Raw genomic sequence first — 71,470 nt, 5'->3', positions numbered from 1 at the left:
AGGTCATCCCTCTCACCTAAGACCTTCCGGAGTTCGGCCTCACACTGGCTAAGATCAACCTGAAACCTACCGGTGGCCTGCACAGTGAGGAACTGTCATCAAAACGAGGAGCTTCCTCTAACAAAAGCTGTATGGAAAAGAACAAAGAAGCCAAGTACGAAAAAATCATTACCCGAGTAATAAAATGCTGAGCTTCCTCTAACAAAAGAGAGGCATCACCGATATCGGAACGGTCATCAACACCGGTAAAACAATCCTTAAAAGGATCCGCTGCACCTGAGCCAGCACCGATATCGGGAGCCTTCAGCTCTCGAGCCTCCTTCAACGCCTCCTCAGAAAATGACGGAAGGGAAGGTGAATGGCCCATTGTCATTGCCCCGAGCAAATCACTCGGAGTACTTCGATCGAGATCTAGGTTTTCGGAACCAACCCCGATGGGCACGGCCGCCATCGGCTCAGCGGCTCTAACAACTTCGACTGCCTCCGCGGGTCGGACTACCAAAGCCGAGGAGCTATCTTCTTCTTCTTCCTCCCTCTGTCGATGGACCGAGTCGATCGAAAGGGTAATGATTTTTCTCCTCACCGTTCGAGTTTTGGGCTTAGGGTCCTCCGACCGAGAGGAAGCCCTTCGTTTCTTTTCTTGCCCCTGTTCCAGGACTGGGGGTTTGTTGCCTTCATCAACGCTCAAAGGCCGCAGAACGGCATCCCTAGCTACACCTATATACAAGGGAAAAATCAATAACGAAATGAACGCAGAATATACCTCAAGAGAAATAGGAACCAAACCTCACCATGATTCTTGGCCTCCCATCTACCTTTAGCCAAATCACGCCAAGCGCGCTCGGCATAGGATGAAGTCGAGGCTAACTTTCGAACCTAATCCTCGAGATCAGGCACAGCTTGTGGCATCCAAGGTGCAGCTAGACATCAGAAAAACAATATTAGCAAACATGGAAAAAGACACGAAAAGCAAACACGGTTCACTTACGGTCGAAGTTCCATTTTTCAGGAAACGGCATCTTTTCCTCCGGGATAAGATCACGAGTCCTCACCCGAACATATCGACCCATCCAGCCTCAATCCTTGTCTTCATCGATGCTCGACATCAAAGCCTTCGATGCCCGATGATATAGCCTAATAAGTCCACGATAAATCTGAGGCCGATAGAGCCGTATAAGGTGGCTCAGAGAAAAATCCAATCCTCTGGCTTTGACAGAGAAGAAACGCAATAAGATGACTATACGCCATAAGGAAGGATGAATTTGGCCGAGGGTGACCTGATATCTCCTGCAGAAATCAAAAATCACAGGATCGACAACTCCCAACGTGAAAGGGTAGGTGTAAACACTCAGAAATCCCTCAACATAGGTAGTGACGCTCTCATCGGAGAAGGGGATTTGTATCTCAACCTCAGAACCCCAGCCGCAATCTTTCCTGACGGCCTCGAGGTTAACCTCCGCTATAGAGCACATATACATCGATACGTGCTCGCACCGACCCGGAACGGACGAAGGATTCTCCACTTTAAAATCAGCCTTTAAAATACACGGGCCGGGAATATAATCTTGAACTAACGGCTCGGTCGGCGCCTTATCGTCATACAGTCGTGAGGAAGAAGCTTTCTCCTTGAGAGGTATGATTTTTGAAGTTTTCGCCATTAATACGAGAAGAAAAAGTCACAAAGAAAGGTAAAAGAGGGGACGACACCAAAACTCTGGTATAAACGGCACTAAAACGATGAAATAAAAGAAACTAATCAGAGATAATTTGGGAAAAGAGGAAGCACAGAAGTGGAAAACATTGTATGCGAAAATCATTTATAAGGCATGGCGATTCGTCTAGTGGTGGCCGACCACCGACTGACGCACATTAAATGCCTCGATAAAACAAAATCGATGGGACAGCTATCACGCACGTCATGGTCAAAGCCGATAGAAACGTCATTGTCGAGTCGGTCGAACCCTAGGGAAATCACATCGTTCCTCATCATCTCCTTTCCGAGAAATGAGGGGGCTATCTGTATACGGTTAAAATCGATCCTCAGTCGTGAAGATCGATCGAGGACGGCATTTCAGTCGAGGGATACCTTCATGGAGACCCCGAGCGAATTCCGAGATGGGGGCGTCGAGCCCGGACATTCGAATCAACCGAGGTAACATCGGTCGATACAGGTCCCGAACATCGATTCCCAAAAGTGATCACCTAGCTCGAAATCAAGGCCGAGGTTCCGATCCGGTACCGAACTCGAGTCGGTATCGAGCTCACAGACAAAATCTGTTACAACCGCACCAAAGGAGAGAATCTCTGCGGGAATTAAGGAGGAGACATACCATCATGGGTCCTCCACTAGTAATTTTTTATTCCATCATGTTGCTATAGATAAAGTAGCAATCCTTGGCTATAAAGGGCAGGAGAGTTTGTAATAGAGGACACTTTTCACTGGGAATTAAGAATTCATTGTGTTTATCTTTCTAAAGCTCACCTAGTGTCTTTGTTCATCATCTTCTATTTTTGCATCATAAATACGTACATTGTTATTTTCATATCAGAGGAATCTACTTGCCCTTAGAACCATACATAAATTCAACTTTATCCGATTTTTCGGGTAAACACTTATAAATTTCATTCATCATTAATTCTGTTCTTTTTTCTTTCTCTTCTTGCTTTAATTTAATTTACCAACTTAATTTCCTTTTCTAAATGTATAATAGTGCTTGTGTTTCTAAGGCAAGGCCTTTGCTTAATTGGGGGGGGGGGGAGGAACTTGTGGGACTTCTTTAGTTGAGGTGAGCCATATACATACAACTCATAGAGTCGTAGATGTTTTATTAATTAGTGGCATGCTTTTTAAACTTTGATTATGTCCCTATCCCAGATTACTTACAAAGTATTTTACGGTGCTTGTATTAACAATTAGGTTGTTGAAGGAAAGGAGCTACTGAACCCTCGTACTGAGAAGGAGAACAATCACGATGAATTAAAACGGGTATGAATCTTCATTTCTTGAGCAATTATAACTACTTTATTACAGTATATAATATTCTACATTAATTTGTTATATTTTTCACAATCCAAAGAATTGGAGGCTAGCTTGCCAGGCAATTATTGGTAAACCCGATTCTAGAGGCATGGTATGAACTAATTATGGATATATATTTCCATGCTTAATATAATTATATTGGGTTAATGTGATCTGAAATGTGGTGTAAATAATGGCTTTTGTGGAGATGGTCATTCAACAACTTATAACGACCCGACTTATCGTTTTAAAAATTAACGCCCCGTTCAGCGACTTAAGGTCTCGATCAGCTTCGTAATATGTATTATGACCCGCGTGTGTGGTCGAGTTTGATTTTCGAAAGATTCGGAATTTAATTTAAAGAATAATTCTCATTTTGAAGCTTAAATGGAAAGAGTTGACCGGAGAGTTGACTTTTAAGCAAACGACCCCGGAATAACATATTGATGGTGTCAATAGCTTCGTATGATGATTTCGGACTTAGGCGTATGTTCGTATTTGGATTTGGAAGTCCGTAGGACAATTCGACGCATTTTGGGAAAAGTTAGAAAAATAGAAGATTTTGGAAAGTTCGACCGAAGGTTGAATTTTTTATAACGAAATTGGATTTCGATTCCGAAAATTGGAACAGATCCATTACATTATTTACGACTTGTGTGTAAAATTTGAAGTCATTGCGGATTGATTTGATATGTTTCGACGCAAATATAGAAGTTGAAAGATTTGAAAACTCATAATTTGATTTGATGCACGATTCATAATTTCGGCATTATTTGACGGGGTTTGAAGCCTCGATTAAGTTCGTATTATCTTTTGGGACGTATTGGTATATTTGGTTGAGGTCCCGAGGACCTCGAGTGGATTTCGGATGGTTAACGGATCGATTTTTAGACAATTAGGACTGCTGGAATTTTGATTGCTGGTGTTCTCGCTTCTGCAGATGCTTCATCGCAGAAGTGAGGTTGAGCTCGCAGAAGTGAAGTTGGGAAGCCTGGGCAGAGGTCGCAGGTGCGATGCATGTTCCGCACCTGCGGGACCGCAAAAACGGAGGTAGGACCGCAGAAGCGACAAGCGTCGCATGTGCACATTTGTCCATCGCTTCTGCGATGAAGCATCCGCGGCATTTCGTCTGTAGGTGCGAGCTTGGGTTGGGCAGTGAAAAATCGCAAATGCAAGTTTTGTCTCGCAAAAGCGAGACCGCAGATGCGACCAATTGTACCGCAGAAGCGGAACTGGACAGAAACATTAAGGACCAAAAATGGTCATTTCGCCATTTTCGTTTTGGATTTTTGGAGCTCGGATTTAGGCGATTCTGGAGGGGGGTTTCACAAGCTTGGTTGGGGTAAGTGTTCTATATCCTAAAGTGATTATATTTCATAAATCTATGGTTATACTCATCGTTTAATTCAGATTTAAATGGAAGAAATCAAGATTTTTTGCAAAATCTTCCAAAAATAAAAATTTAAGATTTGGAGGTCGAGTTGTTATCGGAATTTGATAAAATTGGTATGGTTGAATTCGTGTCGGAATGGGTATTCGTATTTCATGAAAATTATGTCGGGTTCTGAGAGGCGAGCCCCGCTTTGACTTTGGTTGACTTTTTAGAATAAAATTTTAAGTCGACGTTTTATTATCCGAAATTATTTCTGACAAATTTTAATGAAGTTGTACAATTAATTTGGATAGATTTGTGCTGTCCGAAGGTCAATTAAAGCAAGAAGGCGATTTTGGAATATCGGCATAACTTTAAAAAGGGCCTAACCTTGAGTGGGGGAATTACCCCTTAGGCATCGAGTCTTATGTGCATTTTGTGAAATGTGAAAATCTGTGTATGCGAGGTGACGAGTACGTACTCGGGCTTATATGTGCAAAATATATTGGGTTAAAGTCTTAGGCATTATTATGTAGTAAATCGGATAATTGTTGGCTCCTATTAAATCCTCTATTTGCCATGCCTAAATCCCTGTTTGTCGAATTTGCTTTTATATGACAATTTGATGTGATTGACACTTGAATATTTATGTGAATTCCGTGAGTTTGTTGATTTGATATTTCCTGAAAATAATTATATTATGTATTTTTCATATGCAAATAATTAATTAAATAAGTTTAAACTGAGGCGTTAATATAATTATCAAGAATTTGGATTAATGAAGGCATTGCCATATACTGAGTATTTTCCATTTCTATCGTTTTGAGGTTTTATATATGTTGTGTGGAGCCTTGGGCTATTTGTTGAGAAATTTATTGATTTTGCTACATCTTTGGAATTTGGTTGTGGCTAGTGAGCAAATTGTGATATGAATTGTTGTATTGTGTTGTCGTTTAAACACTCTTCTTGATATTATTTATGCTTCCTACCTTGCTTGTTAATGATATACATGTGCTTGGTAAGGAAGAGTGTAAAGCACGAAGGGTGATGCCGTGCCATTTGAATTATATTATCATGTGAGGGAGAGTGTAAAGCACGAAGGGTGATGCCGTGCCATTTGAATTATATTATCATGTGAGGAAGAGTGTAAAGCGCGAAGGGTGATGTCATTCCATTTGAGAGTGTAAAGAACGAAGGGTGATGTCGTTCCATTTGAGAGTGTAAAGCACGAAGGGTGATGTCGTTCCATTTGAGAGTGTAAAGCACGAAGGGTGATGTCGTGCCATTGAGAGTATAAAGCACGAAGGGTGATGCAGTGCCATTTCATTTGTATTATCAGGTGAGGATGAGAGTAAAAGCACGAAGGGTGATGCCGTGCCATTATTTTTATATTATCATATGTTCATGGCACGAAGGGTGTTTCCGTGCAAGCGAGGACGAGGGACATACATTATATTGTGATATCTTTTTGTTATGTATACATTCATGCCTTTATCTTGAGTTGTTATTGTACACTTATGTTTTCTGTGTGACTTTTGTGAATACCTAATTTTTGCACTATTTTAACACCTCCTAAAGTCATTAGTGTATTGTTATTTTAATTATTTTCTCATTTTTTGTGTCTTTAATTGCATATTTCCTATCATAAAAATACCTACAAAAAAAAGTTCTTTCTTCATTTGTGCATTTTAGGAATTAACTAAGTGTTCAATTGGTGAATTAATCTAGTTAATTGATCATTTGAATAAGTTATTTAATTAATTAATTTATTTGTGTAAATTTAGTTTAATAAGTTTGATAAGGGAATTAGGCCAAATTTGAAAGAGAGAGTGGCCAAGAGTGCAAGATAAGGGGCTACCACTGAAAGGGTCTGAAACGACGTAGTTTTGCCTCAAAACTACGTCGTTTTATTTAGTGACCCAAGATCAAATCTCACCCATTGATCACCCATTGATCTAATGGTCCATATTTGATCTCTCAAGAGGTATTTAAAGCCTCAAAAATTTGACAATTGCCCTCATTTTCCCCATAATTATTTTCTTCTTCCTCTCTCTTCTCTCTCTCTCTCTCTCTCTCTCCCAGATCCGCCCTCCACCACCACTGTCGTCGCCGACGAAAATCGCCCACTGGTGGCGGACCACCTCCAAACACCCCCAAATTCACACCATGTAATTTTCACAACCTTCTCTTTCCATACCTCCAAACCAAATCCTTCAAAAACCCCTCAAACTCCTTGAATTTTAGATCTAGGAAACTTTAGCCGCCATTTTTTTGTCCAAATTCTTGAAGTTCCGGCCACTACCACCCCCACAATACCTACATCAACGGATAGAGCTCATCAAGACCTACCTATTGATGGAAATTCCATCACGAAAATCCGGCAACTAAAAATCCGGCCAAATTTCGGAGACCACCCCGAACGCCCTCGTTTGGTATACCCCTATTCTCGTTTCCTTTGTCTATTTTTTCTAATTGTATTGTAGTTAGTTTATGTCTAGCATAATTTATGATTTTTTTATTTTTATTATTATTATTATTTATATTTTTATTATTAGTTATGTTTAATCTATGTTAGCTTAGTCGTTCATAGTTATTAATCACTGATAATTAGTTATTCATTAATTTTGAAATAGCTATTCGCTTAGTCATGATAGTTTATAATAAAAGTTTCAAGTTCTTAGTGAATTTATTTTTATAGGATTTGAGTATTTGAATTTTGTGTTGATAAAAGCTGAAATTAGAGAAGGAATAGTACATGTTTGGTTTGTTTTACTGCGCAAAGACTTTGGAGTACAAAACTCAAAAGTCATTGTGTGGTGACAAATACAATACTTTTTTTACAGCTTTTGAACAGTGTTTAGCATACAAAGTCAGTCTTTTGGACAGACTTTTGGTGAACTAAAATCTGTCCAAAAAATCTGACTTAATTTGCCTATTTAAAGGGCTGCTCTTCTCCTATAAAGGGGGCTCACACTCGATCTTACACTGACACACATCTTGGAGAGTTGCTTAAAGACATATATCTTTGAGAAAAATCAACAACTTAATACATATAGCAAGCTGAAATTTCAGAGCTTTGTGAGTATTATTGAAAGCAAAAACTTTGAGAAAAATAGAAAGATCCCTTAGGCAATTTGTGAAGTTGATAGCTATCAGTTTCAAGCATTTTTGTTGAGTTTTCTGGATTGTCTTAACAGTTGAGTTGTTGATGTTTCTACTGTATTTGCTGCTGAATTTTTTATTGTTGCACTACTGTATTTTATTATTATACAAATCAAGTAACTTTCAAATTCTTATATTGCAGATTCTTGATGATAATAAGAAGGATTTGATCCCGGTTTGGTTGATGGAACATGTTAGATCTGATTTTGTTTCAAGATGAATATTATATTAGTGTTATCATCATGTAAATCTGTTAAAAATTAGTTAAATTTTCGTTTTCTTCTTTATATATGTGATTGAAATTGTATTCTGTTAAGTTTACTTAGTTTAAGAAAAAGATAAAGGCCTCACTTTTAACCATGTTTGTTTAGTTTGGGATCTTTTCTGTGAGTTACTTTCATGGTTCATGTATAATTATCTAAGAAAGACTTCTAGCTTCAAATGTTTTGATGCTTTGAATTATAGTCAACATAATGTTATAATATAGCTCTTCTCTTTAGCATTAAAATATTACCGTTTTTTGTAGTTTTTATATTTAGTCGTGGTTTTTATCTTGCTAATGGGTGTAGTTTGATTAGTGCCATATTGGTGTAGATGAGTAAAAATATTGTGTTAGTCCTTAAGAAATAGTTGGTTAAGAAGATAAAAGATAATAATTAGCATGTAAGTTTCTTTTATGAAAAATAATTTTAGTTTGGACATCAATGTAAGAAGCAATTTGGGCTTAGAAGAATACTTGTTATTTTGTGTTGTCTTGGTCATCGAGGCTCTTAAGCAACATGAGCCAAATAAGCTAAAATCTGTAGGCCCAATGACAATAGAAAGTAAGATGGGCATTTTTTTTAAAATCAATAAATTATTTTTTTTGTTAAATAAAATAAGTGGCCCAATACCATGAAAGTTTAACATAAGCTTACCCGGGTTTAATGTCTTGCATTAGTTAGAAATTATTTTTAATAATAATAAGATTTTTTTCTGGTCGAACAAGTAATAAATAAATAAAAAAGCGCTTTTTAATTAATTTAGACGCTAGGCAATTAGTATGTGTGCTTTAACTTCATGGAATCGCTTGCGTAACATAATGTTTAACATTCAATAATTGAATTCAATAATGTCATACCATACTCGTTAGTTTTAGTTAATTTTTAACTTAATAAATCCATTGCTAAACTTGCGGATTCTTTTGCGTAGCGCGATAGTTAACTTTTAATAAATTTCAAAATTATTTTCTTCGAATGTAGTAATTTTCTCCAAAAGTAATAACGTACTAATAATCCTCGTCATAACTGCGGATTCGCTTGCATAGCGCGGTGTAATGACCCGACTTATCGTTTTAAGAATTTATGCCCCATTCAACGACTTAAGGTCCCGGGAAAATTCATAATATGTATTATGACCCGCGGGTGTGGTCGAGTTTGATTTTCGGAAGATTTAGAATTTAATTGAAAGAGAAATTCTCATTTTGAAGCTTAAATGGAAAGAGTTAACTTCTGAGCAAACGACCTCGGAATAGAATATTGATGATGTCAATATCTTCGTATGGTGATTTTGGACTTAGGCGCGTGTTCGGATTTGGATTTGGAAGTTCGTAGGACAATTCGACACGTTTTGGCGAAAGTTGAAAAATAGACGATTTTCGGAAAGTTCGATCGAAGGTTGAGTTTTTGATAACGAGGTCAGAATCCAATTCTGGAAATTGAAATAGGTCTGTTACGTCACTTATGATTTTGTGTGCAAAATTTGAGGCCAATCGGACTTGATTCGATAGGTTTCGGCATCGAATGTTGAAGTTGAAAATTTCATAATAGACTAAGTTTCAAGTGAGTTCGCACAAGACCTAACTTCAAATGGTCATACCTCTCTTGATATGAAGATTTATATAGTGTGTCACCTATAAAAGGAAAGGTCTATGTGTCTAGTTTCCAACGCTTCAAACCGTTCGTCATTCCGAGATTCCTACAAGAAGTTATGACCAAATTACCAAAGGCTAGAAAAATGCAATTCTGCGACCAATTATGCGATCGCAAAACAGTTATGCGATCGCAAAAGTACTTCTGCGACCGCAAACTAGTCGCAGAATGGACCAGAAGAGCCCAGTTCTGGGCACCGATTTTGCGATCAATTTTGCCGCCCGCATACCCATTCTGCGGTCCATTATGCGACCGCAGACCTGCTTTCGGAGGGTTAATTTTTCTATTTTCATAACCCGACCCCATTTTGATAAATAGGCTTTGGGGCTTATTTTGGGGTGTTTTTCTGAGGGTTTTAGAGAGAGGTAAGAGCATTTTAGAGAGACAAGGAGGGAACCTAACATTCTAATCCTCCAATCTTCAAGAATCAAGGAAGCTAATCACAAGATCTCCATCAAAGAGGTAAGATTCAACCCCTAGTCTTCAATTTCGAGTTTGGGGTAAAAGATTGGTGATTGGGAGTATGATTCTTGGGTGTAAGAGTATTATGCATATATGATTGTACCAATAAGGTTTGTAGGAAGATTTGATATCAAATAAGTAAAGATTGAGTTTTGGAATGAAGGAAATCTTGTAAAAGAACCTTGTAACCAAATTTGCACACCTAGTGCTTAATAAAATGCTCAAATGAGCTAAAACCTTGAAAATCTTCCTAATTATGGTTCACTTTTATTATGCTTCTAAATATATTGAAGTTGCTAGAATTTTCGGAACTTCGTAGTAATGTAAGTAAGGCTCAAGAAAGATTGGAGCCGTCCGGAGTTCAATTCAAGCAAGAAGGCGATTTTGGAATATCGGCCTAACTTCAAAAAAAAGGTAAGTGTCTTGCTTAACCTCGAGTGGGGGGATTTTCCCTTAGGCATTGAGTTTTATGTGTAAATTTTGTAATTGAAAACCATGTACGCGAGGTGACGAGTACGTACTTGGTTTATATGTATGAATTTCATTGATTAAAAATCCTTAGATGCCCATATGTATTAAATTGGAAATTATTGGCACTTATTAAATCCTCTATTTGTCATGCCTAGATCCTTTTTTGTTGAAATTGTTTCTATATGATGATTTGGTGTGATTGCCACCTTGAATTTATGTGAAATATATTTTGTTAAGATTTTGTACACATTATGGTCGAGTCGTGGACTCCTTATTGTGGAAAATGATGTATTGTTAATTTCTGTGGCAAGTTGTGATATGTGAGCACTTGATGTGCAGTTGTTGAAAAATCATATTTACTTTGGGACTACGGAACGGTATTTCGGGAGATCCCCCTGCCCTGCACATTTACTTTGGGACTACGGAATGGTATTCCGGGAGATTCCCCTGCACATTTACTTTGGGACTACGGAACGGTATTCCGGGAGATTCCCCTGCACGTTTACTTTGGGATTACGGAATGGTATTTCGGGAGATTCCCCTGCATATTTACATTTGGGACTAGGAGGCAATATCTCAGGAGATTCCCCCTGTCTTGCATATTTACTTTTAGGACTACGAGGCGGTACTTCGGGAGTGCCATTTTGTTGATATTTTCTAGGGATGCACTTGCCTTTGGTTATTTTATTTTTCCGTAATTTGTAAATTTTTTGTATTTTTCGTGATGTATTATTTGACTTAATATTAAGTATTTTGTATTTCTTGGTGTATTGTGTTGACCTTGACTTTTTCGTACAAGACTTTGAGAATTTGTATTTTTCGGTTGTACTTGTTTTTGATGATTGAGTTGTTTTAAATAAAAGAAAAAAATTTAATATGTTTAATTTAATAAATTCTATATCCAAATCAGTAGTTTAGTTGATGCTTTATTTTAATGGAAATGTAATTTTTCCTCACTCAAACGATTTCTAAAATAAACTTATCTTTTTGTTGATTTCTTACTTGATTTAAAGATTTTTAACCTTACTTTATTGAAAATAAATTGATCATGCGGATCTTATATACATTGATATTTTGGTACGTGAGTTGTCCGTGCAGTTATGAAAATAATATGGGCATGAGGTGCAGGAGAAAAATATCATGATTTTATTATTGACACGTGAGTTGTCGGTGTGATGGTGATAGAAATATGGGCCCGAGGTGCCGTGAAAAATATAAAAGTGGGCTGAGACCCGTAATTTTTATGATTGTGAAATGAGGTGTCATATGGTGACTTTTACTTGAAAATATATTTATTGAAAAGAATTATATTTGAAAGATAACTATTCAAAAGAAGTATATTCGAAAGATATTTATCTTAAAGAATAATATGTGAATGATTTATATTTGAAGGACTTGACTTGTTGATTGTACTTGTGTTCCTTATTCGCCTGAGTAATAATTATGATGTTCTTATTGCCTTGTTGTTATGTCACCGGTTGAGTTTGTTGTTATCATTGCTAGTTGTTTTTCAGTACTATTGTATACTGCTATATTGTACAGGTTATTTGACTAGTGAGTGTCTTGGTTGTACCTCGTCTCTACTCCACTGAGGTTAGTCTTGATACTTACTGGGTACCAACCATGGTGTACTCATACTACACTTCTGCACATTTTTGTGCAGAGCCGGGTATTGGAGGTATCGGACCTAGACAGAGTTAGAGTGTGATCGCAAAGATTCAAGGTAGAGCTGCTTGGTCGTCACAGTCCCTTGGAGTCTGTTCATTTTATTGTACTATTAATTTTTAATCAAACAGTATTGAGTATTCGATCATTGAGATCATTTCATGTATTATGTTAGAGTTCGTGACTCAGTACTACCAGTCTTGGGAGGTTGTTATAATTATTTCCGTTGTTGGTTTCGTTTATAAAAAAAATGACTTCGAAATGTAATAGAAATCGGCTTACTTAGTCTTAGAGACTAGGTGCCATCACGACGCTTGTGGTGGGATTTTGGGTCGTGAAAAGTTGGTATCAGATCTCTAGGTTCATAGGTTCTACGAGTCACGAAAAAGTCTAGTAGAGTCTTGTGGATCGGTACAGAGATGTCTGTACTTATCTTCGAGAGGCTACAGAATTATTAGGGAATTTTACTTCTTTCATTCCTTATCGTACGACATTTATTCAGCTTGAAGCATATATCTTATGTTCTTTTGCATCCACTCGTGCATGAAATTGCGCACTCGGTATCAACTATGCGCCAACAGTTTGTGATACTATAGAGGGGTTATAAGTGGCCCACGGTTGCTCAACCATTATTACAACATGTCGTCCAGATCGAGAATGCAGAAGTATTAAGAGATCATTCAGTTGTGCACATTGAGGTGTAGCAGGTTCTGACATCTGGTTGATAAGTATGATATTAAGAAGGTTTAATTAATTGCCTAATCATCACAATTGTGATAGGGTCACGAGGTGGATGTAGATCGGAAATAGTTTGTGGTATTAGAGACTATGTAGTTAGTATGGGAATTTTATTTAGCGAAGGGTACATACGCAACCAAGGCACTGGAGGAAGCCAGTTTACTTGTCATGAGGATGACATGCGCCAAATAGATGGCTTGAGGTGTCTTATGACCGGTGTCACAACCCAATTTCACCTATAGGTCGTGATGGCGCCCAACACTACAGCTAGGCAAGCCAACTAATAAGTCAATCGTACATTGTTTAAACTTTTATTCCAAGAAAATAATAAAATACCAACTTCTACCAATGTGTGTGCCAAGACCCGGTGTCACAAGTGCATGAGTATCTAGTAGATTATACAAAACTCCAAATATTGTCTGAAATGAAATGGACAGAATATAAATATAAGAAGAGACACTAGTAGCTGCAGAACGGCTCAGAAAGGCAGCTCACCACTATGCCTCGGGATGACGTGGGTATGTGATGATAGGTCCTCCACTAGTACCTGTCTCAGGTCCTGCACAAAAAGTGCAGCAAGTGTAGTATGAGTACGTAAACAACGTGTACCCAGTAAGTATCAAGCCTAATCTTGAAGTGGTAGAGACGGGATGGTCGACTTTGACACTCACTATGGGTCAATAATAACTGAAATAAAACTAGGATATTTAAATCAGCATAAATTACAGAATTTATAATAATTTATTTAATCAGCGGAAATAATCAAATTCCTTCAAATGTAACAATTCTCAATATATTAATTAAATTCCTTCAATTCAAATAATTTCCAATTTATCAATTAAATCTCATTTACATGAGTAACAATTAATTCCTTAACAAGCAAGAATAATAATTCATTAATTTCTAAAGATTTTCCAATTTATTAATTAGCCTCACAAGCTTAAATAAATTATTAAAGTATCGTGTAATTATTATTATTAAGCACGATTTCTGCCGAGGACGTACGACCCGATCCAGAGTGTCGTGTACATTGCCGAGGGACGTGCCGCGTGATCCATAGATGCATCTATCTTGCCGAGGCGTTCGGCCCGCTCCACAAGAAAGGAGGACATTTTATTATGTGCCTCCGGAAGGAGAGTATATTTATTAAAAGATAAAATTTGGGAGGAGAACAATTTCTTGTAATAATTAATTGATTTAAACAAAAATTAAGCATATGAAAATTTAATATTTTTCTACTTTTCATGACAATTCACAATATATACATAAATTATTTTAATTAATAAAGAATACAATTCATACAAGTAATTCATGCTTTGAGTCTTAAACTACCCGGACTTTAGCATTAATAGTAGCTACGCACGGACTCTCGTCACCTCGTGCGTACGTAGCCCCCGCAATTAGCAACAATTATTTAATTTTAATCACCTATGAGGTAATTTTCCCCTCACAAGATTAGACAAGAGACTTACCTCGTCTTGCTCCAATTTAATCCACTATAAGGCCTTTTCCACGATTATCCAACTCTGTCTGGCTCGAATCTAGCCAAAATAATTCGATACAATCATCAAATATTATAGGCATCAATTCTATAAGAAAATACCACATTTTTAAGAAAAGATCCCGAAATTAATTAAAAATTCGCTTGTGGGGTCCACATCTCAGAATCCGGTGAAAGTTATGAAATCCGACAATCCATTCAATTACGAGTCCAACCATACCAGTTTCACTCAAATCCGACTCCGAATCGATACCGAAATCTCAAAAATTCGTTTCTATGAGATTTCTAAAAATTTCCCAAATTTAAATCTCAACACACTAATTTATGGTGAAAACAATGATATACTTGTATATGCAGACCAAATCCGAGTTAGAATCACTTACCCCAATGTTTTTCCCTTGAAAATCTGCCAAAATTCGCCTCTGCTCAAGCTCAAGTTCGTCAAAAATGGCAAATGGGACGAATGCCCTCTTTTTATAAAACTGCTCAGCAGCCTTCGGAACTGGTCCTCGAACTGGGCCTCGATCGCGGCTTTGATCACAGGCTCGAGCCTGGACCTCGTTCATGGCCTCGATTAGGGCATCGAGGTTGGGCCTTCGATCAGGACATCGAGGTTAGGCCTTCGATCAGGGCATCGAGCATGCCTTCGATCAGGGCATCGAGCATGGGTCTCGATCCTAGCCCTCGAGCCTTACCTTAGATCATGTCCTCGAGCTAGACCTTCGATCGTGGCTTCGATCTCAAGCTCGAGCCTGAGTCTCGTCAACCCTGGGCTCGATACCTAGGCTCGATATCAACACAGAATATCCAACAAAAGAGGAAACACTGCAGCAGCTTTTAAGTCCAATTTTTGATCCGTTAACCATCCGAAAATCACCCGAGGCCCTCGGGACCTCAACCAAATATACCAACAAGTTCTAAAACATCATACAAACTTAGTCAAACCTCTAAATCACATCAAACAACGCTAAAACCATGAATCATACCCCAATTCAAACTTAATGAAACTAAGAGCTTTCAACTTCTACATTAGATGTCGGAACCTATCAAATCAACTCCGATTGACTTCAAAATTTACACACAAGTCATAAATTATATAGCGGAGCTATGAAAATTTTTGGAACTGGATTCTGACTCCGGTATCAAAAAGTCAACTCATCGGTCAAACTTCCAAACTTAAATTCTTGTTTTTAGCCATTTCATGCCTAATTTAAAACTTAAATTCTTGTTTTTAGCCATTTCATGCCTAATTTAACTACGGACTTCCAAATAAAATTCCGAACACGCTCCTAAGTCCAAAATCACCATACGGAGCTGTTGAAATCATCAAAATTCTATTTCGGGGTCGTTTTCACATAATTAAACATCCGGCCTCTATTCGAACTTAAACATTTTAATTTTTCTTCAAAATTCCATATCTCGGGCTAGGGACCTCGGAATTTGATTCTGGGCATACTCCCAAGTCCCAAATCACGGTACGGACCTACCAGAACTGTCAAAATACTAATCCGAGTCCGTTTGCTCAAAATATTGATCAAAGTCAACTCAATTGAGTTTTAAAGCTCTAATCCACATTTTAAATCCATTTTTCACATAAAGACTTTCCATGAAATTTTACGGATTGTGCACGCAAGTCGAGGAATGATAAATAGTACTTTTCGAGGTCTTAGAATACATAATTAATTATTAAATTTAAAGATGACATTTTGGGTCATCACAACCGGTGTCCTACGAGCGATGAAGGTTAGTATTGTGGATCATCGGAATGTGTCATATGGCTCCGCACCAAATGAGGGAGTCCACTATCAACGATCAGATTGAGGGGTCATGTGTTATATGAGATTCGGCCTGAGATGTATTTATGTGGTATTGAAAGGTTCTCCGAAACCTGTATATGATTAAGAGCTGAAATTAGCATGGGATGATGTTGGGGCCTGCGGTATTCCCGCGTCGTTAATAATTCTATATTTTAGTATCAACGGGGTCATGGAAACAATTCCAGAATACTCATGGTGTTCTAGTAAGTTCTTTTAATGCACCACCGGCACGAGGTTCCTATAATGGTTATTCCAGTTAGGGGTGTTCAAAATCGAACCGAAATCGAAAACCGAAATCGGGTTAACGGTTTAACGGACGGGGAACGGATTAAATTTTTTTTATCAACGGCTTATCGGTTTGGGGGCGGATTATTCAATTTTCTTAACGGATAATCCGTTAACCCGTTAAGAATATATATATATATATATATATATATATATATATATATATATATATATATATATATATATCAAAAACCCTTCCACTTCTTCTAGTACTTCATCTCTAAGTTCTAACACCTAATTCCTAAATAATCAGAACCCTTACGTACTATGCATTAGAAGATCCCAGGCTTGGCTTAACTTAGCTTATTCTCCCACCCTACAACAAGATTGTTTAAGCTGATGTCTATGGTTCACCTCTGCTTTTATTTTTTTAAAATTAATGCATGTTGTCTATGTTTAATAGAAAAACAATAGTCTTATGCCACAACTTTTTTCACTCTACAACACATGACACACTACATCATTCTTATGTAAGCGTTAACAGACATGTATGTCTAGACTCAATGTGTAATTTTCTATTATGAATTTGTATGTTAGGCGGCCAACAAACAATTAATGAACGCAATATAGATTGAATTAGGCCGATAAACTGCCCAATAACCGCCCGATAAGAGCTAAACCGTTACCAATCCGCCTGATATCTTATCGGGTGGCTAGCGGATTAATACATTTAAAAGCCGATAACCATTAAGCCAAACCGTTAAGAGTAATTAACCACCTAATCCGCCCGATAAGCAGCCCTAATTCCAGTTGTCCGGCACAGACTCAATGCGAGCAGTCGAACCCTCAGATGGGTTGTTATGAGTGTGGTGATACTAGACACATCAAGAGAAATTTTCCCAGACTTGGGAGGGGTGGATTTCATCATAACACTCCAACTACAAGCTTTATTCCAGTTAATACTTCATGTGCACAGTCAGTTAGAGGTGGAGGACAGACAGGTAGTGGGCGCCTAAGAGGTGGATGCCCGACTCGTTGTTATAAATGATATGATTTGGTTGAGGCTGGTACACCAGATGGTGTCGTTACAGGTATGATCCTGATTTGTTATAAAAAGGATATGATCCTGATTTCCCTTAATTTGATTTGGATCTGAATATTGAGGTGAGTCCTCCTCTTATGCTCTGCTTATGGGTAAGCTTCGAAATTTTATGAACCACTCACATGTGTATACCTATTGGGAGGTTTGATGATGTTAGCTTGTGTCTATCATTTTTATTTTGTACATCATTGAGGGCTATAAGTCCAATCGTGACTTTTTGTTTCTCACTACTGTGAGTTTTGATGTGATTTCGGAATAATTGATTCCAATTTTTATGAATTATATGCCCTACCAGTATGAGGGTTCATTATATGTTGTGAAAATTGTTTATGAAATATATTGAACAGAAGAAAAGAAAGGAAATTGAAAATTTCAGTTGGCTCAATGTGTAAAATACTTGTGATTCTGAGTTGAGGACGAGATCCTCGCATTTTTATATGATGTGAAATATTTAAACCGGGCTAGCTATATAAGGACGAGGTCCTTGTGGTAAAATATTTATGAGTTTAAAATTCTCCCTTTGTGAAATTTAATTGTACAATAATATTAATAGGGAGTCATGCCTGTTAGGCTTATCTGATAATTCTTGTATATTTTCTCTACATATTCAGCCATTTTCGTGCTGTAAATATTGAGTTTTAACCTATGAGATGAGTTCCCAGGTGACGTTAAATGTGACTCATCAATCCGAGTAAGCAGTCATGAGGTCTTCATGCCTCACATTCTGTTGTCAGTGTTGTGAAAATTCGAAATGAGGTGGTAGTTAATATGAGATTAATTGATGATGCTGGAATTAATTATGAACAACTTTTAAGACCAAAGATGTGGTGATATGCTTCATATCCTGATATCATTATGATAATGTAGTGCTTGTAATACTGAGATTGGTGTTATTGATATATACCTTGTGGTATTTTGTTGTGTTGTGGATGTGTTGTTAGGAGTGGTTTTGGTGTTACTCTAGCAGGTGGATAGGCCCAATTACAGGGGGGACTCTGCCGAAATTTCTGAAAATTTTGGGAGTTAGTAAAATTTGGAGGATTGAGATTTGCAAAGGAAGAGATAAATATGTTATGTGTTTGAGGGCGAATGATCCTAAGCGGGGAAGAATGTAGCAACCCGAATTTTCTTTTTTTGAAGTACTTCAACACTATCAAAAAGGTTGATGTGTGCGTAGGCACGAGTTACCATAGCCAGTTGAGACTAATATCGTGTGTCGAAGTGAAAATCAGGCCATTCGGAAATGATTGGAGAGTTAGGGAATTTACTTTAAAGCTTATAAGAATGGAGAAAAGAAATAATCTCAATTGAGATGGTGTCGTCGGACCCGTGTTAAATTGCGGGAAACATAGAATCACCCACAAGTATGTGTGTAAGAATACACTCAGTAATTTAAAGTCCTCAAAAAGATTCTTGGCACGTTCGAGGACGAACATATGTTTAAGAGGTGGAGAATGTAACGACCCGACTTGTCGTTTTAAGAATTTACGCCCCATTCAACGACTTAAGGTCCCGGGAAAATTCATAATATGTATTATGACCCGCGAGTGTGGTCGAGTTTGATTTTCGGAAGATTTAGAATTTAATTGAAAGAGAAATTTTCATTTTGAAGCTTAAATGGAAAGAGTTGACTTCTGAGCAAACGACCTCGGAATAGAATATTGATAATGTCAATATCTTCGTGTGGTGATTTTGGACTTAGGCGCGTGTTCGGATTTAGATTTGGAAGTCCGTAGGACAATTCGACGCGTTTTGGCGAAAGTTAAAAAATAGACGATTTTCGGAAAGTTCGATCGAAGGTTGAGTTTTTGATAACGAGGTCAGAATCCAATTCTGGAAATTGAAATAGGTCTGTTATGTCACTTATGATTTTTTGTGCAAAATTTGAGGTCAATCGGACTTGATTCGATAGGTTTCGGCATCGAATTATGAAGTTGAATATTTCATAATAGACTAAGTTTCAAGTGAGTTCGCACAAGACTTAACTTCAAATAGTCATACCTCTCTTGATATGAAGGTTTATATAGTGTGTCACCTATCAAAGGAAAGGTCTATGTGTCTAGTTTCCAATGCTTCAAACCGTTCATCATTCGGACATTCCTACAAGAAGTTATGACCAAATTACCAAAGGCTAGAAAAATGCAATTCTGCGACCAATTATGCGATCGCAAAACAGTTATGCGATCGCAAAAGTACTTCTGCGACCGCAAACTAGTCGCAGAATGGACCAGAAGAGCCCAGTTCTGGGCACCGATTTTGCGATCAGTTTTGCCGCCCGCATACCTATTCTGCGGTCCATTATGCGACCGCAGACCTGCTTTCGGAGGGTTAATTTTTCTATTTTCATAACCCGACCCCATTTTGATAAATAGGCTTTGGGGCTTATTTTGGGGTGTTTTTCTTAGGGTTTTAGAGAGAGGTAAGAGCATTTTAGAGAGAGAAGGAGGAAATGTAACATTCTAATCTTCCAATCTTTAAGAATCAAGGAAGCTAATCACAAGATCTTCATCAAAGAGGTAAGATTCAACCCCTAGTCTTCAATTTCGAGTTTGGGGTAAAAGATTGGTGATTGGGAGTATGATTCTTGGGTCTAAGAGTATTATACATATATGATTGTACCAATAAGGTTTGTAGGAAGATTGTTGATATCAAATAAGTGAATATTGAGTTTTGGAATGAAGAAAATCTTGTAAAAGAACCTTGTAACCAAATTTGCACACCTAGTGTTTGATAAAATGCTCAAATGAGCTGAAACCTTGAAAATCTTCCTAATTATGGTTCACTTTGGTTATGCTTCTAAATAGATTGAAGTTGCTAGAATTTTCGGAACCTCGTAGTAATGTAAGTAAGGCTCAAGAAAGATTGGAGCCGTCCGGAGGTCAATTCAAGCAAGAAGGCGAATTTGGAATATCGGCCTAACTTAAAAAAAAAAAAAAAAAGGTAAGTGTCTTGCTTAACCTCGAGTAAGGCTGGCAAGTGGGCCAGGCCCGGTCCTAAGTGGGATTCGCGGGCCCGGTCCTAAGTGGGCCGGTCCTAAACGGTCCCGGACTTCGCGGGCTTATTGCTGGAACCGGCTCGGAACCGGGACCACGAACTAACGGTCCCGGGTTAAGTGGGCCAGTCCCGGGTTAAGTGAGCCCAAACGGGCCTAAACGAGCCCAACAGAAACTTTCTATTTTTAAATTATTATTTTTTATAGAAGTTAGAGGAAAAAAAATAGTAATAAAGATATATAAGCTATATTCGATTTATATACTATATATACATCTTAAAATATATATACATATATATATATATATACTATATTATATATACATAGTATACATCTTAAAATATACTATATATACATCTTAAGATATACTAGATATATATAGCATAGTATAGTAGATCTTAAGATATATATACATCTTAAGATATATAAGCTATATATATATATATAGTAAGATGTATATATAGTATATCTTAAGATGTATACTATCGAATATGACTTATAAACTATGTATATATAGTATATAGTATATTCGATATACACGATATACATATATATATATATATATATAAGCTTATATATATACTATACTATACTATATATATACATCTTAAGATATATAAGTTATATTCGATTTATATACTATATATACATCTTAAGATATATATATATATATATATATATATATATATACACACGTGAGTTGTCGGTGTGATGATGATAGAAATATGGGCACAAGGTGTCGTGAAAAATATGAAAGTGGGCTGAGACCCGTAACTTTTATGATTGTGAAATGAGGTGTCATATGGTGACTTTTACTTGAAAATATATTTATTGAAAAGAATTATATTTGAAAGATAATTATTCAAAAGAAGTATATTCGAAAGATATTTATCTTAAAGAATAATATGTGAAGGATTTATATTTGAAGGACTTGACTTGTTGATTGTACTTGTGTTCCTTATTCGCCTGAGTAATAATTATGATGTTCTTATTGCCTTGTTGTTATTTCACTGGTTGAGTTTGTTGTTATCATTGCTAGTTATTTTTCAGTACTATTGTATACTGCTATACTGTATAGGTTATTTGACTAGTGAGTGTTTTGGTTGTACCTCGTCTCTACTCTACTGAGGTTAGTCTTGATACTTACTGGGTACCGACCGTGGTGTACTCATACTACACTTCTGCACATTTTTGTACAGAGCCAGGTATTGGAGGTATCGGACCTGGACAAAGTTAGAGTGTGATCGCAAAGATTCAAGGTAGAGTTGCTTGGTCGCCGCAGTCCCTTGGAGTCTGTTAATTTTATTGTACTGTTAATTTTTAATCAAACAGTATTGAGTATTCGATCATTGAGATCATTTCGTGTATTATGTTAGAGTTCGTGACTCAATACTACCAGTCTTGGGAGGTTGTTATAATTATTTCCGTTGTTGGTTTCGTTTATAAAAAAATGGCTTCGAAATGTAATGGAAATCGGCTTACTTAGTCTTAGAGACTAGGTGCCATCACGACGCTTGTGGTGAAATTTTGGGCCATGACACGCGGTTATGACAAAAATCAATAAAATTTATCTCGGTCACACATTTGTTTGCGTGGTGCGGATAGGATAATTTTATTCAAATCTTTTCTTTAATAATTTTAATAATTAAAAGTGGATATGTAAAACATGAAAATCCAAATAAAGCATAGTTTATCCAAAATAATTTCAATCCAAGTTTAAGTCAATAAAGCGACTGTGCTAGAACCACGGGACTCGAAAAATGCCTTACACCTTCTCCCCGGTCAACAGAACTCCGTACTCGGACTTTATTTTTGCAGACTAATTAATAATAGAGTCTAACCTTCCTTTGATTAGGGATTCAAATAAAAGGTGACTTGGAACACCGAAAACTCAATTCCAAGTGGCGACTCTGTAAATAAAATAATCCATATTCAAATTTGTCACTTCAATTGGAAAAAACTCTTTAACCCACAATCCATAAAAACACATACATTATCTTTTTGGTCGTGGTTGCTTCCTGTGTGCCTCCCGCTTTATTTTTTTATTGTTATTGGAATTTTCCCCACCTAGTTGGTAATGTTATATGTAAGCACGGTGAGAAAGAGATAAATGCACAAAGGGTGTTGCCGTGCCAATTGATTTTGTAACGACATGGCTGGTCATTTTGAGAGTTAGAGCCCCGAACCCCTATTAACTGCTTTCCCCATATCTATTTATGCTATTGTGACTTGCCGGGATGATTGATTTTGAGTTTCGGAGTATTCTAGGACACTTAGTCCCTAAATGAGAGCTTAAGCCTTAGGATTTGGACTGTAGTCAGAACTGTGTGAAGACGACTCCGGAATGGAATTTTGTCATTTTTTTAGCTCCGTTAGGTGATTTTGGGTTTAGGGGCGTGTCCAGATTGTGTTTTGGAGGTCCGTAGCTTATTTAGGCTTGAAATGGCGAAAATCGATTTTTTGGAGTTTTGGGCCGGTAGTGAAATTTTTTATATCGGGGTCGTTTTCCGATTACGGAAGTTAGAGTAGGTCCGTAATGTGGATTGTGACTTGTGCGCAAAATTTGAGGTCAATCGGACGTGATTTGATAAGTTTAGGCATCGGTTGTAGAATTTTGAAGTTTCAAGTTCTTTAAGTTTGAATTGGAGGGTGATTCATGATTTTAGCATTGTTTGATGTAATTTGAGAGCTCGACTAAGTTCGTATGGTATTTTAGGATTGGTTGGTATGTTTGGTCGAGGTCCCAGGGGCCTCGGGTGTGTTTCGGATGCTCAACGGGTCATTTTTGGACTTAGAGAAGTAGCAGATTTTCTGGTGTTTTATTGCAGAAAAATCCTTCATCGCGTTCGCGAGAGGTGCCTCGTGATCGCGTAGAGAATCTGGGAAAGGCAGCTAAGTTGTTCTTCGCGTTCGTGAAGGTGTGGGACCTTAATCCTACGCGTTCGCGATATGGTCCTCGCGTTCGCGTAGAGGAACGGGGCAGAGGAAGCTTCGGGCATTAAGCCTACGCGTTCGCGAAGGGGTTCCTGCGTTCGCGAAGGGGTCCGTCAGTGGAAGGTACGCGTTCGCGAGAGTATCGTCGCGTTCGCGAAGGAGGAATTTTGGGCCAGTGGAAGATTGTTCATCGCATTCGCGATCGTGATGTCGCGTTCGCGAAGAAGAACGCACCTGGGCAGAATTTAAGGTTAAAAACGAGGGTTGAGTTCATAACACAAAAATTTGATTGAGAGCTCGGTAGAAGGCGAAATTTGGAGAGATTTTCGGAGAAAGTTTTTGAGTAATGATTCTTAACTCCTTTATGGTTATATTCCACTAATCTATGGTTGATTTCATCATTTAAATCCGGATTTTGGGGTTGAATTTGGGAAAAACTTCGCCAACAAAGATTTCGAGTTTTGAAAGGGGATTTGTGGTCAGATTTGAGAAATTTTTATATGGTTAGACTCGTGAATGAATGGGTGTTCGTATTTTGTGACTGTTACTTGATTTCGAGACATGGGCCCCACGGATAATTTTTGAGTTAATTTCGGATTTTTTGTTAAAATGTTGATTTCATTAATTAGATGAGTCTATCATGGTTGTATTTATGATATGTAATTGCTTTTGACTAGATTTGGGTCATTCGGAACCGGATATTCGTGGGAAAGGCATTGTGACCGATTGATTGAGCTTGGTTCGAGATAAGTGGCTTGCCTAACCTTGTGTTGGGGACTTTAACCTTAGGATGTTTGATATAAATTGATGTGTGGGCGCTGTGTACGTGAGGTGACGAGTACATACACGGGCTATTATTGCAAAAATCCCGTCCTTCCTTTCTAAATCATAAACTGTTCTCCCTTATTAAATTGTACTAATACGTTTAATTGTTTAGCTTAGATTAGAGAAGCATGCTTATGTGTTTTAACTGCTTATTTGACATTTTGTGCGCCATGCTTAGTTAAGTCCATACTTTCCTTATCTGTGTTCTGTATAAAATATATAACTCGGTGCCTTACCTGCCATTTAATCTTGCGTTGCATATTTAAATTGGGACTACGGACGTATTCTGGGAGATCCCCCTATCTTGCATATTTATTATGGGACTTCGGACGTATTCCGGGAGATCCCCCAGCACTACGTATTTACTTTGGGACTACGGACATATTCCGGGAGATCCTCCAGCACTGCATATTTACTTTGGGACTACGAACGTATTCCGGGAGATCCTCTTGTACTGCATATTCATTCGGGACTACGGAACGGTGTCCCGGGAGATTTTCCACTATGTTTACCTTGTTCTGAGCCGAGGGCTCCCTTAACGGTTAAAGTTTTGAGAATTTCTTTAACTATGTTACCGTAAATTTTACTTATATCTTTTACTGTTAATTTATTATATTTACTCCTGTAGGGCCTTGACCTGACCTGACCTCGTCACTACTCGATTGAGGTTAGGCTTGGCACTTATTTGGTACCATTGTGGTGTACTCATGCCCTTCCCTGCACATGTTTTCGTGTGCAGATCCAGGTGCGAGCTATCAACCTCGGGGTTAGTGCGTGCTGCAGATTTTAGGAGACTTCAAGGTACTACTACTTGCGTCCGCAGATCTTCGGAGTCCCCTTCTACTCCCTCGCCTAGGGACTTTCTTTATTATCTTCAGACTTTTGTATAGAGCTACATAGATTATAGCATCTTATGACTTAGCGATATTCCGGGTCTTGGAAAATTATTTTCTATATGTCGAGTGGTACTACTCTTGGCTATTCAAGATCTGTTGTTGATCTTTAAAAAAATATTGTGCTTTCTTTATATTTTTCATAATATTAGGCTTACCTAGTCGTAAAGACTAGGTGCCATCACGACACCTTACGGAGGGTTAATTTGGGTCGTGATAAGTTGGTATCAGAGCACTAGGTTCATAGGAGTCGCGAGTCACAAGCCGATTTATTAGAGTCTCACGGATCGGTACGGAGACGTCTGTACTTATCTTCGGGAGGCTATGTAATTGTTAAGAACAATCATATTCCTTTGATTTCCTTGTCGTGCGAGTTATTGACATCAAAATTCTAAAACTTTATTCTATTCTTTCTCACAGATGGTGAGGACCCGTACCAGGAGGACCGACGATCAGGCACCCGAGCCACCTGTCAGAGCCGCCAGAGGTCGAGGTCGGGGTCGGGGTAGAGGACGACCACACGGTGCAGCCCGAGCACTTGCGAGAGCTGCGTCAGAGGAGCCCCTAGCAGCTCCAGCTGGAGGGCCAGCACCGGAGATCACTATTACTACTCCAGCCCTCCAGGAGACTTTAGCTTAGTTCATGAGCATTTTCAGCACTCTGGCTCAAGCTGTACTATTTTTGATAGCTCCCGCTACATCTCAGGCCGGGGGAGGGGCATAGACTCCCGCAGCCCGCACTCCTGAGCAGAGGGTCCAGGTTGATCAGGCCCCAGAGTATATTCCTATGCCCCCAGTGGCTCCAGTTCAGTATGAGACCAGGGTAGCTACTTCTGAGGCAGAGCAGCTTAGACTTGAGAGGTACAAGAAGTACCACCCACCTACTTTCAGCGGACTAGCTTCAGATGATGCTCTGGATTTTCTTGAAGAGTGTCATCGTATTCTCCGCACTATGGGCATTGTGGAGACGAGTGGGGTTTCTTTCACCGCTTTCCAGCTGAAGGGAGCGGCATATCAGTGGTGGCGTGCCTATGAGCTGAGTAGTCCGGACGAGGCAGCCTCACTCAATTGGACTCAGTTTTCAGAGATGTTCTTGCGTGAGTATGTTCCTCAGAGCCTCAGGGATGCTTGGCACGTAGAGTTTGAGCAGCTGCGTCAAGGTGCTATGACTGTATCGGAGTATGCAGTCTGTTTCAGTGAGTTAGCTCGCCATGCACCGGCTCTGGTTGCTACAGTCAGAGAGAGGGTTCGTCGCTTCATTGAGGGACTCCACCCCAGCATTCGGACTAGTATGGTCAGGGAGTTGGAGATGGGCATCACTTATCAGTAGGCAGTGAGCATTGTTAGGAGAGTGGAGGGCATGTTTGCCCGGGATAGAGAGGAGAGAGAGGCCAAAAGGTCTCGAGAGACTAGTCATTATTCAGGAGCTCGTGCACCAGCAGCACGTTATGGTAGGGTTTTTGTGAATCAACCTGTTTATTCAACTCTTCCAGTAGCCAGCGGAGTTCCAGCTCCTCCTAGACCTCAGGAGCCCTATTATGCACCGCCAGTATCCAGTACCTGCCTTATGCACCTGCCTTAGCCTCCTAGTGACGAGGCTAAGGCAGGTCACTCACATTAACCTATACGCAATAATATTAACAACAACAATAATAGAAATAAATCAGGTAACTAATTTTTAATAGTTGAAGCCAACCCAGCAGTCATAACCAATTATTCTTTCAACCAATTTCCGTTGCAGCGTGCAACCCGTTCCCACAATATATTCATTTTGAACCCTCCAATATATTTATTTTAATCAAGTATATATATAGACTTTTAAATAAGTCTGTTGCGGCGTGAATTCCGATCCCCCAATATAGACTTTTAAATAAGTCTGTTGCGGCGTACAATCCGATCCCACAATATTCATATATTTGCTTTCATTTCCGTTGTGGCGTGCAACCCGTTCCCCCAATATAACTTTAAACAACTCATAAATGTAATAAAAATTACTCCAATAAATACCACGTCCAATGAGAAACTATTAAGCATCAAGGTACACAATAATTATAATTTATTTATGAATAAACAATGGCAATTAGAAATTAATTGTGAAAATCGTGGAGAAAATAAGTAATTTAATGTTTAATATGCTAAATGTCAAGTAACAATTAAGACACATAATTCAAGTAGCATGTAACAATTATTGTAGGAATTTCAGAATTTATATTTGACAAAGAATATGAGAGAAACCATTATCATAACAATTAGTTCGTGTATTAAAATAAATTTAGAATTTTTAAATAATTATGCAAACAATTAATTTGACGACGTATAGACGCTCGTCACCTCGCCTATACGTCGTTCACACACATTTCATATAACAAGGGTGGGCCGTTGGACTCTAAACAACACCCGGCCGAACTGTAGGAAGTTAGCATAGAGGCCCAAATAGGAATCTGGTTACAGATAGGAGAAGTTACCACTGCCAAGCAGTGTTATCCACTTCTCTCTCTCGTTTCTTGTTTCTCATTTCTTCTTCTTCTTCTTCTTCTTCTGTTCCAAATTCTTGGTTAGAAATGGCGTCTTTATCAATTTGTAATAATTCAGGGAAACTCTCTTCCTCGTTTTCACCTTCATTCCAACGCGTCTCCGTTCAGTTCCTTCAAACGCACAACAAACACACTTGTTCCCTTCCTTCCACTCCAAGGCCTCTCACTGTCATTTCCATGGCTCCCCCTAAGCCTGGTGGTGGTAAAGCCAAGAAAGGTACTACTTATTTTTGTTTTGCTTGTTTAGATTTAAGTCTTGCCAAATTCTGATAAGGAAAACAAAAATTCAATCTTTTCTGAATATTATTATAAAGCTGGCACTGGAAATGTTCCTTATTACTTCATATAATGTGAGCAGTAAGTATAACAATTGGTCTTCGATATTCCTATACGGCATCTAGAATATTGAATAGTAAATAATTAAATTATCTATCTCTCAGCATTTTAATGTGTTACACTTTTATTTTAATTTAAAAATTAAATAACATAAAATTCAAATAAATTAACAAGAAACATTATATACACAAAATATTACAAAAAATTACGTAGTTTGTATAGGGTTTTATAAACATGGATCATTTTGAGTGAAACCCCAAACTTAAACTACGATTTGAACTATTTAAATACGTAGTTCACATACACATGTTTATATGTCAAATACAGCAAACGACATGAGCTTTAAATATAAAAATGAAGTGCTTTTAGTTTTACATTTTTTTTTTGTGTGAAAAAAACAGGTAAGGGTAATGTGGTGAAAATCTTACAAGCGCGTCCCATATAATTTTGTTGAGCAAATAATACTGTGTGTGAGAAAATGAAGTGGCCATGACTGTGCCACGAATCATACAGGAAATGTGAATGTGCAATTACAAAACATATAGAGTTTAAATTAAACTAGTACATGTGTTAGTTTTGAGATAACAGAGTAATACTACCAATAGTAGGACGAAGATATCGGCTATTAATTTTCTTCTAACGAGCCGATGAGATTATGTCATTACATTCTGATTGAAGAAACTCATTTCTAAACTTAAAGGAAATAAACAAGGAGAAATAAAGAAGAACACGATTAAAAAAAATGTTGTTGACTATCTAATTAGTTACTAAATAAACAAAATAGAAAATATAATTTGAATGTCCTGGTTTCACTTTATTAGATTATTAAAAAAACGAAATGAAAATAGTTAAGAGTCTAAACATGATGAGGAGAATATATGTAAGTCCACATATATTTGTATACATTTTAACAACAAAAAGTTTATAGGAAAAAGTATAGTGTATATTGTTTGGCAATTATTGTTTGAAATAATTACTCTCTCCGTTTCAATTTATTTGAATTCATTTGAGTGGGCACGAAATTTAAGAAAAGAGAGAAAAATTTTGAACTTGTGGTGTAAAATGAGGTATATATATATTGTGTGGTTATAAATCATTGCATAAAGGTAAATTGTTTCCAAATAAGGAAATAAGTCATTCTTTTTTACACAGACTAAAAAGGAAGTATGTACACATAAATTGAAACGGGGGAAAAATTACTATTACTAAGCAAAAGACTCGAAACATTCTATTTAAATTTATATTCTTTTATGCAATGGAAACGATGATAAAAAAATTTATAACGGTGAATACCAATAATTATTATTGGAAAAGTTGTAATTACTCTGTATTACACAGAACAACTTAATAATTAGCAAAAATTGACATCCACTAAATCCCTCTAAGTTGCTTTGTTAATTTCGTCTTTATTAGGTGTTCTTTTCTCGTTTGCGGGACGATTAAAGTGACCAGAGAAATGATGGTAATAATTAGGAAAAGAAATAGTAGTTTAAAGAGTGTGTGATTCATCCTTCATTGCACTGGCCGAAGATACTATTCCTACTAGTAGGAGTATATTGGATGATTGGATTATGCAACAGAGCTTCTAGAAACCCGATCGAGCTTATAGAAGGACAAATCAAATAAAACCAACATGTTGAATTTGGAATTTCTGGACCCCTACGTCATTTCTTAATGGGAAATTGGCCAAATATATCTCTCTAGGTATTGTTCACATTTATCCTCCGTTATACTATCGGGTCAAATCTACCCTCGCAGTTAGCAAAGTTTCAAATTTATCCTCTAACCTAACGGAAAGCCCCAAACCCTTCTATTTACTGTAATTCTTCTTTACAAATCAGTCATCTCCTTCGTGTAATCCACCAGAGAAGAAAAAAGGTCCATATTATAGAAATGGAAGTGTGGAGTTACATCATAATTATTCCCCATGTTTTTGGTTATGCTCAAATAATAAATGAAAGGCAAAATTGACAGTTTATGGGTATGTCTCCAACGGAACGAGGATGAGTGAAATACCGTAGATAATTTGGAAGAGATTTATTTGATTCTTCCGGTGGTCGAAATGCATTCGCTTGTGAAGTTATACTAATATTTACTATTTTTTATGGACTACATGCATAACAAGGCCGTAGGTATCCATGTAAATGCATTCCCTTTCGGATTTGGATTTAGCATGTCATTTGATGCAAATTTTGCTTGCGCAAGCGCCTCTACATGAAATTTGTGACATATGATTCTTTAGTATTGTCTGAGAAATCCTAAATTAAGTGACTGTTTAAATTTATGTCTAGCTTCAGAACATCCTTTCAAAGGAATATTTATTATTGTTCTCATGCCTGGAGGGGGCGAGTTTGTTAAGTCTTCCTGCTCTAAATAATCAAATGGAACAAGAAATCAATTTGTCGCAGATATTTTTTTCTCAAGTAGAGCACACGTAGGGTTAAGTAATTTGTGAGAAACAATTGTAGTAAATAGAAGGAATTTGGGATTTTGGGGCTTTCCGTTAGATTAGGGGATAAATTTGAAAACTTTGCTAACAGTGAGGGTATATTTGACCCGATAGTATAACGGAGAATAAATATAAACAATATATCAAAGTAGATGGGTATATTTGGCCCTTTTCCCTTTCTTAAACTTTGAATGGGTATCCCGTGGCAGCCTTCTAGTTGGGCTTAGGAGGTTTGAAGTCCAAATCTGGGCCTTTTTGGGCTTTCCATGCAGCAGCCTTCAGACCCATAGTTCACCAACGGATAAGAAAAAGAGAGTCACCTGCAACATTTTACATAAAAAAGAAAGTACACATGCGTTCCCTATCCATTGGGATTTATGAATCTACCACTAGAGCATAGTGTATCTGGAAAAGTGCAACTCCTCCTTTATTTTCAATATCAATATTATTAGAAAATGAAGGCAATTGAAATATACTCCTCTGCCTCCTTAGCTTCCGTATCTCGATCGTCTATTTTCAAAAACAAAAAGGTAGCTTCTCCGAGCCTGAGTTTTGGTAGAACGAAAATCAGAGCAGTTGGTATTGTTCCAGAAAAGGCTAGTATTGGAGTACTCCAGGAAGATGAAGAAGAGGCTTCTGTGAAATTTGCATTTGTCAGCGTGAGTGCTACTAAGTAGGACTTGTGTTTCTGTTGGTAATGAATGCATATATACTAGTAATAATTAATATGTATTCTTTGTTCAGTCAGTATTACTACCAGATGGGACACCAGACGTGCAGCTCCGCAAAGCTTGTGGTGGTCAAAAACTTAGAGACATAATGTTGGATGCTAATGTGGAGTTGTATGGACCTTATGTACGTACATGTATAAATATGTGTTCATCATTAATTCTGTTCTTTTTTCTTTTTCTTCTTGCTTTAATTACCAACTTAATTTCCTCTTCTAAATGTATAATGGTGCATGTGTTCTAAGGCGAGGCCTTTGCTTAATTGTGGGGGAGGAGGAACTTGTGGGACATGTTTAGTTGAGGTGAGCCATATACATACATCTCATAGAGTCGTAGACGTTTTATTAATTATTGGCATGCTTTTTAAACTTTGATTATGTCCCTATCCCAGATTACCTACAAAGTATTTTACGGTGCATGTATTAACAATTAGGTTGTTGAAGGAAAGGAGCTACTGAACCCTCGTACTGACAAGGAGAACAATCACGATGAATTAAAACGGGTATGAATCTTCATTTCTTGAACAATTATAACTACTTTATTACAATATATAATATTCTACATTAATTTGTTATATTTTTCAGCATCCAAAGAATTGGAGGCTAGCTTGCCAGGCAATTGTTGGTAAACCCGATTCTAGAGGCATGGTATGGACTAATTATGAATATATATTTCCATACTTAATATAATTATATTGGGTTAATGCGATCTGAAACGTGTGGTAAATAATGTCTTTTGCGCAGATGGTCATTCAACAACTTCCTGAATGGAAAGCACACGAATGGAATTACAGAGGATTACCGCCTATTCAAGAAGAAGAAGAAAAACAATAAGCTGAAATATGGGATAAATAATGTCTTTTGCGCATATGATCATTCAACCACTTCCTGAATGGGAAGCACACGAATGAAATTACAGTGGATTACCGCCTATTCAAGAAGAAGAAGAAAAACAATAAGCATCAATAGATGCTCATCTTTATCCTGATATGACGTTTGTCTTGCTTTACAGCATTATGTGCCAATTTATTCGTAGCCTAATAGTGGAAGAATGACGACAATCTGCTCCTAATTGCTTTTGGGTCCATTGAACTTCGTTCTTATAAATATAATGTTACCGGCCCTTATTTTTCTTAATAAAAGACTAAGTTAAAAGAACCATTTTCCCTCTGTTTTTATTTTCAATTATTATTATTATTACTACTAATTTTTATTCTGCCACTCATGAAACTCTAACAAACAAGAAAGAGACAGAGGAAAGAAACATAAAAATATCTTCTCGATCCTACGTAATAAATTGTTTTTTTTTGTAACAATGGGAAGGACTGACTGGATGATAGAATTGATTATCTAAACACATAATATACCAAAATTTGTAGCTTCAATCATACCAAAAGAGTAAGTACAGACTATAACAGTAAACAGTGAAGGATGATATAGTAGTTGGGGTGCTGCACAAATACTTTAACTTGGACAACTAGTCAGTTAAATTAACGCGTCACTCGTCATAAAGGGTGCAAATTTTATAGAAGAAACAATAATTTTCGTAGGAGTTGAGGCTAACTCCGTTTTTGAGTACCTTGTCTTTAATAATGCATATATATATAATTGAAACCTATCCTTTTTTTATCCTTCTCTCTTCATCCTCGATCTCCCAATGTAGTAATTTTTTAAAATATAATAGTAAAAGGGGACTAAAACTTCCCTTATTATGCACGAAGAAGAACAAGCATCTTGTATTTAATCTTTGACAATATTAAGACTTTTTATAAACGAACCAAATCGAGAAATATTTTTATGTACTTTTAAAACTTTTAGTTATATAATTTATATATATAAGTATATAATTTTTATAATTTTAAAAAAAAACGAACCAAACCGACATATAAATATATATTTTTTATATATACTTTTAAAACTTTTTATAGAATTTTCTTTAAAAAAATGTCTAGAAATATTTGCGATTCTCTTATGGGAAGTAATATTTAGTTAAATATGAAGTGCTCCATATTTATTAATTTTAAATAATTGATTATATGATCACTTTTTTATCAAGAGTGAAATACGTCAACCTCTTTGTTCTTCCATATTTATATGTCAAGATCTATTAAATTCTTATATCTTTTTTGAGTTTGAAATGGTATTCGATAATTTTAAATTAAAGAGAACAATCATTTTATAGGTTCATATTTATTTTTATGTTTAATTATTAAATTTGGTTTATCTTGAAAGTGTACATCAACGTAAAATTATTGTTAGATGGCTAAAAAATAACTATCATGTGTTACTAAGAAAATTCTTCCATAAGAATGTTTTAATAGATCATATATTTGTCATTTTTTTTAAATTTTTTTTATTAAACGATATTTACTTATAAAAAATTTATCAAAGTAAAATTGAATTAATATTCACATAACAAAAAAAACCCAAAAACCCGACAAAACTGAACCAATCCAAACCGATATAGTTGGTTTGGTTCGGTTTTTATCAAAACCGAACCAACCCGGTCCATGTACACCCCTATCTCTTTTAATGAAAAATATCATACAACGAAAATATGTTTTTGTTTTGGGTTGCCAAAAAATGACTTAGTTTCTGTAAAATAATTACCAAATGCAATCCTCAGTCTTCCCTATATATTGGTTGATCTTGTCTATTGAAATGACAATTTATTTTTATGTGTTTAGTGCGTTCACATAAGATAAAGATTTGCTAATAGTAGCCAAGTTATTTCTGCAATGGTTGTAATGTTATTTCTTTGACTTCAGAATACCATGGAATTGCCAACTTAAGGCTCACTCATACACTTTCTAATGGGTGTATTTTTCAATTATTTTACTATCTTTACTGCAACCTTCCTCTGAGATTTCTTAGGCACATACATGAAACGGTTTAAAGGGTCCGTTTGGCCATAAAAAAAATAACTATGTTTTATGTTGGGCCGTTGGACTCTAAACAACACCCGGCCCAACTGTAGGAAGTAAGCATAGAGGCCCAAATAGGAATCTGGTTACAGATAGGAGAAGGTACCACTGCCAAGCAGTGTTATCCACTTCTCTCTCTCGTTTCTTGTTTCTCATTTCTTCTTCTTCTTCTTCTTCTTCTGTTCCAAATTCTTGGTTAGAAATGGCGTCTTTATCAATTTGTAATAATTCAGGGAAACTCTCTTCCTCGTTTTCACCTTCATTCCAACGCGTCTCCGTTCAGTTCCTTCAAACGCACAACAAACACACTTGTTCCCTTCCTTCCACTCCAAGGCCTCTCACTGTCATTTCCATGGCTCCCCCTAAGCCTGGTGGTGGTAAAGCCAAGAAAGGTACTCCACTATTTACTTTCCTATTGCCACTCTTTTTGTTTAGATTTGGGTCTTGCCAAATTGTTGCTACTTATCATAAGGAAAAAGAAAAATTCAATCTTTACTGAATTTTATTGAATATTTTGGCAGTGACTGGTATTATAAAGCTGGCTCTGGAGGCAGGGAAGGCAACACCGGCTCCACCTGTGGGGCCGGCCTTGGGTTCCAAGGGTGTTAACATTATGGCCTTCTGTAAGGATTACAATGCCAGAACTGCTGATAAAGCTGGTTATGTCATTCCCGTCGAAATCACCGTCTATGATGTCTGTTACTTTCCCTTCATAATCTCTATTTTTTAATGTCTATATATATGGGGCAGCGAACATAATTTTTGAGAATTAAAGATGATCCCTTTTAACGTTTGTATCTGATTATGGTGTTCATGTTTTGCAGGATAGAAGCTTCACTTTTATCTTGAAGACCCCACCTGCTTCTGTTTTGCTGCTCAAGGCTGCAGGTATCCTCACTTTGCTGCTTCCAACTCCTCTAATATACTATAATTTACTCAGACATTGTCCTATAATGTGATTGCATCAACTACTGAGGAACCCTTCCATCCCATCTGATAGATGCTTTCTGCTAATTGTTTCACCATTTTGAATTCTCATAACTCGCTGCAGATATTTCATTGAATTCATTTTCAGCCTCAACTACTTTAATTTTGGCGATTTAACACTTTAACTCCACATGCTTCACTACTAAGGTTTAGTTTAGAGGGAAGTCAGGATACCTAAAAGATTCTCCACTTTTCGTTTGGAGTTAGTGGAAGAGATGAATTCAGTTTAGCTTGCACACGGATATAGCCACATAGGAACCAGGGGCGAAGCTATGTTGGCCCAAGGGTGGTCAACTGAACACCCTTCGCCGAAAAATTATACTACGTATAAGGTAAAATATTACTTGTTATTGATTAAAAAATAGATTTTGAACACCCTTGCGTAGCCCACTGACAAAGGATGTTCAAAATTTGAACACCCTTATTGAATTTCTTGGCTTCGCCACTGATAGGAACGTTGTCGTCAACCTAGTGAAGACAGTAAGAAAGGTCAGAAGAATGCGCATGGACAGTTGATCACTTGATCTGCTGATAAGTGCCGCCAAATAGTCTTGACATATGTCCTTCAAAGTCTTATTATCAGAGATAATATGCTCAAGGACTTCGCGGTTAGTCGAGGTGGCTACTCTGGTGCCGAATCAATGTGCAATATCAAGTGTCATGTCAAGCTAGTTTTGGATGAGGCCATCATATCCTGGCCTATTACTACCACACCCTTGCTTGTTGTCCTCAACTTCAATTGTCGTGGCTGCATTTTACATATGACCACTGGATTCTATGTACAAGGGCAACTAGTGGACCTGTCTGCCAGAAGTCCCTAAATATTTGATTCTAATTCGAGATCATGAAACTCGTAAAATCTGCTTTAGCTCAATAGACTATAGACTGTAAGTCTGAAGATTACTATTAGAAAAAGTCTATAGTCTACAGGCATGGGATTTTATGACAGCAAGGAAGATGAAGGGATAGAATTGGCTGGAAACGGTTAAACGCCTCCTGTGCACTTTCTAAACAAAAGACTCCCTTGAAGTCAACTCAATATACTACCCCATGATCTTGGCTTGATTCGGGTATTTGAACAAGTGTTGGTCTATAACAGGTAAATGCCTCACTGTGCACTTTGTAAACAAAAGACGCCCTCGAAGACAACAACTTGATATACTATCCCATGATTTTCCCTCCTTCCATAGTATTTTGGTTTTTATAGTAGGATATAGACATGTAGGTTTAATTATATACCAGATGGCAAACTCTCTTCTTTGGTTTCCCATGTTGCTCTGCTAGATGGTTGAGGGAGGAAAGGAAAAATAAAATTGAAATCTGAATTAGAAAAACTGTGACTCTCTCTCTCTCTCTCTCTCTCTCTCTCTCTCTCTCTGGTTGGAGAATTACAGACCCGTCGAAATTTTTTATGTTTTGGCTGCGGTTCTCTACTTATAGTTCTATGATCGACCAAATCAGGCAGTAGATTTAAACATTTGGTGTTAGGATTGACAACATCATTGCTGAATTAACCTACTCCATTGGGAATCCTAAGAATGCAATCCCACTATGTGGAAGTCAGGTGTCCACTCAAAGTAGTACATATTGTAAATGTGAACTTGTCCTTGCATACTTACTCGATCTTGAAGAGTACCCTGTTTGTTATAGCCTAAATGTTATCTTGTGTGGCTGCATACAAAAGTTTGGACTCTGAGATTTTTGGTTAGTTATGAAAGATGTAAATCTGTGAGGTCACTAATGGACTAATATCTTTGTAACTTTGTAGGAGTGGAAAAAGGTTCAAAGGACCCACAGAGAGAGAAAGTGGGGAAAATAACTATTGATCAATTGAAGACAATTGCTCAAGAGAAGTTGCCAGATCTTAATTGTTCTACAATTGAATCTGCAATGAGGATTATAGCTGGCACTGCAGCAAATATGGGAATTGACATTGACCCTCCGGTTCTTGAACCTAAAAAGAAAGAACTTATATATTAGTTTTGCGTTTTTCTATTACCATGTAATTTTTCCCGGTTCTTTGAGCACCAGTGTCAATCACATTAGCCTTGTATTGATTAGAAGCAATTGGAAGAGAAGTAGCTTACCTCCAGAATGGCAGTGGAAAGCTTAAAGTCTTTGTCAGCCAGGGGTGTGTCGCTTCGCTATTGGATAGTCAGTTTTCCATTTGTTTCAATACTCTCTCTTGATCTTTCATTCCTTAATTTCTTTTGAATATATGATGAATGCCTAGACACTCTCTGAAGTGCTGACTGAGAAATTTAATTTTGTCCCTTCACAAGTACCTGGGCAATAACATTCTCATTATTCATCAGTAGACTGGTGAAGTTGAGTTGAGGGCACATCTTGCTTTTGTCACTTTTAAGCTTAAGTGCAGGAGTATTACTTTACAAAATGTTTTAATCATAAACATTTGCAATGCTACGAACTAAACAGCGATTGAAAATTCCATCAACTACACCATTTATCATGTTTCAGCTATTGTAGACGGGGACCAAGAGAGGACGGCACAAAACGTTTACTAATAAGAAAGCTAATACGTTCTTCAAAAAGAGAAGACAAATCGTGGTATATTTCATTTGTGCGTATGTCATAATGTTTATGACTTGTAGCTTTAAATGTAAGTTGTTAAAAATTTCACGTTGTTGTAATGTATTGTAAATAGGACATCACAGCCTAATATATTGGAGAATTATGAATATAGCAATATAACCTTTGATTTTTGAAGTTTTAGTGCAGAAATACATAATAGTGGAGTAATATACAAAGCAAAGCCAGATCGGACCGGTTAAAAGGGTCAAACAAGGACTTTCTGTTTGGCAATGGTAAACGTTGTTCCATGTCATTGACAGGTCGAAACTTTATTAATATTATAGATATATGTTTTAGAGTTATCCTGTCTACATTGTAAGAACTACTATAAAATAGTAGATTGTAAGAAATAGAAAGATGAGTGCCTAAAAGTCAACATGTCTGGCTGGAAATGAAATTGGGAACAAACAAAGAAGAGGAATTCAAGGTGGGTATCTCTACCGCTGTCCACGCGTTCGAAAGGAGCCTAAGCACTACTCAACTAATCTGGGACGTGATTGCAATTACGAAAATAGAAGACATCTAAGATGTGGTATACAGAGGTGTGACGGTCATCATGCACTTTGATTTATTTAAAAGATCATGTACTAATGCTTTAGATGCCATCTTTTTTCCTTTTTAATCTCAAATATCAAAATGAACCCTAAATTACTATGACTAGTATGGGAACTAAGAAATGGTAAAAAAATCACCAAGCAAATGAATGCATGATATTAGTCTTGTATATAATCTATATTTTACTTAACTATATATGATTAGGTGATATGCATCCGCACTTTAAATTGTGAATGTCATAGGGCAAGTATTTGCAAGGTTCTTTTTTTCTTTTTCCTTTTCTATTTTAGTTTGCAGGTTCTGATGGCTTCAAAAATGGGTAGGTGAATTAGAAAATTCAACAAATTAATGCATGTTTATGAAGAAGGAAAGGCAGAAGGAAAAGGAGGGCCTTAAATATTGAAGTTTTAAGAGGAAAAGGAATCGGTCTAATTTTCTCCCCGCCCCGCGTGGAAAGCTGTCTTGTTTCACCTTATAGGGGAGCTGCATGCGCTATATATACAGAGATTAGCACCCAAAGAAGAGATCATTAATTCGACTCTCTCATTCTTTTTTCTTTATTTGTTTTCTTCCTTCCTTCAATCCAAGGTAAGTAACATTGCTTGCTCTCATCATTATTTCCCCTCTACTTTCTATTTGTTACATGCATTTACGAACTTCTTCATTTTCTTTTTTACCAAATCCCCTTCTATTTCCATAGCTGCTATATCTTTTATGTTTAGGATCGATTTAGTTATTTGTGGAGTGATTTCTCCTCCATCATCTTATATCATTCTAGTGAATTAATACAGATCATGTACTAGTTGCCCATTTTTGACTTTTTCTTTAATTTCAAGTTTATCAGGTAAAAATGAGTGATGATCAGGTATCCCAACATAGACGCGCCCCTCGCTTGAATGAGAGGATCCTCTCATCATTGTCCAGGAGGTCTGTTGCTGCTCACCCTTGGCACGATCTTGAGATTGGTAGCTTTCTCATCCCTACTCGATCTCTTTCATTCTTCACTAATTTCACTATCACATACATCTGATCATTCCTTTTGTGTTATGCAGGACCTGAAGCTCCAAAGGTTTTCAATGTTGTAAGTATAGTTGTTGATATATAAGCACGAAATGTTAGCTCAAGTGATGTCTGAATAACTGCAATTACCTAGAAGAAAATTTGCACCTATATGTATTTCCTCTTCAGCATAGGAAAACTATTTTCTATTTAGAGGTGTAGATTCTGTGTTCCGATTTTATCATGGAAAGTTGCAAAATGATCATGTTCGTAATTTCTCCAATTGTAACCCTGATTGTTGCCATCTGCCAATAAAAATGATACTAGCTTCTTATCTAATCCTTCTTTTCCTTTTTTGTGCTTGTTGACTATGGTGGGGGTAAAGGGGAAATGGGAAATGAGATCAGATTGTTGGGAACAACATAGCAGAGTAAAAGAAAAATGGCAATATTGTTCTCTTTGTTATTCAAACTCTTGTCCTGTGGTTTACCAGCTTCATTCTTACAGGTCATTGAGATTACAAAAGGTAGTAAAGTCAAATACGAGCTTGACAAGAAAACTGGTCTCATTAAGGTATGATACAATGATCCAACCTATAAGGTAGAATTAAGCAATGCTGTGCTTATTAGACTCCTTGCCAATAGGCTGTATTTACATGGTTAATGGCCTTATTACCTTGCCATTCTTGTTTTGTTTCAAAGAGACTCATAACCAATCTCCCTTCTACCGTCTATATTCAGGTTGATCGTGTCCTATACTCATCAATGGTGTACCCCCAGAACTATGGCTTCATTCCTCGGACATTATGTGAAGATAATGACCCCATGGATGTACTAGTCCTAATGCAGGTAGGCCAGTGAGAGATGAATGCCTTTCCATACAAAATATAAAACAGTATAGTGTTGTGACTGTATTTTTGTCCAATCTAATCCACAACAAAGAAGCTTCTACATACTAATTGAATTGAAATTGTTTTTTTTTCAACAGGAGCCTGTCCTCCCAGGTTGTTTCCTTCGAGCTAGGGCCATAGGTCTGATGCCTATGATTGATCAGGTTCCTATTATTTTATATCTCAGGTTGGACCTTTATTATCAAGTCCTAATAATAAAGGAATGACAAAATTTCTTCATCAATCCAGGGTGAGAAGGATGATAAAATAATTGCAGTGTGCGCTGATGATCCAGAGTATCGCCACTACACTGATATAAACCAGCTTCCCCCTCACCGCCTGGCAGAAATCCGCCGCTTTTTTGAAGACTGTATCCTCTCCATCTTTTAATTTGCTCCTCTTATGAATTTTCTAGCAAACTTTCTACAAGTATAATTTTCTTTAACTGTCACTAGATAAGAAGCTTGAGAACAAGGAGGTTGCTGTTAACGAGTTCCTGCCTCCAAGTACTGCTGTCGACGCCATCCAGTACTCCATGTATGATCTAGATATGATGTTTAAACATGGTTTTTAGTTTTTACTAATCTCAGTGACGTCTGCTTTTGACTCTTTTATGCTAAATTGGGATGTGCATACATATGTTAAAAATATAATAATTTGAGCCAATGTTTTGTGTTTAAAAGATTTTAACATTTGTATTGTTACTTTCATGCAGGGACCTTTATGCTGAATACATATTACAAACACTGAGAAAGTAATTGGATGTTTTATGGAGCATTCTGCCAAAGTTTTAATTGGTATTATTGAAAGTGAGTCTGTTGGAAGTCATTGAAATGATTTAGCTACCGTGGCAATTTGCTCAGGATCATCCTCTGCGGCACCTAGATTGTTGTGTTTTTCTTTTCATATTTTTTTTATGTTTGTTTTTGACAATTTGGTGGGAAAGGAAGGTTAATATATAATTACGGAATTAACACATTCGATATAATTCCATTTGGGACATTAACCAATGTTTGTACTTCTTGCTGGGGCTGGTCTATTATGTTCAATCTTCGGTTGCATCTATGTCCTGTCATTTTCTGCTTTTCCTTAGAAACTGAACTTGCAAAAGTCCATCTCGATAATTAGTAAGGTTGAAGTCCATAAAACCCAATTGATCCACAAGATATCTCGATCCTAACCATTTCCAAAAATACTACTAACATCTTATGCTGAATAAAAATATGACGATAAAGCAGTGTTGTATTTAGTTAGTCGGATTCCAGGGCCTCTCGGGAGACATTGCCCCTGTGGTCCTAAATAGACAACCAGTATATCTCAATCAATAGGACTTGGAACAGTTTTTTGGCAAGTATACTCTAGATAACGGTTTGTGCTGCCCATTCACAAGGGACAAAAGTTCACCGAGTATCAGCTTTTACAAAATGCTCATCGAATATCATCTTTAAAAATGTTGAGAAATGAGAAAGGGTATCAAAAGTTTAAAATGATTAAAGAGATGCATTCCGCCATTTCCCGAGCTAGCAAGCCAACAGTTTCAGCGTTGACTGAAGAGAGCTTTGCTGATTATACCAGTGGCCTCGATATATCGATCAACACACCTGGAGACACAACTACTTTCGCTCCCACTTAGACTACTCCCTGGTTTGGTGATGCACTTGTCAAAGCATTTCTCCCTCACCGTCTGAAATAAGTAAAAAGGGTTAAAATAAATCTTCTGCAAACAGACTGGTATGGCATTTGAACTGAAGTCACCCAAAACATGTGTCGCATACATCACAATTCGCAGCATCTTATAGAATAACAGCAAAGTTAACTCAATCTACTTCTCCAAACGATGTTTCAAACAGTTCATAAAATTTTACAAATCTTATATGATGCATTCGCAGAATCAAGGTACCAACATTTAGATCTGAAGCAAAACCACGACGAAAAAATGCAGATCAATCACTGGCAAGCAGAACATTATCCACACCATGACTACAGGCAAGCCTTTAAATTAGTGCCATACACAGTTCCAAGCACTAAGTTGAAACAAATTAATATGTCAGATATTGAGGTGCCATCCATAGTCTAACGCACTGGACCTCACCGAATAAATGGCAGTGACTAAACAATAACTGGGCAGTGAAAACGGAATAACACAGCAAACAGGCTGGGGTAAATATGTGATAAGAGATTAGAGAGCAACAAAATAAGAGCATGTTGAATGAATTGACTGACCAATTTCAGATTCTCCTCAAGACAAATACTAATCCCTCATGGTGTCACTACGGTTGGTTTGGAAAGCCATGTGTAACTTGGCGGTGTAATTATTGTGGTAGTATTTACACAACCTGATAATTACACTGTATAATAATTATAATTTCGCTTGCCAGAACGTAATTACAGAGTAATTTTCATAGTCATGTTTGATTGGACAAGTGTAATTACATAATTAAATAAACTTTTTTTCCTGATTAAAATGTAGATAAATTTTACGGTGTATGTGTGACAAACATATATGCAAATAATAAATATCAAATATACGAGGTATTTAAAATAAAAAAATCCCAGGAAAGATATAGTAAATAGTTATAAATTGTTGCACCTTTAAATAACAAAAAGATAAATATGAGTTTAGAAGTTATTTTTTCTTAATAAATATTTATACTAATGACTAGAAATCAAAGCTAGTAAAATATGAAATTATGTTTAGCAACTAAGAATAACAAAAGAAAAATAAGAAAAAAGAAGAAAAATATGAGAAGTTGCAAAATTATATGAAAACACCATAAGCAACACATTGGAAAACTCATAAGAAAAATGAAATATAAAGAAAATAGTACTAAAATATATATGAAAAACAAAAACAAAACAACAACAACAACAACCCAGTATAATCCCACTAGTGGGGTCTGGGGAGGGTAGTGTGTACGCAGACCTTTCCCCTACCCTGGGGTAGAGAGGCTGTTTCCGATAGACCCTCTGCTCCTTCCCTCCAAGAACTCCCCACCTTCCTCTTGGGGTGATTCGAACTCACAACCTCTTGATTGGAAGTGGAGGGTGCTCACCGCTAGAGCAACCCACTCTTGTCAAAAAATAGAAAAAAGAGAGAGAATTAGAAAAGTTACATCATCTTGTAATTATTCAGAGTAATTGCCCCTGATTCTCACCAACCCTTTGAGAATTAGAGAGTGTAATTACACGCCCTCATTTACACTCAATTCCATGTTGACCAAGTAATTACTTAGCCAGACAAACATGTCAAACTGTGTAATTACACACAATCACTCACAAACTCAATTCCTAGGTGGCTTTCCAAACAAGCTCTAAATTAGCTTGAGAAGCTATTCTTCCTCTGTTGAAATAATGAAGGAACATCATAAGGCTACAAATGGCTCAAGATTTCAAGAGTTGGACAATTTTTTATACATTTCATTCAGCTGATGTGAGCAGAAAAAAATCAGCTGATCCATTGAGATTTTTAAAGAGAAGCCTTCAGATGACCAAGTATCTGAAACTACCAAGTGTCAGTTCTATCAACCAATTTTGTCATAATTATATATTAACTCAATTATCTAAAAAGACAAGACAGTATAGATTCATACTTCCTCAGTCCCAAGGAATCTAGCCTACCAGACTTGTGCAATTATTCAGAAAAATAACTGAATTGTTACGCACAACTCACTAGTTCTATTATCCGTTAATGCAAGGGAATTGAATCGAGCAGTCAAACCACTGTATTTTCTCACTCACCTTCCAATTAAGTCCATTATCAGGTGTCTAGAGGTAAATGGATTGATTGACCAACTATGCTTCTTATTTATTCTGAATAAGTGAATTAGTCGAATATCGCCGAACTGAAACTATATATCCTAAGATGGGTGATAAGCCATTGCATCTGTATCAAGCCCACCAATCTGTTATCACAAAAGAATTCCAATCCATTCCAGAAGATATGAGATATAAGGGGCCTTGTTTTAACGCTCTTTGTATTGGAATAATTTACTATTTCCCTTTTATAGTAATACAAGGCAAGCTTTGAGAATGTTAAGAGATGAAAAAGTTAGTTAAAAAGTTTCATCCGACAAAGTATTTAAGTAGTATGCATAAGGTGGAGAAGATCGCCAAAGAAGGTTTTGCTATGTCCCATGTCAACCTCCAAACAGTCCATAGGTGCAACAATCCAGTAAGTAAAGATGCTAAATCAGGACGAGACAAACCTAAAATGACAGAGAGAAATAATCCAAAACATCTACAATTACTGGGAATCAATGAGGACTGAACTCAGAAAATAAAACAAAAAGGACATGCCAATTGCCTTTTAACTTGGTAAGGGACTTATATGTTGATAAGTGTGAACTTCTAGTTTTACAAAACCACAATTTTGGATCATCTTGTGCATTCACAAAAGTACACAGCAACCTTTGAATGTTAATATGCCCCTGTGATTGAACAGCCAATCAATTTAGCAGTCCTGAAGAAAACTGGAATATGTTATTTGAAAAAATATGGAAACATGGATATCTATCGAACAACAATTTCACGTTAACACATGACAAGAGTACAACTTGTCTCGTCAACCTGATAATTGCAGATGGTTTACAAGGCTCTACCCTGAATATTGCAGGAAAAAAAAGTTGTAATTTTAATGGTGTGGGAAGCTTCCTTAAAGATTCACGGAACATAAAAATCTCCTACTAACCAAGCAAAGCCAACGCCTACTAATAATAAAGCTTATAGCTTGAAAAGGCTTTAAATAAACCATAAAGTATCCACATCTTATTTTGCTAATTAAGGTAGTGCTTTTCGGATAATAACAAGTCAGGCATCTTAGATGAGATAAGTAACTATCCAGCAACTACTAGCTCAGTTAGTCAGAAAAGAGTGACAAATTGAGTAAAATGGTAAAATCGCGGGATAACAGTTTCAATTAACCGAGAACACCGGCAAAAGCAAATATAATTAAACCGGGAAATCAGAAGCAGGAACAGAGATGAGATCAAACCTCGAGAAATTGCTCAGCGTAAGCCTGGGCGAGCTGAGTTTTGACCTGGTCCATGATGTCATGCGTCGAGAATTGCGACGATGATCCACTTGACGGCGACGAAAAAGAATCCATATTCCCTCTCACTCTCTCCTTCTCCTTCTCCTTCTCCTTCAGATTGTAAAACCCTAGATGCTAATGTTTTGCGGTTGGCCTAAGAGGCTAAAACCCCTCTCACCGCCCCCAGCTCAAATTACACTTTTACCCCATATCTTTTTTTTATTCTTCTTCCTTTCTCTTTCCTTTTCTTTTTCCCCTTTCCTTTTTATCCTTCTTTGAGAACAGTAATAAAGTTTGATTTGGTATAATTTAAAATCCTTTGCGAGGAAAACACTTTTGCATCTAACACCATTTTGAAAGTCATTCACCATGAGTGATGAATTTTGAATATGAATCCATGTATCTTTGGGTATGTCTTTTGCTCAATGGTCCTTATAGTTTACCCTCGTAATCGGATAACAATTGAATTTGTAAGTGGTTTTAAGGATACGTGATCTAACTTGATACAAAACGATAAATCAGATTGCAATTGAAATAAATAATAGAAAAGTAAATACTAACCACACAAGTTGAACAGTCTTATCCTTGGAAGGTTATCCACCCTCGAGCCAAAAGTGCTTTGATTGATATCAGAACAGAACAACAAGAGAATAATAAGAACTTAAAGAGAATAATAATATATTATTTTGGGATGCGTGTTACAATGTGTCTAATGAATAATCAGACCCTCCTTTATATAGTAGATAAGTCCTACTTTAGGTGCAATTCTATAAAAGGTAAAAGATTTTTTGATTCGCTGATTGCTAGTTCCTTATTGATTTGTGTCGAGATTCCCGCCGTAATATCCGACCGGTCACGGATATTTCGGTCTTCTGTTGGTTATGCTAACAATGTTTCTTCGAGCTCGATCGGGGCTAAGGTCGACTCCGAGATTACTGACTTAATGTTCTCGAAGACAGGCGTTCTGGCCCCGGGTTCTAGCCCGGCGGGATTCAGGGTCAATCTTTAGTCTTTAGTTGTCATGTTCCGAGCCTAACCTACCCTGCCATAGGTGAGCTCGATTCCGACCGCATACAGATCATCCCCTTATTTTTCGGAGAGTAGACGGCGAGAAACGAAGTGACCTTTTGATTCTTTCTTCGGCACCACACGGCAGAAACAACAAAACAGTCGAAACGTCTCGTCAGTCAAGTCTTAATGGAATTAAATGCTCGTCAGTTGTTGGTCGGCCACTCCTAGATGTGAACTTTCGCTGGAAAACTATAAATACCCCATCACTTGTTCATTCAACCCTTTTACCCGTGTACCTAAGAAATTTCAATACTTCCAAGCACTTATATTCTGGTTACTTTGAGATCTTTGATAAGAACTCTCATTCATCTTTTTCTCAAACCACCGAGTGTACTCTTTCTTTTTCTTTATTTCTTCTCTATAAAGAAATGGCAAAAACTTCGAAAACTGTTCCCCAAAAAGAAACTCTTTCTACCTCGCAGCCGACCACTGAAGAGACCGCTTCATGCACTGCTACAGAGGAACCAGCACGGAACCTCCTCTAAAAATATTCATGGGGGGAGGGGGACAATGCTGATTTTAAAGTCAAAAAGACCTCCTCCATACCATGCCGGTGTGAGGAGGTTTCGAGTTATATATGCTCGATCACGGAGGATATTCTCTTCGAAGTCAAGAAGGATTGTAATTGGGTTGACACATATGTGGTGGTTCCCGAACCTGACGAAGCCATCACCACCCACGTCTAGGGGTTTTTAAGTATTTTGGAATGACCCGACTTGTCGTTTTAAGAATTTACGCCTTGTTCAGTGACTTAATATCTCGAGAAGCCTCGCAATATGTATTATGACCTGCGTGTGTGGTCGAGTTTGATTTACGGATGATTCAGAGAGATTTGGGACACTTAGTCCCTGAGATGGAAGCTTAAGTCTTAGGATTTTTACCGTAGTCGGAATTGTGTGAAGACGACTTCGAAATAGAGTTTTGTCAGTTTTGTTAGCTTTGTTGGGTAATTTTGGACTTAGGAGCGTGTCTGGACTGTTAATCTGAGGTCTATAGCCAATTTAGGCTTGAAATGGCGAAAGTCGAATTTTTGGGAAGTTTGACCGGGGGGTTGATTTTTTGATATCGGGATTGGAATGCGATTCCGAGAGTTGGAACAACTCCGTTATGTTATTTGGGACTTGCCTGCAAAATTTGACGTCATTCTGGGTTGGTTTGATAGGTTTCGGCACGAGTTTTAGAAGTTGGAAGTTTTGGAAGTTCATAATTCGATTCGATGCGCGATTCGTAATTCCAGCGTTGTTTGATATGGTTTGAAGCCTCGACTAAGTTCGTATGATATTTAGGGACTTGATGGTATGTTTGGTGGAGGTCCCAAGGGGCTCGGGTGTGTTTCGGGGTGGTTTCGGACCAAATTGGAGTTGTTTTGACTGTTGTTGCTGAAGTCTGGTTTCCTTCTTCGCGAACGCGAAGGGAGTCCCGCGTTCGCGAAGAGGAATTTGAGGGACTGATGGTTTGGTCTTCGCGAATGCGAAGCTGTGGACACGAACGCAAAGAAGGAGCGAGGCAAGCCTTCGCGAACGCGGCCCAGGCAACGCGAACGCGAAGAAGAAAGGAAGATCGGGGCCTGGGGTCGTTTGGCCTTCGCGAATGGAAACACGAAGGAGTTGGTCAGCTGGCCATCACGTACGCGACAAGGAGTTCGCGAACGCGAAGAGGAAATGATGGGGCAGAAACAGGTGGCCTTCGCGAACGCGACGAGGAGGTCGCGAACGCGATGAAGGATTTGAGGTAGTTGGGTTTTGGCCTTCGCGAACGCGAAGAAGGCCTATCTGGGTAGAATTAAAAGTCCTAAAAATGGGGGTTTGAGTTCATAACTCAAAATCAAATTTGGAGCTCGGTAGAAGGCGATTTTTGGAGAGATTCTTGCGTGGGTGTTTGGGGTAAGTGATTCTTATCCAGTTTTGATTAATTTCCATGATTATGTCTTTGAATCCATCATTTAATTCAGATTTAGTGGAGGAAAAATCAAGATTTTTTTAAAATCTTCCAAAAAACGAAAATTTAAGATTTGGAAGTCGAGTTATTATTAGAATTCGATAAAATTGGTATGGTTAAACTCGTATCGGAATGGGTGTTCGGATTTCATGAAAATTATGTCGGGTTCCGAGAGGCGGGTCCCGCGTTGACTTTTGTTGACTTTTTGGAATAAATTTTTAAGTTGACGTATTATTATCCGGAATTATTTTCGATGAATTTTAATGAAGTTATACAATTAATTTTGATAGATTTGAACGGCCCGGAGGTTAATTCAAGCAAAAAGGCAATTTTGGAATATCGGCATAACTTCAAAGAGGTAAGTGTCTTGCGTAACCTCGAGTGAAAGAAATTCCCCTTAGGCATTGAGTCTTATGTGCAACTTGGGTAATTGAAAACCATGTACGCGAGGTGACGAGTACGCACTAGGTTTATATGTGCAAATTTTATTGAGTTAAAGTCTTGAGCATATTGTGTAGTAAATTAGATAATTGTTGGCATATATTTAATCATCTACTTATCGTGCCTAAATCCTTGTTGTTGACTCTGTTGTTATATGACAATGTGATGTGATTATTATTTGATTATTTATGAAATTTCGTGAATTTGCTAGTTTGATAATTATTGGAATTTAATTTCATTTTGGATTTTCCCATCTGCAAATAATTAATTAAATGAGCTTAAGAAGAGGTGTTTATATAATTATTGAAAATTTGATCTTTTATGAAGACTTTACTTTATGTTGAGTAAATTCTATCTCTATTGTTTGTTTTTGGGTGTTGTACATATTGTGTGGAGCATTTGGCTATTTGCTGTGAAATTAATTGACTTGGTTCTAGCTTTGGAACTTGATTATAGTCAGTGGCAAATTGTGATATGAATTGTTGTATTGTGTTGTGGATTAAACACTCTCCTTGACGTTATTTATGCTTCCTACCTTGCTTGTTAATGATATACATGTGCTTGGTGAGGAAGAGTGTAAAGCATGAAGGGTGATGCCGTGCCATTTGAATTATATTATCATGTGAGGGAGAGTGTAAAGCACGAAGGGTGATGCCGTGCCATTGAGAGTGTAAAGTACGAAGGGTGATGTTGTGCCGTTTCATTTATATTATCAGGTGAGGATGAGAGTAAAAGCACGAAGGGTGATGCCGTACCGTTTCATTTATATTATCAGGTGAGGATGAGAGTAAAAGCACGAAGGGTGATGCCGTGTAATTATTTTTATATTATAATATACTCATGGCACGAAGTGTGTTTCCGTGCAGGAGAGGACGAGAGACATATATTATATTGTGATATTGTCTGTTGTGTATGCATTCATGCCTTTACCTTGAGATGTTATTGTGCACCTATGTTTTTTATGTGACTTGCAGTTGTTGTTGCTTCATGTATGCCTCTACTTTATTCTTTTTATTGTTATTGGCACTTCTCCCACTTAGTTGGTACTGTTGTATGTATGTACTGTGAGGAAGATATAAATGCACGAAGGGTGTTGCCGTGCCAATTGATTTGATCTACATATATATATATATATATGAATGAGATAAGTGCACGAAGGTATTGCCGTGACATTTGATGTGATGTGTTGAATATATTTCTCATGCCATGAAAGTTAAATGACGCGTCACATGGTGACTTTTATTCGAAAGAATTATATTTGAAAGATATTTACTTGAAAGAATTATATTTGAAAGACATTTACTTGAAAGAATTATATTTGAAAGATATTTACTTGAAAGAATTATATTTGAAAGATATTTACTTGAAAGAATTATATTTGAAAGATATTTACTTGAAGGAATTATATTCGAAAGATATTTATTGGAAAGAATTTTTATTCAGAAGAGATTTATTTGAAAGAAATCTATTTGAGAGATATATTTATTTGAAGAAAGTATATTTGGGATATATTTATTAAAAAGGATTATATTCTAGAGACTTTCATTGAAAAATTTATAGATAAAAGATGTATATTTTGAAAGGCTTGATTAATTGGTTGTACCTGTATTTATTATTCGTTTGAGTAATATTTATGATGTTCCTGTTGCCTTGCTGTTTAAATCACTAGTCGATTGGTGTTGCCCTTTATTAATATTTGTTTCCTATTATTTCGTATATTATATTGCACATGTTATTAGACTAGTGAGTGTCTTGACTATACATCGTCTCTACTCCATTGAGGTTAGTCTTGATACTTACTGGGCACCGCTGTGGTGTGCTCACTCTACACTTCTGCACACTTTTATGCAGAGCCAGGTATTGAAGATAACGGACTTGAGCAGAGTTAAAGCGGGATCGTAAGGATTCAAGGTAGAGCTGCTTGGTCGTCGCAGTCCCTTGGAGTCTTTTTATTTCATTGTACTGTTAACTTGTAATGAAACAATATTGTATATTCGGTCCTCGTGACCATTCTATGTATTCAGTTAGAGTTCGTGACTCAGTACTACCAGTCTTGGGAGGTTGTATTTCATATTTATTCCGTTGTTAGTTTTGGTTACTTATTTAATTTTTTTTTAAAAATAGCTTCAAAAAGTAATTGAAATCGGCTTACCTAGTCTTAGAGACTAGGTGCCATCACGACGCCTGTGGCGGGATTTTGGGTCGTGACACTCAAACATCAAAAGTAATGTATTCGATACGAAATCTTATATATATATCTTAAGTAGTAATGAATATTGAAATAATTTCGATATTATAATTTGATATTTTTTTTAAAAAAAATACTCCTTTGATTTAATATGCTTTCTATTTGAAAGAGAATTTATACAAAAACATAATTCACAATTTAAATATGATTCTCTAGCATCATTTATTTTTAAGTTTCAACAAGTTAATAAAGTGACACATAATTCACCATACTATACCATGATAACTAATAATTTGTAAATAATTACTAGCTAATACTGAGTTTTTAAATCAATAAGTATTGTATCTTGTAAACGTGAAAAAATAATATTTAGGAAAATAATTATAAAAATATTTTGGACTATTATATAATAAAGACATAACAAAAGTTAATAAATACATACTTTTAAATGAAAGATTTACTTTAAATTTACTATCATAGCAGTCTTAGTGGATAACGTGCAATAATTTTTATTTTAATTATGATATAAAACATTCTCAACTTAATGATTTATGATTAAGAAAAACGTAATTTTGAATAGTCAACGATTTATTAAGAAAATTTGAGGATTTACAAGGTTAGTTACACACAATTGCATAAAATTCTATTAGGTGAGCCCAGTACGCTGGGCATTGGGCATGTCTGGGGCGTAATCCCCAACGACCGAGGCGTAAGTCTCACAGAACTAAGTCCCACACATATGCCCATGGGCGTTTTACGAGTTCCTCGCCCCAAGGCAAGCCCCGGGCGAGTCCCAATTGTGCCTTTTAAAATAGAGGTTTACACATATCCCTTCACGTTTGGCCCCTTGGACCCAGTTATAATCGACTTTTGCAAAATATATGAGATAACCCTCAGTCAAATCCACCCTTCTTTTTGGAGGATCGTAATCCTCCTCCGCTTCTTTGTAAGCAAGATCGAAGGGTTCCCTTTCACCATCGACCACCTCATGTGTTTGTACAGTCCCCGACTCTACCGGGAGGACTGATCAAGCTTGCATGTCGGTCCATTAAGGCGCCCTTCTCGAGTATCGACGAGGACAAGGATCGAGGTTGGCTAGGCCGTTTCATCCTAGTGAGGACCTCAGACTTGATCCCGGTCGAGCACATGTCGTTCCCCGAGAAGTGGAACATGTCACGTAAGTATAATTTAGCTTCCAAAATTTTAATTTATCGCCTTTTTGCCTTTCTTATTATTGGTGTTCTGTGGCAGTGTAGCTAGTGGCGGAGCCAGAATTTTCATCAAGGATTGTCAAAATATAAATAATTAGATATATCGAAAAGTTATGGGGAGTCAATGTATAGTAAATATACATAAAATAAAAAAATTATCTAGAAATATAGTGTAATTTTCCGGCGAAGGGGTGTCGCTTGACACCCCTTAGTTCAATGTGGCTCCGCCACTGGGGGTAGCTGTTGCTCGGGTCCCGAATGTAGTTCCTCGACTCAAGGAGTGGGTCGAGGGTATCGTATCGCAAAGGAATTATTTCGAGCGCTCGTGGCGCGAGCTTTCAAAGGGCCGATAGGAGGCTCGTTCACATGGTGAGATCTTCTTCATGGGTAATATTTGGTTTTACTTATGCAAAGTTCTCACTTGCGTTATTCCCTTTTGCAGGTTTATCCAAGGATGTCCAAATGAGGCCCCCATCTAGTAACGATGATGTCCCCACCGAGTCCCCTGCTCCGAGATAGGGTGAAGAGAAGAAGAGAAAAAGGGTCGCGAGTTCTTCGAGCTCGGAGAAGAAAAAGCCGAAGAGAAGGTTGGTGCGCAAGTCAAAAGAAAGCGTCAGCCCTCGAGCACCACCTTCATGTTCTCTCTATCAGCTGAGGGATGAACCCAAAGAAGAAAAAGAGGAAGAAACCTTCAATCTGGTGGCCCAAGTGTCGACACGACCCGAAGGGCAAGGGGCCTCCGAGCTAGAGGGAGACAATGTCGATCTTCATCGAGCTAGGGAGATCGAAGAGAAGGCCGAGACCGAAGATTCCCGGGACATGGTCAGTGCGCCGAAGGAAGCTCTTGGTGTGATAGAGATCACTGAGTCACCTTCATTCACTGAGTCCATGTACAATAAGGCTCGGACGATGAAAGAACGTCCCAATGAGGGAGTCCGCAGAATGGACAATCCCTTCGCGGATTCTTTGATGGAGTGGACTCTACGGCCATGGAGGGTGTCACCGGGTTGGGTAATTTAGAGATACCGAGGAAGAGTCCATATTCGGGAGCAAGCGGACCTTCCTCGAGTCCCAAACTGGTCAATCGATTCCCTTCCCCGAGTGTGGACTGTCACGGCCCAATTTCACCTATAGGTCGTGATGGCGCCCAACACTACAACTAGGCAAGCCAACTTAATAAATTAAGCATATATTGACAAAATTTAAAACCAAGAAAAATAATAAAATATCAAATTCTACCAATGTGTGTGCCAAGGCCTGGTGTCACAAGTGTATGAGCATCTAGTAGATTATACAAAACCTCAAACATTGTTTGAAATAAAAATAGACATAATGAAAAATACAAGGAGAGACACTAGTAGCTGCAGAACAGATCATAAAGGCAGCTCACCACTATGCCCCTGGATAACGTAGGTGTAAGACGATAGGCCCCCCACTAGTACTTGCCTCAGGTCCTACACAAAAAGTGCAGCAAGTGTAGTATGAGTACGTAAACAACGTGTACCCAATAAGTATCAAGCCTAATCTCGAAGTGGTAGAGACGAGATGGCTGGCTTTGACACTCACTATGGGTCAATAATAATAATAGAAATACAACTAGGATATTTAAATCAACATGATTTACAGAATTTAAAATAATTTATTTAATCAGCGGAAATAATAAAATTCCTTCAAATGCAACAATTCTCAATATATTAATTAAATTCCTTCAATTCAAATAATTTCTAATTTATCATTAAATATCATTTACAGGAATAACAATTAATTCTCTAACAAGCAAGAATAATAATTCATTAAATTCCAAGGATTTTTCAGTTTATCAATTAGCTTCGCAAGCTGAAATAAACTATTAAATATCGTGTAATTATTATTATTAAGCACTATTTCTGCCGAGGACGTACGGCCCGATTCCGAGTGTTGTGTACACTGCCGAGGGACGTGTGACGCAATCCATAGATGTATCTATCCTGCCGAGGCGTTCGGCCCGCTCCACAAGAAAGGAGGACATTTTCTTATATACCTCCGGAAGGAGAGTATATTTATTATAAGATAAATTCGGGAGGAAAAATAATTTTTTTTAACAATTAATTAATTTAAACAGAAAATCAAACATATGAATTTCCCATCCTTTAATATTTTTATCTAACAATTCACAACATATATATATATAAATATATCAAATAATATTAATTAAACAAGGAATACAATTTATACAAGTAATTCATGTTTTGAGTCCTAAACTACCCGGACTTTTCGCATTAATAGTAGCTACGCACGGACTCTATTCACCTCATGCGTACGTAGCCCCCGCAATTATCAGCAATTATTCAATCTAATCCCTATGGGGTAATTTTCCCCTTACAAGATTAGACAAGAGACTTACCTCGTCTCAAAGTCCACTTTCCGATTATCGCGTCGTGTAAAATTCTCGATTCAATGCCGAAAAATCCGAAACTATCCAAAAGTTATAAAAATAATTAATATATGTTCAAAAATTCGAAATTCATCTATTAAATAAATTACCATATCCAAAATGATAAAATTTCTAAAACTCACTCCGGGCCCACATGCTCGGATTCTGGAAATTTTTGGATGAAAACGTTACCCATAATCTCAAGAACTTGAATATATAATTTCTACCCAATTTCATAACTATTTTCGTGGTTAAAATCTCACTTTTATAAAAAAAAAATAGGTTTTTCATCTAAATCTTTGATTTCTAAGATTTACTAGTTATAATCTACTTATAATCTATGTATTTAACTCAAGGAGGTGTAGAATTAACTTTTCTCCAAGTTGTTAGTTGAAATCTCCTCTCAAAAAGCTCCAAAATCGCCCAAGAATGGAAGAAAATGGGCAAAAATGGTGAATTCCCATTCTTTTAAGCTTTATGCCAAACGGGTCTTTCGCACCTACGGACAGTGTACCGCACCTGCGGCTTCCACACCTGCGGAAAATCCTCGCAGGTGCGAGTCTCACTAACATTGGCCAAACCCACATCTGCACACACTGCTTCGCGCATGCGCGATCGCAGGTGCGCCAAAATTTCGCATCTGCGGCGATGGCCTCCCTTTCCCTTTTCCGCTTCTGCGAAGAAATCTCGCATCTGTGAGTTCTGTGCCTGCGAGCTTCTATCGCATCTGCGAATGTCGCACCTGCGATTGGCCAAGCGCAGGTGCGATTCTGACAGTAGCTGGGAGCTTCGGTTTTGGCTCCCAACTTCCAACTTGGTCCGAGCCTCGTCCGATTGACACTCGGGCCCCCCGGGATCCCGCCCGAACATACCAACAGGTTTGAAATCATAAAACGGACTTGCTCGAACTCTCGGAACGTGTAAAACAACATCAAATCTAAGAATCATACCCTAAACCAAATTGATTCAAACTTAAGAATTTCAAGTTCTTCAATTTATTTCCAATGCGCCGAAATATACTTAAACTACTCGGAATGACATAAAAATTTGCGTGCAAGTCTTAAATCACTATATGTAACTATTCCCAAACTCGAAATTCCAAACGGACTTTAATTACCCAAAATCCTACTCCAAACCAAATTTACAGAATTTTAAACCTTCAAATTGTTGATTTTTACTATTAAGCGTCAAACGCTCCCGGGTTATCCAAAACCCGTTTCGGACATATTTCCAAGTCCAAAATCATCATATGAACCTATTGAAATCGTCAAATCCCGATTCCGGGGTCATTTTCTCAAAATGTTGACTGAAGTCAAACTTGGCCTTTTAAGGCTAATTTAAGGAACTAAGTGTTCCGATTTCAACCCAAATGCTTCCAAATCCCGAACCAACCATCCCCGTAAGTTATAAATTAATAAAAGCATGTTCAGGGAGTTTTATTTTAGGGAACGGGTTTCTAAAAGTTAAAATGACCGGTTGGGTCATTACATGGACCCTGGCCAAAAGCGATTCATCACTTTCTCCCTTCCGGAAGACTCCTGGGTCCTCTCCGCCCTCGTAGCGGTGGCTATCTATCTTCGGTGTCTGGTGACTGAGGATGATCAAGCCAAGATGAATGAGGTGGATGCACCATGTCTGTTCAACAAAGCACAATAGGCGTTAAACCAGGTATCTTTAGATATTCCTCAATGGTTCTCAATTTGTACTTAGGCTATTTTGCAGATAACTCTAACATTTTCTCTTTGTGTTTGTAGGCCGCAGTGCTTTACCACTAGACTTTTCTCCAATACTAGGATGAGAGGAAATAGTTTGAGGCTGAGGTTTGAGGGCTAACTGAAAAGAGGGATTCCTACAAACTTCTCAGTAAGCACTGTGAAGGGGAGGCCAAGAGCCTCCGAGCTGAGCTCGAGGTGGCTCGGAAGGAGCATGCCAATCTGGCCGAGAAGGTAAAGATATTTGAGGTTAGCATTGATGATCTAGGCTTGGTAGCTAACGATTGAAATCCGCAGGTCCAACAGAAAATCGACCGGGTTGCTCAACTTCAAGTTGAGATGGATGTTGTCAAGGCCGAGATTGACGAATGGAAGGGCAGGATGGATCGTCTGGCCTCGGAAAAGAAGGTTGCTCTGGCGCAACTGACTTCGACTGAGGTCCATCTTCGAGCAATAAAGGAAAAGGTCGAGATGTAGGCCAAAAAGGTCAAAGATCTCCAGTCTTGGCTAAGTTCAGTTGCCTCCGATCGGAAAATTGTGGCCAAGGAACTTGAAACGGCCAAGTCAGTGGCGGCGGTGGTTAAAGCCGACGCCGACGAGATAGTGGCCTAATATAAGGTCGATGCCGAGGCGGCCCAGGACCGCTTGAAAGATATCATTGAATATGAGAAGCGACAGTCACTGAGATAGGCCCTTGAGGAGATTCATGCTCTGGGTTTCGATCTATCAGTCGCAATTGAAATCGCTAAGCGGCTCAAGGACGAGGCCAAGAAGTTGGCCTACCCCGAAGAAGAAGACTCTGAGGGTTTTGATGGAACCGGGGGCGAAGAAGACTAGGTTGTTTAGATGCCTTTGTAAAAAAAATTGCTTTTGTTTTTAGTACTTTGTGTGTGTATATATATATATATATATATATATATATATATATATATATATATATATCGTGTTCGGAGATTCGAACAGGCCTTGCCTTAGACATTATTTTATTTAGGCATCGTGGGGGTTCGGTATGACCAGAAACATTTTCCCCCAAAACACTTATGATGTTTTAGATTGTAGTTTGTCTAAGGTAGCCTTTAGAACCGGTTATTAAAATTTTGAAGGCCTTGTTTTTGTTATGGGTCTCGGACGTCTCCGAGCAGTTTTAGTATGGCCGTAGACTTTTTAGTTCGGGTGTTGCCCAATGGGCTTGTTACCCCGAGTTATCCGTGCTTGTCCAAGATAACAGTCCCTGAATGGGGATGGCCTCAGCCTTTAAGGTTCGGGCGTCGCCTAATAGATATTGCGCCCCAGGCTTCGATAGCCCCAGCCGTTCAAGTTGTTTTTGGACGGAAGTCGCCGATTGGGGTGATCGTTTGAACCCAGATAAGGCGACCCTTGTGCTCGATACCTTCAGTGGATCGTATGCAAGAAATTCCTTAACGAAAAGAAATTTTTTTAAGGGACACGATATTTATCCGCAAGGTAGAGACTTTATTATTGTGCGTAATAGTTACACATGTGTACAAGCTTTGTGCCATGGCTCGAGCAGTCTATGCGGGTATAGTTCATTTGACTGTTTGACCCTTACAGTAAATCCTACCAATCGAGCTAAGATCATTGAATCATAAAGTTTCCTTCCTTGCTAAAGTTTTTATCCGAGGGTGATGCCCCCCAGTGTTCGGGGCTGATCGAAGAGAAGCCTTGAATACTTTTGTAGTCTTCGATACCGGTTCGTAACCGGCCTTCAATTTTAAGTTAGCACTATTTACTTGTTGCCTCATTAAAAACCTTGCCGGAAAACCCATTTGGGACAGAACCGGTTCAAGGGAAAAAAACGTGCAACGCGTGCTTTCAGGCCTAAAGGTTGTATTGTTCTTTGATGATTCCTTGCAAGTGTTAGTTCGGAATGTCAATAAATAAAAGGAAATGAATGGGATCATACCTTAGCAATAGTATCACTTCAAGTAAGCTATGTTCTAGTTGTTCGGTAGTTGCTCACTGTTCATCGTCCCGAGTTTGTACGATCTTTTACCGATGATCTCGATAATTTGGTAAGGGCCTTCCCAGTTCGTCCCCAACTTCCCTTCGTTCGGGTTTCAGGTGTTTAGTGTAACATTCCTTATTACCAAGTCCCCGACATTGAAGTGTCGAAGGGTTGTCCTTCAATTGTAATATCTCTCGATCCGCTGCTTTTGGGTAGCCAACCGGACAAGGGCTGTTTCGCACCTTTCATCCAATAAATCTAGGCTCGTGTTCATAGCCTCGACGTTCGATTCCTTGGTTACATATCGGAACCTGAGACTTGGCTCTCCGACTTTGATCGGTATTAGAGCTTCAGCACCGTAGACTAGTGATAACGGGGTGGCCCCGGTACTGGACTTAGAGGTCGTTCGGTATGCCTATAAGACTTCGGGCAAGATTTCCTTCCATCTTTCTTTGGCGTCAGTTAACCTCTTTTTGAGGTTTGGAGTATGGTTTTGTTGGTCAATTCTGCTTACCCATTCCCACTAGGGTGGTAGGGTGTTGATAGGATCCTTTTGATCTTATGATCTTCAAGAAATTTGCTTGCCTTGTTGTCGATGAATTGTTTCCCGTTGTCGCACACGATCTCGGTCGGCATTCCGAATCGACATTGATATGATCCCAAATGAAGTTGATTACTTATTTCTCCCTGACCTTTTCATATGCCTGGGCTTCCACCCACTTAGAAAAATAGTCAGTCATAAACAATATAAATTGAGCCTTACCGGGTGCCCATGGAAGGGGTCCAAAACTATCCATTCCTCACTTCATGAATGACCATGGTGACAAAACTGGATGCAGCAGCTCCCTGGGCTGATGAATCATCGGAGTGTGCCTTTGACATTCATCACATTTTCGTACAAACTATTTCGCGTCCTTTTCCATATCGATCCAGTAATAACCGGCTCTGATTATTTTTTGAACCAATGATTCGGTGCCTGAATGATTTCCACAAGTTTGTGGATTTTCCTCAAAACGTACTCAGTATCCCCTGGCCCTAGACATATTGCAAGTGGACCATCGAATGCTCTTCTGAATAGGGTTCCGTCTTTGGATAGGCTGAACTGTGTTGCCTTTGTACGCAGGGCCCTCGATTCTTTTAGATTCAAGGGAAGTTTCCCGGTCTTCAGATATTCCACATATTTATTTCTCAAGTCTCAAGTTAGGTTTGTTGAGTTGATCTCGGCATAGCCTTCTTCTACCATCAATCTCATAAGTTATACGACTGCCCTCGAGGTTAACACGTCGTCTTCGATCGATGACCCCAAGTTAGCGAGGACGCCGGCCTCGCTGTTTTGATCCCGAGGTACGTGTTGTAAAGTCCATTCTTTGAACTGATGCATGTTACCTATAACTTGTCCAGGTACCTTTGCATTCTTTCTTCTCTGACCTCGAACGTTCTATTAACTTGGTTTACCAAAAGGAGGGAGTCACACTTGGCTTCGATCACCTCTACCCCCAAACCTTTGGCTAGTTCAAGGCCTGCAATCATGGTCTCGTATTCGGCCTTGTTGTTAGTCAATTTCACAGTCCTAATAGATTGTCTAACTACATTGCCTGTTGGTGGCTTCAATATGATACCAAGTCCGGACCCTTTTGTATTCAAGGCACCGTCCGTAAAGAGGGTCCAGATTACTGAGGCGGTTCCTAAGTTAATTAATAACTCTTTTTCGGCCTCGGGTATTAGGGCCGGCGTAAGGTCGGCCACAAAGTCTGCCAAAATTTGAGACTTAATGGAAGAGCGGTCGATATTCAATATCATACCCACTGATTTTCACGGCCCATTTGGCCAACCGGCCCGAGAGCTCGGGTTTATGCATAACATTACTTAACGGGTAAGTGGTCACGACACATATGGGGTGACACTGGAAGTTTTGTTTTAGCTTTCTAGAGGCTCTTAGCAAAGCGAGCGCCAGCTTTTCTAGGTGAGGGTACCTAGTTTAGGCCTCACCTAGGGTCCTGCTAACGTAGTAAATTAGAAATTGTGTACCTTGTTCTTCCCGGACCAGGACTCCACTTACCGTTATTTCCGATACTTCCAAGTACAAATGTAGTTGTTCGTCTATCTTTGCCATGTGAAGTAGTGGTGGGGTCGACAGATACCGCTTGAGTTCCTCCAAAGCCCGTTGGCATTCCGGGGTCCATGAGAAGTTATTGTTCTTCTTCAATAGCGTGAAGAACCGGTGGCTCTTCTCGGACGACCTCGAGATGATTCATCCCAGGGCAGCTATGCGCCCGGTTAATATTTGTACGGCCTTCACGTTGTTCACAACCATTATCTCTTCTATGGCTTTGATTTTGTCGGGGTTGATCTCGATTCCCCGGTTAGATACCATGAATTCGAGAAATTTACTTGACCCAACTGCAAATGTACATTTCTCTAGGTTCAGCTTCATATTATATTTCTTCAATATGCTGAAGGTTTCTTGTAAATGATTTAAATGGTCCTCTACTAGCAGGGACTTAACCAACATATCGTTAATATAAACTTTCATTGATTTTCCTATTTGTTCTTCGAACATCCGATTTACTAGGAGTTGGTAAGTGGCACCAATATTTTTTAACCTGAATGGTATCACGTTATAGCAGTAGGTGCCGTATTTAGTGATGAATGAGGTTTTTTCCTGGTCACCCGGGTCCATCCATATTTGGTTGTACCCGGTTTAGGCATCGAGAAAACTGAGGATCTCGTGACCGGTTGTGGCATCGATCATGTGATCGATGTTGGGCAAAGGGAAAGAGTCCTTGAGACATGCCTTATTCACATCTTTATAGTCTACACACATTCTTAATTTATTCCCTTTTTTAGGGACTACCACTTCGTTCACTAACCAATCCGGGTATTTAACCTCCCGAATGAAACCGATTTTAAGGAGTTTAGATACCTCGTCCTTGATGAAAGCATGTTTGATCTCGGACTGGGGTCTCCTCTTCTGCTTCACCGGATGGGACTTCGGGTCCAGGCTTATCTTATGAGTGGTTATTTCCGGCGGGATCCCTTTCTTGTCAAGATGGGACCAAGCGAAACAATCTATGTTAGCCATAAGAAACTGAATGAGTTTTTTCCTGAGCTCAGGATTTAACCACGTGCCCAGGTATACCTTTTGATCAGGCAAGTGTTCACTCAATACGACTTGTTCCAGCTCCTTGACCATCGATTTAGTGGCGTCGGATTCATCGGGGGCTATAAAAGATCTAGGGACCCCGTAATCATCATCCTCATCTACCCCTCGTTCCTATGATTCTGTCAAGGCTGGTATCAGTGATTGCTATTTGGCCCCGTTTTTTACCATCTCATTCGGATATAGCTCAGTTAAGATTGCGAATGCCGGTATGACTTCATCGACAACGAACATTTTCTCGGCGGTTGGTTGTTCCACATAGACTATTTTGACTCCTCCAGGTATTGGGAATTTCAGCACTTGGTGCAGTGTCGAGGGCACTGCTCTCATATTGTGAATCCACGGTCTCCTGAACAAAGCGTTGTACTTCATGTCTCCTTCAATTACGTAAAACATAGCTTCCTGGATGGTTCCGGCGGTGTTCACCGGTAATGTTATCTCACCCTTAGTGGTTTCACATGCCATGTTGAATCTGTTTAGAACTCAGACTGCATTCACGATTTGGTCTTGCAGACCGATCTGCTCCACGACCCTTGATCGGATGATGTTGACCGAGCTACCTGGATCAATTAACACATGCTTAACTCGAACTTTATTTACGAGTATAAATATTACCAGTGCATAATTTTTATCTGTATGATCCCTTCCGTGCCCTCATCATTGAAAGACAAGGTCGTTTCCAGTATGTAATCTCGAGTCCGTTTTTCCCTCGTGATGGATACTTTGGTGCGCTTCATCATCGGCCCCTGAGGGACATCGACCCCACCGATGATCATGTTAATGACGCGTTGAGGTTCCTATTTTTTGGTCTGTTTGTTAGAATCCCTATTCCTGAAATGATTCTTTGCTCGGTCGCTCAGGAATTCTCGAAGATGCCCGTTATTGAATAGTCAAGCTACTTCCTCTCTCAATTGCCGGCAATCCTCTATTCTGTGGCCGTGAGTGCAGTGATATTTACACATCTGGTTAGTATCCCTTTGGGTTGGGTTGGATTGTAGAGGTCGAGGCCATTTGTATCTCTTATGCGTCCGATAGCTGATACAATGGCGGAAGCATCGACGCTAAAGTTGTATTCTGATAACCTCGATGCCTCTTTAGGCCCGATGGTCCTATCGAAACCGTTCTTGCTCATGAGTCCCCGGTTTCTCTAACCTTGATCACTTCTTCTTTCATTTCTCATAGAGTTCATCCCGAACCCAATGCTTCTTCAGTCTCCATTATACGGCTGATATCGATCCCTGTTTGGTCTTGGTTCACGATCGATATAACTCTTGACTCTGTCGATGGTTTTGACGGGATAAACGGACCCGGAAGGGGCCCCGAGTTGGTCATATTCCACTATGATTTTTGATCGATACCGGTTATGCACGTTGGCCCAAGTAGCGGCCGCATATTATATCAGGTTTTGTTTTAATTATTGTGAAGCCATTGAGCTTCGAACAATAAGCCCTTGGGTGAAATCTTGAACGACCCAATCATCAGCGACTGGTGGTCGGTCCATTTGTTCCATTTAAAATCGGGACACGAACTCTCTGAGCATCTCGTTATCCTTCTGTTTTACTTTGAAAAGGTCTGATTTCTTGGTCTCGACCTTAATGGCCCCGGCGTGCGCTTTCACGAAAGAATCTGCAAGCATAGCAAATGAGTCAATAAAATTAGAAGGTAAGTTGTGATACCATATCATAGCCGCTTTTGATAGGGTCTCTCTGAACTTCTTCAATAGGACAGACTCGATCTCGGCGTCCTCCAAGTCGTTACCTTTGATGGCACATGTGTAAGAGGTTACATGCTCATTCGGGTCAGTCGTTCCGTTATACTTGGCAATCTCGGGCATGCGGGATTTCTTAGGGATCAGCTTTAGATCTGCTCTCGGAGGAAAAGGTTTTTGTACCAACTTCTTGGAATCCAGGCCTTTCAATATTGGCGGTGCTCCTGGGATTTAGTCTACCCTGGAATTGTAGGTTTCCTCCTTTTTGTCATTAGCTTCTATTTTCTTCTCCCCTGACTCTATCTGTTTGGTCAGGTCTTCGAGCATCTTTATGATCTCGGGGTTAGCTGCTAATACATTTTCATTTGACCTTCCCGTGAACGGTTCATCCCTGTGGGTGACTTCCCGGAGTGGATCAGGTTCAACTCTACTCGGTTCACGTCTTTGGTTATGTAACTGAGCTATCGCCGACTGTTGTGCCTGCAGCATTTCAAAGATCACCCGTAAACTGATCCCGTCCCCTCCAATGTTTTGTGTATTTTGAGTTGCCGACCGGGATCCACCATTAACGCTATTCTCGGGGTCAGTAGGCAAGTTTGCATCGATAGGAACATATGAATTAACGTCAATTGGGTACGCGACTGGAATTTTGACGGGGTCAACGAGAGGTAGCTCTTCACTGGGCGCTATATTGTTATTTTCATCGTGATAACTGGACTCGTTGTCAATATGTGAGGGTGCTGATTGAGAGTTCGACATTTTGAGTTTTAACCCGAAATTAGAGACACTTCAAAGAACAGGTGTAGAGTAGTGTGTGTTATGGAGATTTGTATCAAATAACCACTATTATCCTTAGCCCCACGATGGGCGCCAAACTGTTTGCCCTCAGAATCGTATAACGATTGAATTTGTAAGTGGTTTTAAGGATACGTGATCTAATTTGATACAAAATGATAAATCAGATTGCAATTGAAATAAGTAATGGAAAAGTAAATGCTAACCACACAAGGTGAACAGTCTTAGTCTTGGAAGGTTATCCACCCTCGAACCAAAAGTGTTTTGATTGATATCAAAACAGACCAACAAGAGAATAATAAGAACTTAAAGAGAATAATAATATATTGCTTTGGAATGCGTGTTACAATGTGTCTAATGAATAATCAGACCCCTTTTTATATAGTAGATGAGTCCTACTTTAGGTACAATTCTATAAAAAGGTGAAAGATCTTTTGATTCGCTGATTGCTAGTTCCTTATTGATTTGTGTCGAGATTTCCGCCGTAATATTCGATCGGTCACAGATATTTCGGTCTTCTGTTGGTTATGCTAACAATGTTTTTTCGAGTTCGATCGGTACTAAGGTCGATTCCGAGATTACTGACTTATTGTTCTTGAAGTCAGGCATTCTGGGCCCGAGTTCTAGCTAGGCGGGATTCAGGGTCGATCTTCAATCTTTGATTGTCATGTTCCGAGCCTAACCTGCCATGACATAGGTGTGCTCAATTCCGACCGCATACACTTATAATATAAAGTCATCATGATTTTATTATGTACCTAATAAAAGTATATCCTTTAGTTATCATAATATAAAGTCATCATGATTCCGACCGCATACACTTTAGTCTGTCGTTTGTTACGTTTTGCCTCAGCTTTCTACCTTTATTAAAGTATATCCTTATGGTAGCTTCTTTACTTGAGTTCTTGTTGCCTTTAATCTTAATTGTTTAAATGTCTATACAAACAAAACAAACACGTTCTTTTAGTAACATATATCCCTTGGTATCTTTTCGTGTAGCTCACAAAAGCATGAATATGTGTCATAACTATACTTTACTTTCTTGTCAAACTGATAATTTTTTAATGTAATTTTTTTTGTATATTCACTTTGTTCTATATTTATATGTTGTTTATAAGATGATAAATATATCTTCAAACTATAAATTTACCAAATATTTTATGTCAAACAATCATCAATGGACTAGGGAAAAGAAAAAAATCACATACAATTTGCCCCATCCTACTTCTTAATAGAACCCTTGAGTATTTGATGCTTTCCTTAAAAGTGTATTTATTAATTATTAGCGATAAAAGAGCCATCACGCAGCATTGGAAGTGTGCATTTCTAGTGAGTTTTATAGCTTTACCCATAAAAATCAAACAAATTTCCCTTGCATACCAATTTATTTATGAGAAACTTTTAAAAATTACTATTGTTTAGTGGCTATTAACTTCCTATAACTACCATATACTTAATTACTTCTTATAGCTACCTTTTCAGTTGTTATGGTAATGTATTTGTCACGACCCAAAATCAACCGTCGTGATGACGCCTATTATGGAACTAGGCAACCCAATTACTCAACTATTTCAACATAACCAAAAGCTTTGAAAAATTACGAAAGCAATTAATAATTTAAGGAAAACCTTTGGAAAAACATAAATAAATACGCAACACAATATAATCTCTCCCAAAACCCGGGTGTCACTGAGTACATGAGCAACTATAATGGAAGATAGTCTAATACAATGTCTAGAGAGTAAAAACTGAAATACAAGTAAAGATAACGAAGGAGGGTCAAGGTCTGTGAACGTCATGCAGCTACCTCGATAGTCTCCCGATATCCTGGCTCCACACTCAGCAGCCACCGTGACCGTAAGTACCTGGATCTGCACACGAGGTGCAGGGTGTAGCGTGAGTACAACCAACTCAATAAGTAACAAATCCAAACTTTGGACTGAAAGTAGTGACGAACTCAACCGAAACAGTTTAATATAGAAAATAACAATGCAGAAATGAAGACATGCTTTCAAGTTCGATAGATATCTCAAAAGAATAAAATGGATCAATTCTGAATGATATGAAGAATATAACTCCTCTACTTATACATGTCAATGCACATACTGTATGTGACACACCATGCTAATAGCCTCATGTGCTCACACTCTCAAATGCTCAATCACTCAGTACTGTATATGACTCATACGGCCCAGGGAAGATCCATCCCGGAATATACACATCACTGACTATCAGTCACCCAGTACTGAGTAGGGCCAATCCCACCCGTAGAGAAGATCCATCTCTAGGTATATAATGCTTCAGACAAGATCCATGTCCAGGGAAGATCCATCCCTCAAAATAATCAATCGCGCTCACTAGGGGGGTGTGCAGACTCTAGAGGGGCTCCTTCAGTCCAAGCGCTATCATAAATCAGTATAACCGATACGGCGTGCAGCCCGATCCCATAAATGTCACTTATAATCAGGCCATCAGCCTCACTCAGTCATCAATCTCTCCAGTCTCTCTCTTATGGTCTCACAGTGTCATGATACTAGCCCAAAAATAATGATATGATGTATCAATAAATAACAACAGAGACTGAAATATGATATGAAATTAATGAATATGACTGAGTACGAGATATCAATGAAATCGGTAAGACAACAACAAGAAACGACCACTATGGCCCCCAACAGTTCCAGCATAAAACCTAAACATGATATCTAGCATGAGTGATAACTCAATTACTTTATCACATGATGAAAACACGAATATCAACAAGATAGAACCACTAGACAATGCCATGGAATCGACCAGGTGACTATTATCACGGTGCACGCCCGTCACTCGGCATGTGCTCACCTCAATACCAATCACATAACATATAAGTTCGGGGTTTCGAACCCTCAGAACCAAGTTTAGAAGTGTTACTTACCTTAATCCGAGCAAATCCCTACTCCAATACGCCTTTGCTTCGCAAATAGGTTCATAATGACCCGAATCTAGCCACAAACAATACAATACAATACAATCAATAGGGGCTAAAGAAATCAATTCTACAAGAAATTACTAAGTTATAACTCAAAATCCTAAATTGGTTCAAAACCGCCCCCGGTCCCACATCTCGAAATCCAACAAAACTCATAAAATCCGAAAGCCCATCCACTCACGAGTCTAATCATACAAAATTCATCAAAATCCAACACCAATTGGTCATTCAAATCCCCAAAATCAACTCTCCAAATCCCTAGCCTCAAACCCCAAATTACACCTCAAAAACACACCAACTAGGTGAAAACTTAGTGGGAAAACATAATTATTGAAGATATATGAACACAATGAACTTACCTCAAGAGTCCCCTCAAAAATCCTCTCAAAAACCTCCAAAATCCAAGCGCAAAATGCTAGAAAATGAAGAAAATCGCGAACCCTTATTTTTATATGTTCTGCCCCGTCAAACCGCACCTGCGGTCCCAAAATCCGGTTTTGCGGTGAAATATCCGCACCTGCGGAAGTCACTTAACTCACCTGGGATCACACCTGTGCTCCAGGTCTCGCACCTGCGGAGGCGCTTCTGCGACCCATGATCTGCTTTTGCGGAAACAACCTACACCCCTCAACTCCTTCACACTCCGCCTATACGCCCTCTTCGCCGCATTTGCGGCCTCACAGGTGCGGAAAGGACCTCGCACCTGCGACCTCTGCCAAATTTCTTCCCGGTCCGCTTCTGCGGCTCCCTTCCCGCTTCTGCGGGCTCGCACCTGCGGTGCCCACTCCACAGGTGCGATTACACTAGCAGCTCTTCAACTTCAAACCTTGATCCGTTAACCATCTGAATTCAACCCGAGGCCCCCAGGACCTCAACCAAACATACCCACAAGTCTACATCATACAAACTTAGTCGAGCCTTTAAATCACCTCAAACAACATCCAAAACATGAATCACATCCCAATTCAAGCCTAATAACATTTGAAATTTAGAAATTCTACAAACGACGTCGAAACTTATCAAATTACGTACGATTGAACTCAAACTTTGCACATAAGTCACAAAATGACACCACGAACCTACTCCCACTTCCGAAAATCCAATCCGACCCTGATATCAAAATGTCCACCCCCGGTCAAACTTTTTAAAATTTTAACTTTCGCCATTTCATGCCTAATTCTACTACGAACCTCCAAATCACAATCCGGACACGCTCCTAAGTCCAAAATCGCCTAACGGAGCTAACATAACCATCAAAATTCAAATCCGAGACCGTTTACACATAAATCAACATTCGGTTAACTTTTTCAACTTAAGCTTTCAATTATAAGACTAAATATCTGAATTCACTCTGAAATCTCTCCGGGCTCGAACCAACTAATCCGGTAAGTCATATAATAACTGTAGAGCACAACAGGAGCAGAAAATAGGGGAACGGGGATACAACTCTCGAAATGACCGGCCAGTTCGCTACAATATTCGATGTTTCAATCTATTGTATTCCTAAATACAGTAGGAAAACTCGACTAAAAAACAGGAAAACACAGTTGTACGTTTATATATTCAGGTGTATTCGTGCTATGTATTTACGAGTACAGTAATGGAAATCGACGTAAAAATAGGTCCCTCCAACTGTTTAAAAATGGAAAGTGGATCAATAAATGTGATACACTCCTAATATAACTCAACAAACACCATTAAAATACACAAAATTAGCAATCCAATTTATGAGAAGATTTTGCAAATGCCAAACACAAAAAAATAGAGCCAGCTTCAGAGTTTTACTCCTTTTTTCCCTTGGTATTGTTCGATAATTTTTTTCACTGATACTGTTCGAGATTCTGCTTAAAAGTGATACACGTAACCTCAGAAATAGATGGCAAGTTTAACCGTCCTAATTCGTCATTCTGTCAAGAATATTAAAAATTGCTATGTCGATTATTCGATTGATGGGATATTGATAAAAGAGTATGCGTCGTATAATGATTTGGTTGCTTTAATATCGAAGCAACTTGACATAGATTTGAGCTCAAAGTCAATTAAAATTGAATACAAAGTGGAAGGAAATTGCACGCCTAATATTCTGTTGTATTCAAATGGTTATATTAAATGCATATTTTATGTTGATAATACATGTTGCTATAGTTGTATTTCATTGGTTTAATTCAATGGTTTCATTTTGTATAGATAAACTTCACTGTATTTCACATATAAATGTATTAATCCATTCACCTACTGCCTGCCTTTTTTATAGTAACACTAGTGCATGTATTCTGTTGTATCAAACGGCTGTTTTTAATGCATATTATATATTGATAATACATGTTGCTACAGCTGTATTTCATTGGTTATATTCAATGGTTTTATTTTTGTATTGACAGTATTTTAGTGTATTTCACTGTATTGCACAAATATATGTATCACTTTAATATTCTATCAGATAAATAGCATTTGTATTTAGTGTATTTTAAATATTTTTTTCTTGTATACATGTATAGTGTATTTAATACGCTTAGTCATTGACAGATACACGACTTGTACCAATGTCCACAACTTATATTTCTCTGTATAATATAGGTTGTACCATCGACTGAACACTTGCACATAGTGAATGATGAAGGAAGGCATTACACCGTTTGCCTCCTAGAAAATTTTTGCAGTTTTGGACGATTCCAAGTTGACGAATTACTATGCCCACATACTTGGGCTGTCTTGAAAAGTAAGTTTCTAATGCTGGAAGATTATTGTTCGGACTATGTCTAACGATCTCGTCGGTCGTTTTGAGAGTAATAGTCCCGATCCCCTATTAACTGCTTTCACCAAATCTTTTTCTGCTATTGTGACTTGCCGGGATGATTGGTTTTGAGTTTCGGAGTGTTTTGGGACACTTAGTCCCTAAATGAGAGCTTAAGCCTTAGGATTTGGACCGTAGTCGGAACTTTGTGAAGACGACTTCAGAATGGAATCCTGTCAGTTTCGTTAGCTCCATTAGGTGATTTTGGGTTTAACAGCGTGTCCGGATTGTGTTTTGGAGGTTCATAGCTCATTTAGGCTTGAAATGGCAAAAGTCGAATTTTTGGAATTTTGGGCCGGTAGTGGAATTTTTGATATCAGGGTCGTTTTCCGATTCCAGAAGTTGGAGTAGGTCCGTAATGTTGATTATGACTTGTGCGTAAAATTTGAGGTCAATCGGACGTGATTTGATAGGTTTCAGCATCGGTTGTAGAATTTTGAAGTTTCATGTTCTTTAAGTTTAAATTGGAGGGCGATTCGTGATTTTCGCGTTGTTTGATGGGATTTGAGAGATCGACTAAGTTCGTATGGTATTTTAGGATTGGTTGGTATATTTGGTCGAGGTCCCGGGGGCCTCGGGTGTGTTTCGGATGCTCAACGAGTCATCTTTGGACTTAGAGAAGTGGCAGATTTTTGGTGTTTTATTGCAGAAAAATCCTTCATCGCGTTCGCGAGAGGTGCCTCGCGATCGCGTAGAGCATCTAGTAAAGGCAGCGAAGTTGTTCTTCGCGTTCGCGATGTTGTTCCCAATTTCGCGAAGGTGTGGGACCTTAAGCCTACGCGTTCGCGATATGGTCCTCGTGTTCGCGTAGAGGAACGGGGCAGAGGAAGCTTCGGGCATTAAGCCTACACGTTCGCGAAAGGTCCGTCAGTGGAAGGTACGCGTTCGCGAGAGTCCCCTCGCATTTGAGAAGGAGGAATTTTGGGCCAGTGGAAGATTGTTCATCGCGTTCGCGATCGTGATGTCGCGTTCGCGAAGAAGAACACACCTGGGCAGAATTTAACGTTCAAAAACGAGGGTTGAGTTCATAACACAAACATTTAATTGAGAGCTCAGTAGAAGGCAAAATTTGGAGAGATTTTCGGAGGAAGTTTTTGGGTAATGATTCCTAACTCCTTTATGGTTATATACCACTAACCTATGGTTGATTTCATCGTTTAATTTCGGATTTGGGGTGAGAAATTGAGAAAGATTCTTAGGCCAAATTTTGGGGTTTTGATCGAGATTTTGGTATCGGATTTGAGCAATTTTGGTACGAGTAAACTCGTGAGTGAATGGGTGTTCGTATTTTATAAATTTTATCTGATTTCGAGACGTGGGCCCGAGGTGACTTTTTGGGCGTTTTTTCTAATTTCACGCTTTAGCTTCGAATTAATTAGCTAAATTAGTTACTCGTAGTTATATTTACATTATGCAATTTATTTGAATAGATTCGGGCCATTTGGAGTCGGATACTCATGGCAAGAACATGTTATCGAGGTGATTTGAGCGATTTGAGGTAAGTGGTTTGCCTAACCTTGTGTTGGGGACTTCCCCTTTAGGATATCTTGATATTATTTGGTGTGTGGGCGCCATGTACGTGAGGTGATGAGTACGTACACGGGCTATTATTGCAAAAATCCTATTTAACCTTTTTAAATCATAAATTGCTTCTCTTATTAAGTTGTACTAATATGTTTAAATATGTAGTTTAGACTAGAAAAGCATGTTTACGTGTTTTAACTGCCTAATTGGCATTCTGTGCGTCATGTTTAGCTAAGTCCTTATTTGCCTTATCTATGTCCAGTATAAACTGTATAACTCGATGTCATACCTATCATTTCATCTTGCGTTGCATATTTACTTTGGGACTACAGACGTATTCCGTGAGATCCCCCTGTACTGCATATTTACTTTGGGACTACAGACGTATTCCGGGAGATCCCCTAGCACTGCATATTTACTTTGGGACTACGGACGTATTCCGGGAGATCCCCATGTACTGCATAATTATT

At 38.3% G+C, this 71,470-nt stretch overlaps 4 protein-coding genes and 2 long non-coding RNA genes across 8 annotated transcripts in view; 4 read left to right on the top strand and 2 right to left on the bottom strand.

Annotated features, from left to right (window-relative positions):
• Positions 1–3,246, top strand: part of LOC138897000 (uncharacterized) — a 10,361-nt gene extending 7,115 nt beyond the window's left edge. The window contains exons 2-3 of the long non-coding RNA XR_011410715.1: positions 2,918–3,131; positions 3,228–3,246. This is a non-coding gene — a long non-coding RNA (uncharacterized lncRNA). The remainder of the gene's footprint in view (positions 1–2,917; positions 3,132–3,227) is intronic.
• Positions 3,247–27,587: 24,341 nt separating this feature from the next.
• Positions 27,588–34,428, bottom strand: LOC138896999 (uncharacterized). The gene is made up of 2 exons (XR_011410714.1): positions 34,297–34,428; positions 27,588–27,703 (listed from the first exon to the last, which is right to left on the bottom strand). It is a non-coding gene; the product is annotated as an uncharacterized lncRNA (long non-coding RNA).
• On the top strand, positions 27,649–32,205 carry LOC104094862 (photosynthetic NDH subunit of subcomplex B 3, chloroplastic). 2 transcript variants are annotated; one of them, XM_009600879.4, is made up of 7 exons: positions 27,649–27,838; positions 30,998–31,065; positions 31,151–31,261; positions 31,380–31,436; positions 31,568–31,636; positions 31,719–31,781; positions 31,878–32,205. In XM_009600879.4, the coding sequence occupies exons 1-7, from the start codon at positions 27,649–27,651 to the stop codon at positions 31,965–31,967; spliced, it is 648 nt and encodes a 215-aa protein (XP_009599174.1). In that variant the 3' UTR covers positions 31,968–32,205. The 2 variants fall into 2 exon arrangements, with proteins under 2 accessions (XP_009599174.1, XP_009599173.1); XM_009600878.4 differs by having other exon boundaries at positions 30,899–31,065.
• LOC104094861 (large ribosomal subunit protein uL11c) lies at positions 34,167–37,278 on the top strand. The gene is made up of 4 exons (XM_009600877.4): positions 34,167–34,449; positions 34,579–34,751; positions 34,882–34,945; positions 36,813–37,278. The coding sequence occupies exons 1-4, from the start codon at positions 34,260–34,262 to the stop codon at positions 37,022–37,024; spliced, it is 639 nt and encodes a 212-aa protein (XP_009599172.1). The 5' UTR covers positions 34,167–34,259; the 3' UTR covers positions 37,025–37,278.
• A 1,225-nt stretch (positions 37,279–38,503) lies between these two features.
• LOC104094860 (soluble inorganic pyrophosphatase PPA1-like) lies at positions 38,504–41,144 on the top strand. 2 transcript variants are annotated; one of them, XM_009600876.4, is made up of 9 exons: positions 38,504–38,779; positions 39,036–39,156; positions 39,244–39,272; positions 39,698–39,763; positions 39,931–40,038; positions 40,178–40,243; positions 40,329–40,449; positions 40,535–40,616; positions 40,795–41,144. In XM_009600876.4, the coding sequence occupies exons 2-9, from the start codon at positions 39,042–39,044 to the stop codon at positions 40,835–40,837; spliced, it is 630 nt and encodes a 209-aa protein (XP_009599171.1). In that variant the 5' UTR covers positions 38,504–38,779; positions 39,036–39,041; the 3' UTR covers positions 40,838–41,144. The 2 variants fall into 2 exon arrangements, with proteins under 2 accessions (XP_009599171.1, XP_009599170.1); XM_009600875.4 differs by having other exon boundaries at positions 38,507–38,779; positions 39,028–39,156.
• Positions 41,145–41,303: 159 nt separating this feature from the next.
• Positions 41,304–45,282, bottom strand: LOC104094859 (mitochondrial import inner membrane translocase subunit Tim13-like). Its single transcript, XM_009600873.4, has 2 exons — positions 45,070–45,282; positions 41,304–41,763 (listed from the first exon to the last, which is right to left on the bottom strand). Exons 1-2 carry the CDS (start codon positions 45,181–45,183, stop codon positions 41,617–41,619), a joined length of 261 nt encoding a protein of 86 aa, XP_009599168.1. The 5' UTR covers positions 45,184–45,282; the 3' UTR covers positions 41,304–41,616.
• Positions 45,283–71,470: the final 26,188 nt, after the last annotated feature.

This window comes from Nicotiana tomentosiformis, chromosome 8, assembly GCF_000390325.3.
Source record: "Nicotiana tomentosiformis chromosome 8, ASM39032v3, whole genome shotgun sequence".
Lineage (NCBI taxonomy): Eukaryota > Viridiplantae > Streptophyta > Magnoliopsida > Solanales > Solanaceae > Nicotiana > Nicotiana tomentosiformis.
The sequence above is the reverse complement of the archived record's forward strand: the minus strand, read 5'-3'. Positions and strand labels throughout refer to the sequence as shown.

What these genes read in the sequence shown, in the direction of transcription:
- LOC104094859 (XM_009600873.4), bottom strand. Translation starts at nt 45,183, where the DNA reads ATGGATTCTTTTTCGTCGCCGTCAAGTGGATCATCGTCGCAATTCTCG. An exon ending in ACGCTGAGCAATTTCTCGAG is followed by an intron (nt 41,764 to 45,069) that starts GTTTGATCTCAT and finishes TACTTATTTCAG; the next exon opens with ACGGTGAGGGAGAAATGCTT.
- LOC104094862 (XM_009600878.4), top strand. Translation starts at nt 27,649, where the DNA reads ATGGCGTCTTTATCAATTTGTAATAATTCAGGGAAACTCTCTTCCTCG. An exon ending in TGGTGGTAAAGCCAAGAAAG is followed by an intron (nt 27,839 to 30,898) that starts GTACTACTTATT and finishes CTGCCTCCTTAG; the next exon opens with CTTCCGTATCTCGATCGTCT. An exon ending in GTGGGACATGTTTAGTTGAG is followed by an intron (nt 31,437 to 31,567) that starts GTGAGCCATATA and finishes ATTAACAATTAG; the next exon opens with GTTGTTGAAGGAAAGGAGCT.
- LOC104094861 (XM_009600877.4), top strand. Translation starts at nt 34,260, where the DNA reads ATGGCGTCTTTATCAATTTGTAATAATTCAGGGAAACTCTCTTCCTCG. An exon ending in TGGTGGTAAAGCCAAGAAAG is followed by an intron (nt 34,450 to 34,578) that starts GTACTCCACTAT and finishes ATATTTTGGCAG; the next exon opens with TGACTGGTATTATAAAGCTG. An exon ending in TCGAAATCACCGTCTATGAT is followed by an intron (nt 34,752 to 34,881) that starts GTCTGTTACTTT and finishes CATGTTTTGCAG; the next exon opens with GATAGAAGCTTCACTTTTAT.
- LOC104094860 (XM_009600876.4), top strand. Translation starts at nt 39,042, where the DNA reads ATGAGTGATGATCAGGTATCCCAACATAGACGCGCCCCTCGCTTGAAT. An exon ending in TTGGCACGATCTTGAGATTG is followed by an intron (nt 39,157 to 39,243) that starts GTAGCTTTCTCA and finishes TGTGTTATGCAG; the next exon opens with GACCTGAAGCTCCAAAGGTT. An exon ending in TGATGCCTATGATTGATCAG is followed by an intron (nt 40,244 to 40,328) that starts GTTCCTATTATT and finishes TCATCAATCCAG; the next exon opens with GGTGAGAAGGATGATAAAAT.